This window comes from Triticum aestivum, chromosome 6D, assembly GCF_018294505.1.
Source record: "Triticum aestivum cultivar Chinese Spring chromosome 6D, IWGSC CS RefSeq v2.1, whole genome shotgun sequence".
In the NCBI taxonomy this organism is placed as follows: domain Eukaryota; kingdom Viridiplantae; phylum Streptophyta; class Magnoliopsida; order Poales; family Poaceae; genus Triticum; species Triticum aestivum.
The window spans coordinates 193,046,380-193,118,468 of NC_057811.1; the positions used below are offsets into that span (position 1 = coordinate 193,046,380).

The 72,089-nt window shown below is 47.6% G+C and overlaps 1 long non-coding RNA gene across 3 annotated transcripts; it reads left to right on the top strand.

Moving 5' to 3' along the window:
* The first annotated feature begins 29,268 nt into the window (after positions 1-29,268).
* Positions 29,269-33,525, top strand: LOC123144432 (uncharacterized). 3 transcript variants are annotated; one of them, XR_006471458.1, is made up of 5 exons: positions 29,269-29,556; positions 29,638-29,790; positions 30,736-32,132; positions 32,813-33,000; positions 33,126-33,525. It is a non-coding gene; the product is annotated as an uncharacterized lncRNA (long non-coding RNA). The 3 variants fall into 3 exon arrangements; XR_006471459.1 differs by lacking the exon at positions 32,813-33,000 and having other exon boundaries at positions 29,270-29,556; XR_006471457.1 differs by lacking the exons at positions 32,813-33,000; positions 33,126-33,525 and having other exon boundaries at positions 29,273-29,556; positions 30,736-32,400.
* The last annotated feature ends 38,564 nt before the right edge of the window (positions 33,526-72,089 follow it).

Consider the following 72,089-nt stretch of genomic DNA (forward strand, 5'->3'; position numbering starts at 1 on the left):
ATAATGTCCAAAACAGAAGATAATATAGCATGGAGCAATCAAAAATTATAGCTACGTTGGAGACGTATCACATAGCTCGCTTGGTAAAACACCCCGTCCTCGAGCACCATGAATATATCCGGATCCTCTTCGAATCCGGGGTCAAGGTCCCGATTGTGGCCCTCTGGCTGTGGGGCAGGGCTGTGAAGCCCCTCGGAGATCTTTCACCATTGCTGTTATAAATGGACGGATTAATATTTATTGAAAGTGGCTCAGGGGTGGAGTGAGTAGAGCAGAGGGGTTGGGACTTACCCAGCTAGGAGGATTGTACATGGAAAATCCATCTCTGCGCTTGATACGAAATTCCTCTTCCTCCCCTTTGAACAGTTCGGCCAATATTTTTGCTAGAGCGGTGGGGGTGTCCGGACCCTTCCGGCCGCAGCGGGAGGCGTCATCCTCCCCATTGTAGTGCCACATGGGAAGCCCTCTGTATTGGAGTGGTTGAACCCCCCGTACTATGGAAGTCACCATTACCTCGACTATTGATAATCCGGACTGGGCGAGTGTCTTTATCTTGCTCATGAGTTGACGAACTTCCGCACTATCTTCCTCCTCGAGGCCCCGAGGGCGCCAGCTATGGCGTTTCTTCAACGGAACGCTTGTGAACTCGGGAAGACCCCTCCGAACTGGGTCAGGAAGTGCGACGTCCTCGATATAGAACCATTCGGAAGGCCATTCTTCGAATGCTTTCTTTGTTGTGCCGGACAGATATCCGGTTTCGGCAATGCGCCATACCTCGGCTCTACCCACTTCAAATATGGATCCCTCGCGGTTACGTGGGACGAGACCGAATAGCTTTCTCCACAATTCAAAATGGGCCTCACAACCCAGGAACAGCTCACAAAGAGCAACGTAACCCGCGATGTGCAGGATGGAGGCAGGAGTGAAGTTGTGTAGTTGGAGGCCATAATACTCCAGAAGCCCTCGGAGGAACGGATGAATTGGAAATCCGACACCTCTTAGCAGATAAGGGACGAAGCACACTCGTTCCCCCTAGATGGATTGGGGAAATTCTCCGCCTGGGCCCCGTCATTGAAGGAGGTCAGCCCTGCCCGAACAGGGACCAGATCCACGGGGGGAAGAAATCCCTGTGTTTGCAGCTTCACTACCTGACCGTGGGATACAGACATTTCTCCCAATCGCCTTTTTCTGGGACGCAGGGATGGGAGGAGGAGCTGGGAGCACTAGCCATGTTGGAGTGGTCTATCCTAGCAAGCTCTGAGGATTTTTTCCGCGTGGTGCTGAATGGATCTGAGATCCAGTATCTTTAAATAGACACTCCTCCTTACATGGCTGGGGTGTTATGTGTAAAAACACCATGACCTCTCGCATTCGCTCGACACGTGGAAGCTGAAGTTGTTGATACACAGAAGCCGAGGGGTATGACATTAAATGGAAAGCCGAATACATCACTTTGAAGTCATCGGGGGAGGAACCTGCCTTGCAATGCCGAAGACAATCTGCGCCGGACACCTCGTCATTGAAGGCTGGTTCGGGGGCTACTGAGGGAGTCCTGGACTAAGGGGTCCTCGGGCGTCCGGCCTGTTAGCCATGGGCCGGACTGATGGGCTGTGATACAAAGACTGATGACTCTACCGGTGTCCGTATGGGACTCTCCTTGGCGTGGAAGGCAAGGTTGGCGACAAATATGAAGATTCCTTTCTCTGTAACCGACTTTATGTAACCCTAGTTCCCTCCGGTGTCTATATAAACCGGAGGGTTAGGTCTATAGAGGCGAACAATCATAATCATAGTCATATAGGCTAGACTTCTAGGGTTTTAGCCATTACGATCTCATGGTACATCAACTCTTGTAATACTCATATTCGTCAAGATCAATCAAGCAGGAAGTAGGGTATTACCTCCATAGAGAGGGCCCGAACCTGGGTAAACGTTGTATCCCCCGTCTCCTGTTACCATCGACCTTAGACGCACAGTTCGGGACCCCCTACCTGAGATCCGCCGGTTTTGACACCGACAATCAGCTCTTTGAGAAATCAAAGGGCGTATGGAGAAGACCAAGACCAACCAAAGGAGCAAGATATCACTTAGGAAACCCCCCCCCCCCACCTTGTCGGGCAGGCGAGCCTGGCGAGGTCGAGGTTTCCCTGAAGACGATTCTCAAGACTATCCCAGCAAGCTTGCCGGGTACGATGAGGGCGGATTACCCTGCCAAGGCTCCACTGCTCCACCTCACAGCAGCGCAAGTCACCGATCGATGCGGTGTCGAGCCCCCAAGTGACTAAGTGGCTGTTATTTGGCATGTGGCAGCCACTTCCGAAGGAAATCACCTCCAAATGACAACCGTCCAAGGACGTGTCATGCAGGCAGGCGAGAACGTGGCCGAATGGCAAGGCAAGGCTTGTCGGGCTACGCTATGATGTGACACTAAGCGGTGCCTTTAATGCGCCTTGTCCTATCTGCAGAGTTAGGTATGATAGCACTGTTTGCTATCTAATCAGTGCACAATGACTGATTTGCCATTGTGGTGACCCCTTGATCTATAAAAGGAGGGCAGTGGCAACCTTCGAAAGGATTCAAACCCTTGTACACTCATACATGCGTGGCTGCTCTCGCCCCGAGGCAACCCTGCTGGACTAAAGCGTTGTGTCTCCACCATGGTCCTCTCATCAATCCACCAAAGTAGGAGTAGGGTTTTATGCCTCGCGGTGGCCCGAACCTGGGTAAAAATTGCCCGTGTGATCACTGTCGTGCTGCTCTGTGCCCTCCGCTCTTTTTGCAACGCGCTCTTCCCCCTGCCGAACCATAAGGGGCTGATGGCCCCATAGGTGGCCGTGTTTTCCCATGACATCTTTTGCGTGCCAGGTAGGGTGAAGCGCTTGCGCGAACCCAAGAGTGTAAGCAGCGCATCATGTTCATCATCGTTTTCTTCATCAACGGCTTCATCATCCATGGCGCCCAAGAAGAAGTCTGGTGTTGCAGCTCACCCATCCACCTCGAAGGCCCCTTTGTACGTGGTCGCCAATGCCGTGGGGGCTGCAAGGACGCACGGGGATGTGGACGTTGTGGGGGACGTGGCCAGCACAGGCGGCGTTGTCACCACTCCCCCTGTGACTGAAACGGGAGCAGGAGGCACCAGAGAAGGACAGCGCCAACAGCATCCCAGCGGCCACGCTCCACAAGGTGTGGGGGAAGATTATTTCGTCTCCGCCTCTCCACCCCAGCGAAGGACACAGCCACAGCAATGGCGCCCGCTCTGGGGTGAACCGCGACCCTCTGGCCTCCCCCGATGTGGGTGCGGCTATAGGGCATGCGCCACCCCCGGGATGAGCTGGCCGAGCCGATGAACCGAACGGGGCCACTGATCCCCAAGTGCATCCTCCTCGCCACCACGCCACCCTGGCGACTGGCTCACGGCAATGAGACCACGGCGCTGCCACTACCGGCATCGTCAGAAGCTAGCCGACGTTACGATCTATGTCTGCTTCGGAGGCCTTGGCGCGGGCGCAACTCCTGTTGAGATTCCTGCTGGTAGCCGATCAGATGGATGAGTGGAAAACCACCATTCAGAGCTTGATTGGTTTCTCCGAGGCGGAAGGATCACTGCGAGCGGGCCCATCATGGCCTCCACAGGCGGCGATAACGGCCCGAGCCGCTGGGCGTACCCAAGGGTCCACCCCCACAGTGCAATCCCTCCGAGGCAGCCAGTGCAGGGGCCGCAACTAGAGCCACGCGACCAAGAACCCGATGATGTATCGATGGCTTCATCCGATCCTCGAGCACGTCGAGACCAGTGACGAGTCTTGGAAGACCGGAAGAGGGAAGATGCACGCGTCACCATCGAGCGACGCTGCGAAACCCGCCACCGGTCTAATAGGCGCAACGGCCTCGATGTCGACGAGCCCATGCCTGGTGAAGGCGGGTACTTGCCTTTCGAGGTTGGGTGCCCTGCCTTCACTCGCGAGCTGCGGCAAGTCCGTTGGCCATCTGCTCGCACGTTCAAGCCAGAGATACTAGAAAAGTACGATGGAAGATTGAACCCAGCAGAGTTCTTGAGCATCTACACCATCGTTGTTCAAGCTGCCGGGGGAAGAGACGAGAAGGTATTCGCCAACTACTTCTCGTTGGCACTCAAGCCAAATGTGAGGTCGTGGCTGATGCACTTGCCAGAGAACTCCACGACCTGGGATGACCTGTGTCATGAGTTTTTTGGCGCCTTCACGGGGGGGCATCAAGAACCAGGGCGGCCCAGTGACCTGTAGCACCTCCCGCAGAAGGAAGGAGAAAGTTTGCGCAAGTACATGCAGAGGTTCAGCCGGGTGCACAGGAACATTCCAGACATCCACCCAGCAGCTGTGATTGCTGCATTCCAGTCCAGTGTGTGCAACCGCAGGATACGTTCTAAAATGAACGTTCGGTTGCCCAAGACTCTGGTAGATAAGTGTGCCCGAGTAAAAGAGGGGAGGCGACTCCCCGATGTACAAGATGGTGTCGACGTTGACTCAAAGGATGAAGACGACGCGGCCAACCAAAAGAAGAAGAACAAGAAATGCAACAAGAAGCGCAAGGATAAAGCAGTGATGACCGCTGAAGGATCGAGTACACCTAGTACCGGCAAGAAGGCCAAGACCGAGGCTCCCAGCAAGGAAGTTGCCGCGTGCACTATTGCCGGGAAGCTGTAACATCCCAAAATTCTAAACTTTGGAATGTTATTAATTAGATACTTTTGATTGTTGTTTGATTGTGGTGTGATTGCTTGTGTGAAATTGAGTGAAATTCGAAACTTTTGAAAGTTAAATGAGAAGAAAAAAAGGACTTTCCCAAACTTTCATTTTTCATTTATGATCTCTATGAATTCAAACTCTTTTCATCACAAAACCCTGGAGAGAAAATAACATGACTTCTTCCATTTTTAAATAAATGAAAAGGGATTTGAAAAGATTTTAATTTCATTTGAAAATATTTTTAATTCAGAAACTTTAAGCAACTCAATGATTTTCATGAGAGAAGATAAAATGACTTCTTCAAAACATATGAAATATGACTTGGAAGTTTAAAAGAAATCCACTTTAAAGTCCTTTGAAAATTATTTTCAATTTGGAGTTATTTGGTTTTATTCAAATTATTTTTCTCCAAAAATAAAATATATGGAAATTAGGGTAAAATGATTCCCTACATTAGAAAATTGGAGAGAAATAAATTTGAATTTATTTTGGAATTTAAAAACTGATTTTTATGAGGTTTTATTGCAACAGTAGCACTCTTTGCTGTATTTAAATCTTTATGGATTTTATTTGACGCTAGAAAAATGTTCATGTTGTAGAAAATCTTTTTCTAAAATTTTTGATATATAATATGCTATATAACATTTTAAGTTTTTATTATTATTTCTATTTTTGTTTATATGTTAAAAAAACTTTTGACCGGCCGGACTGGGCCGGCCCAGCTAGCCAGCCAGGCCGCGGCCCAGCCGGCCCACGCCGCTCGCCCGCACCGAGCGGGACTCCTCCCGCTGCACGCCCGGCTGCCATGTCAGCCTCGGCGTTCGAGCCGTGCCGCCGCCGGACTCCCGCCACCACCCTTGCTTGCCCCTCGCCCAAGCATCGCCGCCGCCTTCCCCCGCCTATATAAGCCGCGCCCCGCACCCTCTCTCTCTTCTGGAGATCGCGCCGCCGCCGCTCCGCATCTCACCGCCACCGTCACAGAGCCGCCGCAGCAGCCTCCCACGCCTTCGCCTCGACGCACCGCCCTCACCGTTCACTCCGCCGAGCCGGAGGGCAACCGGAGCCGCCGCCCCGGCAGAGACCAAAGCCGTCGCCGCCGTCCTCCCCGACTCCGTCGATCACCTCGGTAACCGCCGCCTCCCGTCCGTTGGATCTGGATCCAACGATCCAGATTTCATTTTTTTATAAACGTTTTCTTCTATTCTGTGAACGTTCGTTAGTTAGGGTTTGCAGCGAACATTTTTGTTCATTAGGGTCTGTTAGCGAGCATTCGCTCGATAGTTTTTTCTTTTTCTTTTTCTTTTTATTTTCGGTCAGGGACCCATCTATGAATATTTTATTTACAGATTAGTCCCTGATCTTCAAACCTTCGCTACTTTTCGCTCATTTATCCAAATCCAACGAAACCAACACCCACTTCTTCGTTATGATCTCCTCTATCCAGATAACCAACTTAAACATATTTTTGAAAGTTTAAAATATGGTTTCATACAGATTTGAATTTTAATCTTCTTTTGATCGTAACTTGAGTTTCATAACTCTGATTTAATCGATTCTTTTTGCTAATTGAAGCTCTTGACTTAAACTTTCTGATAAGACCAAATCCACCTAATTTTGGTACTGTTAGAAAATGTTTTCTGTTGCAAGAGTTATTTGCTTGTTTTCGAAGTTTTCCGAGATCTTTTCTTCGATTCTTTTGCATGATAGCTTATGTGTGGTTACTATTGCTTGCTTACGATTGATTGACCGGAGTGTGACGAGTAGAACTATCAGGAGTTATGAGTGCGAATCATCTTCATCAATAGTACAAGGCAAGTACACACTTTGATCATATCCCTTTATTACCCAGTTTTTATGCGTTAGTTTCAACCCCTCAAACATTGCATGAGTAGGATTGATAACATGTGGGTATTGGGAAGTAGTTGATGAGGTAGAACCTATTGTCTTATATTCAAACCTTGGGAGTTACTACGTTATGCTTACTGCTATGCTATGCTCGTAGACGTGGTTTGGTTTTGAGAGGATTCATGAAAGATGTGAGAGTTAATGTTAACTAAGGTTTAACTTAAGGTGGCTACTTTAACACACATCTGGGTGGATTGGCTGGGGCACCCTGGAGCACCCAGTGGTTTGCCCGGGTACCTGGAGAACCCAGTGCTTACCCAAGGGGATCTCGGAGTACCCGTGTGATCACCCTATGGAATGCCACCCAGGCTCAAAGGGATCATAAGATTATTCATGCTAGAAACTTCCGTGTGCAGCCACAAGCCATTATGGGCTCTGGCATAGTTGAGTAAGTTGTGGGAAACCTTTCCATGATGGGCTAGTAGAAGTAGGGGATTGTAGGTGTACCGGCCTATCTATCGGTTAAGGGGACCTCTTCGGAAAGACTGTGTCTCGGTCATCAGTATCTCAAACATCATGCAGTGCGAGAAATACAATGGAGGAGATCGAGTCTTGTGGGGAAAAGTGTGCAAACCTCTGCAGAGTGTACAAACTAATCATGATTAGCCGTGTCCCCGGTTATGGACATCTTGAGTCTCTAGTATTTGGATTATCATGTAGATCTCATCACTTTAATTAAAAAAATTGTTGGGTTATTCATATTTAATTGGGATTGAGTTGGAGGAACCTTCTTAATATTTTCAAACAGCTGTGTAGATAAATAAAATACATTCCTTTGTTTTAGGGAAAAATTGGCTTTTTGCAAAAATAAACTTAGAGCTTTCCACCAGCCAAATATGCCTGTAGTGATAGCTATTATTCATCATTATCCTATGGTGTGAATTTGCCAGTACATTCAATGTACTGGCCAGTTGTGGCTGCAACGTCTCATGTTGCAGGAATCTTACGACGAGTAAGTGATACGTTAGGGTTACGATTTCTACACTCAACTTTGCCGTTGGTGTTGATCGGAATCCACAACCTTGTTGTTACTTCCGCTATTTTGGATTGAGGTAATAGTATTTACGTTATTTTATACATGTGATTTACCTCTGTTATAAATCCTCGAGTACTGTGTGTGTCAGCATACCGATCCAGGGATGACACTTAAGCACAGAGACTTGACCGTCTGAGGTCGGGTCGCTGCAAGATGGTATCAGAGCACATGTTGACTGTAGGACGTGACCCTAGAAACTGGCAAGCCCATAGGAAAGATTTTCTCTAAATCCTTTTTTTTCAAAAAGATCTTTTACCTCTCTTCTTTTCTGAGCTTTATCAAATATTCCCTTTTTGATAGACTATACCCCCTTTCCCCATTGACCACATGAAGATTCGACTGATGAGACCACTCCAAGAAGTACAAGATATCGGACAACTAAGAACACTTCAGAATGAAGAGGATTTTACCGTGCATTATAGTAATGAAAACTACAACTGTTGAAGACTTCGAAGACTAGGAGAATTTGAAGGCTCTGAAGAATTTCTTGATTGGTATGACTAGGAAGGTTACCCTTATGGAATTTGTCGGACTATTGAAGCTATCAATACCCGAGATCAAGGTGTGTTGGAGAAGATCGGAACATGGAGAGTTAAAAACTCAAAGTTTTTGTCAAGAAAACCCTAAGGCAGGAGATATCAACTATGGAATGATAGCTCATGGCAATAACATGGGCATAAACACGGTTATCCGCGATGTCATCGCCCGCTGATGCTATTGTCACCGTGCTGAGTTAAACATGCATTTCGTCAAAAGGATTGGATGACAAAAGGGCTAATGGAGCACCTATCAGCAAAAGACGAAGTTTTAACCTTAGCTGGTGTATCTCCAGGATCTGGAGTATTACACAAGAAGTTTAGGGTGGATCTTCAGGAAGCCGTATTTGACAAGGAAGTTTCGTGAAGAACTCAGGACCCAGAAGCTGAAAGTAGCCAAGCTGGAGGAGCAAAACCTCGAGATACTGGAGAATTCGTCAGGAACTGAAGGACAGTAGGACCATGGTTCATGTCAAGGATGTTGAAACACAGAAGTTTGGAACGCAACACCAGAATATTAAAGGACGCCACGAGAGACTTCGCGTCAAACAGAGATGACCTGGCAGAAGAACTTGAGAAGATCAGCAAGCATGATCGGAAGAAGCCATCGGAGACAAGAACAAGACGTGAAGAGTTTGGCGACTTTGAAGATTTATTGACCTTTAGAAGACCAAACCCCTGTTATATACCTACGTTAGATGCGACGATTGTGAGCTGCCATTTGTTTGATGTTTTTTTCGACAACCACAAATAAAATATGTATTTTCAAAACTATTGGTTGTATTGTGTGTATCCTTCTCGACCTCTCCTATCTCACCCCGAAACCCTTGGAGCCAATAGAGGAGGAATGAAGATGAACCCATATTTTCTGGACCGATGACTCAATTGGAAACGGACCAATGGATTCATAACATGGAGGATCATATGGAGAAATACACTATAGCCAGAAAGGATATGGCCCAGCATGCACTTCAGTGCTTTGAAAGAGGTTGTGTTACTTGGTGGAGGAGGTACCAAACCATCAATGGATGGCAAGGAGTAACCACTTGGAAAGAATTTAAGTTGACTTTGCCAAAGTCTCGGTTTGTGTCCCAGAAATTGAAGCCTTATGGAAAGGATATGAAGAAACCTTGTGCATGCAAGCTCTGTGGAGAAATAGGACACAACCATATGGAACACAAGGAGGAATGCCCTAATTGTGAAGGAAGTCACCTAGCTGAAGAATGCCCAACTAGGCAGATTACTTGTTTCTTGTGTAAAGGAACTATCCACTACCCTGCTCAGTGTCACATTTACCCCATGGTACAAAGAACCACCCAACAGAAGAAAGAAGCAATGAAAGGAACCCTCATGGAAATTTTAGAAGAACCTGTGATGAAGGAAGAGGTGGAGGTCACACCCGAAAAAGACCCAGTTAAACTCTGCACCAACTCATGCTATTCATGTGGAGAAGAACTCTCCCAGAATTGTATGAATGGGGATCTAGTAGAATTCCCGAAAGAGGAAGTAGAGTATGACCCACAGGAAATAGAAGCCCTGCTTGGCACGGAAAAGTCCAGGAAGAGAAATAGATTGGATCCTAGGAACAGCCCAATTTCTACAAAGAAGGACCTGAGTCATATCACATGTTTCAGGTGCAAAGATTCAGGGCACTACTTTAGCGATTGCCCAAAAAGGAAGCCGAGGACCCAAGGAGGCGATGTAATCACAAGGGAACCTCGAGACTTGTCAGAAATAATATGTCTTCGTTGTAACGAAGCAGTGCACTTTGCCAGAGATTGTCCCAAAGAGAAGGAGGCTTGTGCTAAATAGTTGAGTTGGAAAGAAAGAAATGTAGTAGTAGTAGCAATATTTCTTTTATATTGAGGTGTTGAGTTGAGGCATGTAATGGAAATGCAGGAGATTGTAATAATTTGAGAATCAATAAAGTTAGCATCATTGGTACTGATTTGGATCTTATGAGTTGTTACTCTATGAAGAAAGATTTTGACCATTTTTGAGGATATGAGAAATATGGTATATGGAAGAAGACGTGCATTTTAAGGGTGGTAGTACCCCGTGAGGAACCTTGATCCCTGGAGAAGATAATGCTATTCCATGGAGTGGACTTTGGACAAAGTAAGTACGAGTTTTATCCTACTATGTGGGATACCCGAGGAATGTGAAGGGATGAATTATTATTGGATATAAAGGAGGTAGAATGTTGGTAATATGGAGCAATTGTAACTCCATGATGAGTTTGAGTAATCACGTCTTAGTTTGGTACCAATAGAAGGACGGGAGACAGTACAATTGGATGGATTTAAGAATGCTAGGAAGCTGGATGTTGGAATAATGATCTTTTGCCTCCGATGATGAGTTCAAGGTTTACAAGTGAAGAGATGGGCCATAACCCACAGGCCCCCAGGACCTGCCAAGAAGCATGCACACTCTTCCTGAAGGAAAAGCCCTGGAATAAGTTATGCCTTTATCGACAGACGATCTTATAGGAGTAACGTAAATCCTGAGAGTTGTGAAGAAATGATAGATTGTTTATCTGGCTTGCAGAATCAATGGATTATCCGAACTTGGTTCGTTGACAAGAGAAATTCTGCAATGCTTGTGAGGATGACCGACTGTTAGAATGTGAGATTCGCTAAACCATATACAAGGTAGTGATTTGGGTGCGGGATGGATTGATCACCATACCGACTTATTCTTATTATTCGCCTTGCTATATGGGATGGTAAATCTGAGTGATTAACCCATAGTAGAGAGACGACGATCAAAACCTTGTTTGAGCCTTAGAATGGTATGACATTTTCCATTGTACAAGGCAGTTGTTGCCAATCGTAGGTCATACGGTGAGAATGAAGCCCGGACCCATTTCCTGCAGGAGAAACCATAAATTGTTGACCACCATGAGTTATCGATAGTTGTTTAGTATTGGCGCCAGACCCGTCAGCTAAGAAGGCCCAGTCACAGAAGAACCGTACCAAGATAAAAGGACACAAGAATTGAAGAAAAGGTTATGCCACTACCGGAACAGCCAGAGTAGAAATTTTCTCGAGAGTCTGAGAAGACCGACATTGTCAAGAATAAGGATGGAGTATATGAGTATTGATGGAACCGTAACCATGCTTCTAAGGGTGGTAGCACCCCAGACCCCCTGTGATGATCGATGGATTTTGAGGAGACACCCGAACCTAACCTATTTCTTTCTAGCCTATCCGAATCTCGAGGACGAGATTCATTTTAAGGGTGGTAGGTTTGTAACATCCCAAAATTCTAAAATTTGGAATGTTATATTAATTAGATATTTTTGATTGTTTGTTTGATTGTGGTGTGGTTGCTTGTGTGAAATTGAGTGAAATTCGAAACTTTTGAAAGTCAAATGAGAGGGAATAAAAGGACTTTTCCCAAACTTTCATTTTTCATTTATGATCTCTATGAATTCAAATTCTTTTCATCACAAAACCCTGGAGAGAAGATAACATGACTTCTTCCATTTTTAAATAAATGAAAAGGGATTTGAAAAGATTTGAATTTCATTTGGAAATATTTTAAATTCAAAAACTTTAAGCAACTCAAAGATTTTCATGAGAGAAGATAAAATGACTATTCAAATCATATGAAATATGAGTTGGAAGTTTAAAATAAATCCACTTTAAAGTCCCTTTGAAAATTATTTTCAATTTGGAGTTATTTGGTTTTATTCAAATTATTTTTCTCCAAAAATAAAATATATGGAAATTAGGGTAAAATGATTCCCTATATTAGAAAATTGGAGAGAAATAAATTTGAATTTATTTTGGTATTTTAAAAATGATTTTTATGAGGTTTTATTGCAACAGTAGCACTCTTTGCTGTATTTAAATCTTTGTGGATTTTATTTGATCCTAGAAAAATGTTCATGTTGTAGAAAATCTTTTTCTGAAAATTTTGATATAGAATATGCTATATAACATTTTAAGTTTTTGTTATTATTTCTATTTTTGTTTATATGTTAAAAAACAACTTTTCACCGACCGGGCTGGGCCGGCCCAGCTAGCCAGCCAGGCCGCGGCCCAGCCGGCCCACGCTGCTCGCCCGCACCGAGCGGGACTCGTCCCGCTGCACGCGCCGCCGCCGTGTCGGCCTCGGCGTCCGAGCCGTGCCGCCGCTGGACTCCCATCGCTGCCCTTGCTTGCCCCTGGCCCAAGCATCGCCGCCGCCTTCCCCTGCATATATAAGCCGCGCCCGGCACCCTCTCTCTCTCCTGGAGATCGCGCCGCCGCCGCCGCTCCGCATCTCGCCGCCACCGTCGCTGAGCCGCAGCCGCAGCCTCCCTCGCCTTCGCCTCGACGCGCCGCCCTCTCTGTTCACTCCGCCGAGCCGGAGGGCCAACGGAGCCGCCGCCCCGGCCGAGACCGAAGCCGCGCCATCATCCTCCCCGACTCCGGCGATCGCCGCAGTAACCGCCGCCTGCCGTCCATTGGATCTAGATCCAACGATCCAGATTTTGTTTTGTTTTTTATAAACGTTTTCTTCTATTCTGTGAACGTTCGTTAGTTAGGGTTTGCAGCGAACGTTTTCATTCGTTAGGGTTTGTTAGCGAGCGTTCGCTCGATAGTTTTTTCTTTTTCTTTTTATTTCGGCCAGTGACCCATCTGTGAATATTTTATTTACAGATTAGTCCCTGATCTTCAAATCTTCGCTACTTTTCGCTCGTTTATACAAATCCAACGAAACCAATGCCCACTTCTTCGGTATGGTCTCCTCTATCCAGATAACCAACTTAAACATATTTTTGAAAGTTTAAAATATGGTTTCATACATAATTGAATTTTAATCTTCTTTTGATCGAAACTTGAGTTTTATAACTCCGATTGAATCGATTCTTTTTGCTAATTGAAGCTCTTGACCTAAACTTTATGATAAGAAAAAATCCACGTAATTTTGGTACTGTTAGAAATTGTTTTCTGTTGCAAGAGTTATTTTCTTGTTTTCTTGTTTTCCGAGATCTTTTCTTTGATTCTTTTGCATGATTGCTTATGTGTGGTTACTATTGCTTACTTACGATGGATTGACCGGATTGTGACGAGTAGAACTATCAGGAGTTATGAGTGGGAATCATCTTCATCAATAGTACAAGGAAAGTTCACACTTTGGTCATATCCCTTTGTTACCCAGTTTTTATGCATTAGTTTCAACCCCTCAAACATTGCATGAGTAGGATTGATAACATGTGGGTATTGGGAAGTAGTTGATGAGGTAGAACCTATTGTCTTATATTCAAACTTTGGGAGTTACTACGTTATGCTTACTGCTATGCTATGCTCATAGACGTGGTTTGGTTTTGAGAGAATTCATGAAAGATGTGAGAGTTATTGTTAACTAAGGTTTAACTTAAGGTGGCTACTTTAATACACATCTGGGTGGATTGGCTGGGCCGCCCTGGAGTACCCAGTGGTTTGCCCGGGTACCTAGAGAACCCATTGCTTGCCCAAGGGGATCCCGGAGTGCCCGTGTGATCACCCTATGGAATGCCACCCAGGCTCAAAGGGATCATAAGATTATTCATGCTAGAAACTTCCGTGTGCAGCCACAAGCCATTATGGGCTCTGGCATAGTTGAGTAAGTTGTGGGAAACCTTTCCATGATGGGCTAGCGGATGTAGGGGATTGTAGGTGTACCGGCCTATCTATCGGTTAAGGGGACATCTTCAGAAAGACTGTGTCTCGGTCATCCGTTTCTCAAACATCATGCAGTGCGAGAAATAGAATAAAGGAGATCGAGTCTTGTGGGGAAAAGTGTGCAAACCTCTGCAGAGTGTCCTCGGTTATGGACATCTTGAGTCTCTGGTATTTGGATTATCATGTAGATCTCATCACTTTAATTAAAAAAATTTTAGGTTATTCATATTTAATTGGGATTGAGTTGGAGGAACCTTCTCAATATTTTCAAACAACTGTGTAGATAAATAAAATATATTCCTTTGTTGTAGGAAAAAATTGGCTTTTTGCAAAAATAAACTTAGAGCTTTCCACCAGCCAAATATGCATGTAGTGATAGCTATTATTCATCATTATCCTATGGTGTGAATTTGCCAGTAGATTCAATGTACCGACCCTTTGTGGCTGCAACATGTCATGTTGCAGGAATCTTACGACGAGTAAGTGATACGTTAGGGTTACGATTTCTACACTCATCTTTGTCGTTGGTGTTGATGGGAATCCACAACCTTGTTGTTACTTCCACTATTTTGGATTGAGGTAATAGTATTTACGTTATTTTATACATGTGATTTACCTCTGTTATAAATCCTCGAGTACTGTGTGTGTCAGCATACCAATCCAGGGATGACACTTAAGCTCAGAGACTTCACCGTCTGAACTCGGGTCCCTACAGAAGCCACGGCCGCCGAGAAGGCTGGGAAGGGTGACGGGCCGTACTGCAAGATCCATCAGACCAAGGGCCAAGATCTTCAGGCGTCTCATCAGGTTGAGCAACTCATCAAGAAGCAGAGGGCTGAGTACGAGAAGCGCGACAAGGAGAAAGACCAAGATGGCATTGGCGGGGCCGAGGCGGCAGAGCAGGTCGGCCTGGCCAGGCTGCTCAGTATCAAGGGAAACCCGCCAGAGGCCGTGAGAAGAAGGATTGCGATGACGAGAGTGATGCAGGAGATGAAGAGGAAACCAGCGAGCATGAGTTCCAGAAAGCCACTAACGTCCTATGCATTGACCGGGGTGCATCCTTGCACTCCTCTCACCGCCAACTTAAACAGTGCGTGCGTGATGTCAATGTCTTGGAGCCAGCGGCAGATTCTTGGAAGCCGCTCAAGTGGTCCCTCACGACCATCATCTTTGATGGGGAGGATCACCCTGACCGCACCACCGCAGCAGGGTGTTTGCCGTTGTTGGTCTCACCAATGATCCGCAACCTCAAGGTTACAAAGATGTTGGTTGACGGCGGGGCCGGGTTGAATCTTATTTCTCCCAAGGTCATCAGCAAACTCCAGATAGCAGATGAAGAGCTCAAGGTTACTGGTACATTCCAAGGGATCAACCCCGGCAGGAGTCATCCTAAGGGGAAGATCACACTGTTGGTAACATTCAGGGGGGAGTTAAACTACCGGACTGAGAAGATCATGTTTGATGTGGTTGACCTCCCCCTGCCGTACAATGGGATCATCGGTTGTCGGCGTTTTGGGAACGGGGATCCCCAGACTTGCCTGCCTGCGGCCCACGGCGTGGCTCCACTCGCGGCCCAGTGTGGCCCATCTTCACCAACAAACACTCAAGACCCTCGCAAGGGGCCAAGCCTCGCGAGGCGGACGACACAAGCCCTCCTCGGGGGTAGTTTCACCAGGCTGGCTCGCGAGGGGCGGAGAGATCAAGGCAAGGCGAACCTCGCGAGGTTCCAATGGCGTAAGCCATGACGACCGAGACCAGGCGGGCACCAGGCGGGCGCCAGCGCGCACAGTGTCCTTGTTTCCTCTTTGGTGCTAAGGATGCAAGCGCAGGCGAGGAGTACCGAGGCATCAGGTAAAGGTTTCCATATCGGTGCAACAAGACCAAGACCAGCAGGATGGCAGGACGGATGTCACTGTGGAGCCCAAGACGGCGTCACCACCAGAGCCTTTGGCAGGCGAAGACCACCTTTAGTCAGGATAGCTTGTACTAGTTGTCCCCCTTCGAATTGGCCGTTGTGGCATCCCTTCCCGCTCAATATTTTGGGAGAGGACCAGGCCTCTATAAATAGGACTAGCCACCACAGTAGGAGAGAACAGATTCAGATCATCCTCACCCACACAAGTTCACCAAGCACAAGTACACCTCACCTCAGGAGGCTGTTCTTCCCTTTGTACTGTTCATCCTCAGCCCAAGAGGCAATCCACCACACCACACTGGAGTAGGGTATTACACCACAACGGTGGCCTGAACCAGTATAAATCTCGTGTCTCTTGTGTTGCAAGTTCCTGCAGCTCTACGAGCTGAGCATTGAGCCGGCCAACGGCGACGGAAAAGTCATGGCGAACTGGTTCCCCATGGATCTCAAGGATTGAGCCTGCTCATGGCTCCTGAACCTGCATTCGGGCTCCATCTCCTCCTGGAATGAGATGCACGACTGCTTCGTCGCCAACTTCCAGGGCACTCGCGACCGCCCTCCGGCCGCAGGTGACCTGCGCCGTGTCAAGAAGCAGCCAGGGGAGACCCTCCAGAAGTACATCCAGCGCTTCAACAACGTTCGCCTCAAGATCCCCAAGGTGACGGACGAGGCCATCATCTCCGCGTTTTCCAATGGCATCCGCGACGCCAAGATGAAGGAGGAGCTTGCCATCCACGAGGAGCTGTGCACGTCCTTGGAGTTCTTCAACCTGGTGACCAAGTGCGCAAGGGCTGAGGAAGGGCGCCTTTCCCTCCTCGAGCTCCCAGCTGCCAACCTGGAGGAGAAGAAAGCCAAGGCCAAGGACGTGAAGCGCAAGGGAGTGGCCATACTCGCGGCGGAGCCAGACACGAAGTGCGGCCGGGACCAACCCGAGTCATCCAAGAGCAGCCGGCCGTTCTGCGCCTTCCACAACGTTCACAGCCACAACACCAACGACTGTCAAGAGCTCAGGGCCATTCGAGATGGACGCCTCGATCGACGCCCCGAGCGCAACGACCGGGGCTACGGCCGAGGAGGAGGACGTGGCGGAGGACGCTCGGACGACCGTGGCCCTCGCCAGGAGTGGCGTGACCGGACTCGTGAGGACCGCTGGCAAGACCAGCCTCGTGAGGGCGCCTGGAGGGATCAGCCTCGCAAGGACCGCCCCAGGGCAATGCTGGTCTTCCTCCGCTGTCGCCACCACCAAGAAGGAACGACGACCACCATCAGGACGAGGGGGCTGGGGGCTTCCAGGAGCCGCGGGCTATCGCCTGCATCCTGGGTGGAGCTCAAGCCCCAGCCTCCCAGCAAGTCTTCAAGCGGTTTGCTCGCGAGGTGAACGCAGTCCTCCCCAGGCTCGAGGCCACACGCCCGCTTAGGTGGTCCAAGTGCGCCATCACCTTCAGTTCGGCAGATCAGCTCAAGTGTGCGGCCACCGCTGGCGCCCTCCCGATGCTTTGCTCACCCGTCATCGGCAACGTACAAGTCACCAAGACCCTCATCGACGGCGGCGCAGGGCTTAACGTCCTGTCCGTCGAGATGTTTGACAGCCTTCAAGTGCCCTACAATCAGCTTCAGCCTACCAAGCCCTTCTCAGGAGTGACCGATGGTTCCACCACGCCGATAGGGCAGATCCGCCTCCCTGTCACCTTCGGACAGCGCGACAACTACCACACCGAGCTCATTGACTTCGACGTCGCCCACATCCGTCTGCCATAAAATGCCATCCTCGGGTATCCGGCCCTGGCCAAGTTCATGGCAATGACACACCACGGCTACAATGTCCTCAAGATGCCAGGAAGCGGCGGGATCATCACAGTCCCCTGTGAAGAAAGAGATGCGGTGTGCTCCCTCGAGCGCGTCTTCCAAGCAGCGTCAATCGAAGACCCCGACAGCAATGCAGCACAGTACCCTCCCGAGGTCGTCCCCAAGAAGAAGAAGCAGCTACTCTGTGCAAGGCCTTAGGAGAGCGGCCCCGCAAGTGGAGCCACGTCAGGATTGGCGCCCGCGCCTGGGGCGCCTCCCTCCCTCGCATAGGAAGGCGCGCCCGATGCCCTCCTCGGGCAGGGCTCGGGGGCTCTCCTCTAGAGGGCCTCCGACCTTGCCAACATCATGAGGGAGGCGCTCGGGCGCCACGTGGAGGCGTGCTTCGCAACACGTTTCCCTCAGGAGGACACCGGACGAGGAGCGCCAGGCGCTCAGGAGTTCATCGCCAAGACCACTCAGGAACTGCAGGTTGCAAGAGCCATGCGCGACGACCATCGCTCACCTGGCGCGGCTCCCCATCCAGGCAACGATGGCGGGCTGCGCGTCTGCATCGACATCCCAGGGCTCAACAGGGCCGCATCTCAGGAGCTCTTCTGGCCTTCGCGCGTGGGACGCTGCGAGGGCCCGCCTCACAGCTACGTTTGGATGACTTTTGGCCTGCCGAGCATGGCGTCCGCCTTCTAGCGCAACCTGCGGAGCATCCTGGCGGCTCGGGAGGCCAGGCACCACGCAGTCCTGGCAGAGATGGAGACGGTCCTCAAGGAACCGCCTGGACCCCCAGAGCCTCCCGAGGCTCAGGGCCCCGGTGGCTCGTGAGGAGCAACCCCTTCATCCCGCGTCTTCAGCTGCCTCAACACCCCTTCAACAACAGAACCAGGTGACATCTTCTAAGTTTATTTAGCTAGGAACGCCCCTCCGGCTGCATCATTCCCAGGCCGCGTGGGTCCGTCCCTGCGGCATGAATTCCTTTTTTATGTCTTTAGATTACCTTGCTGGGGGCGCCCCACGGGCTGCATCATCCCTAAGCCGCTCGGGCCTGACCCAGTGGCGTGTATCATTCTTGCATTTACCTGAGCAAGTCTGCTTTTCATGCTTAACCTATTCGTGATTATCACCTGCTCGATTGTCACCTACCACGGGAGCTGTTCACGCTGGAACGGCGCTTGTGCTTGGGTTCGTCACTGCAACGTCGATAAATCTGAGCGGTCGAGCTCTAGCCCGCGGCACGCCCCGCGCGCGTCACCTCACCAGGCCCTCAGTGCCTTCATTCTCTTACGGAGCTACCAGTGGCCGGCTGGCAATTATGATAGCGATCTGTGCCCCTCCTCGCACTGACTTGCAGGAACCTCCCGAGGACAACAGTGGGCGGTACCGCGGGCTCCCTCTTCTCCCATGCGATTCGCTTGCGCGTTAAAAGGGGGGCTCCTGAGCATCGCGACTCAGGAGCTCCTACTGGCTCTCCAGCCCTCACCCCTTGGCCTTAACCACGGCATCGCGGCCTGACATACCAGCGGCGGCTGAGCTTGCTCGAGGGCCGGGACCTGAGGACGTAGAGCACGAAGGAGAGCGTGGGGAGGAAGGGGAAGCTCGCACGGGCCTAACCTAGCTGCGTCATGGCTGCCAACGCACGGGTCTGGCGCAACACAAGGAAACGACTCCAGACTGCCAAGATAAGTTTCTCACTTGCTGCAGCCCTGCCGCGGCAACGTCGCCTCCCTTTCTTACCTCTCGACGGACGCTTGCGCGCTACTGGGGACCTCCTGAGCATCGCGTCTCAGGAGCTCTTACTGGACCTCGGGCCGCTCACCTCCTGGCCTTGACCATGGCATCGCGACCTGGCATACCAGCGACGGCTGCAGCCTGCCTGGGGATCGGGACCTGTCAGCGTAGAGCACCAAGCCGTCGCGAGGGTAGAAAGGGGAGACTGAGCCGAAGCAGGACCCGCGCTCGCACAATTTCATAATTAGGATAATGCCAACAAAAGGCATTACAGGTTCTTTACACGCCCCCGCGGGGTTCGTTTCGATTCCTCGCATGGAACAAAAGAAAGGAAATTCAAGGAACCCTATCTACACACGCCAGCACAGCTGACGCCATCATCAACAGTGGGCCATGGGAGCCCGGCGCCAACCCCATCCAGATCAGCGACGGTGGCGGCCGGACGCTGCGGCCTTGCTCCGGGCGCGGCGAGAGCTCGGGGGCACGTGGCTGTCGTCGCTCGTCTCCGGAGTCTCATAGGGCTTGGGAGAATCGCTGGACTCCCAAGCGGTGCCACTGCTACTGGATGAGCGGCTGGCGAGGTGGGCGGCAGGCCCAGCTCCTGCCGCGGCACTGTTTAGGCGGCCCTCTCCGGGGTAGCACTCCAAGCGACGGCCTTCCGCGTCGAAGACCTTGAAGAACATGGTGGAGGCGCCGTCGTACCTGAAGTGAATGGCGAGGGCGCCTTCCGCGCGGCAAACCCGGGCAACCTCGCCCCAACCGCGGGTCATGAAGATCTTGCCCGGGGAGACGGCTTCCACTTCCGCTCCGGTGGCCGGGGCGTCGCAGTCGGCATGCTGCAGCCATAGCTCGAGGGGCCCCCTCGGCAGCATCTCGGCGGAGAAGAACTGGGGGAAGCGGATCCAGGTGCGCGGAGCCATCGCCGCCCATAGCACGAGTTCGCGCGAGGAGTCCACGGCATGGGCCCCTAGGGCGACGGCGTGTGCCACCATGGCGTGGCGACCGACCGTGGCGTGGGCGGCGCCGCTGGCCGCCTCTTCCTCCTGAGCCCTCGGCTTGGGCGTATAAAGGCAGCGGATACCCGGGAGGTGGCCGCTCGTACCAAGGCCTAGTCACCTCCTGCCTCGCGACTACGTCACGACGGTGGACCGGCCTCTTCTTTGGCGGAAGTGGCCCGGGCTCGTCGCGGGGATTTTTCCCCTTCTCCGCGGCCGAGGATCTTCGGATCGGCGCCATGGTGTCGCTACTAGCAATGGAGCGAGAAGGAAGAAGAAGCGAGCAGAGCAGGAAGAGATGGGCGACGGGGGCTCCGCCCCCTCCCCATTTATAGCAGGAGAAGGCCAATCGTCGACCTCCACGATCGCAGGTAATGATGGTTTTTCCTTGCATGCAGCAGGGACTCGTCAAGTCGGGCAGTTGCCGAGGCAGCGTGGGGAAGCGGAGACGCCCACGTCCAATCAATCGCCATGCGTCGACCAAGGCCACAGGCTGTTGGGGCCCGCGGCGCTCCGCACTTGCCCTTTGGTTTCGCCTCGAAGCAAAGTCCGAGCGCGCCTTGGGTCCGGGGGCTACTGTCGGCATTCTGGGAACGGGGGTCCCCAGACTTGCCTGCCTGCGGCCCACGGCGTGGCTCCACTCGCGGCCCAGTGCGGCCCATCTTCACCAACAAACACTCAAGACCCTCATGAGGGGCCAAGCCTCTCGAGGCAGACGACACGAGACCTCCTCGGGGGTAGTTTCACCAGGCTGGCTCGCGAGGTTCCAATGACGTAAGCCATGACGACCGAGACCAGGCGGGCGCCTGTGCGCACAGTGTCCTCGTTTCCTCTTTGGTGCTAAGGAGGCAAGCGCAGGCGAGGAGTACTGAGGCATCAGGCAAAGATTTCCATATCGGTGCAACAAGACCAAGACCAGCAGGATGGCAGGATGGATGTCACTGTGGAGCCCAAGACGGCGTCACCACCAGAGCCTTTGGCAGGCGAAGACCACCTTTAGTCAGGATAGCTTGTACTAGTTGTCCCCCTTCGAATTGGCCGTTGTGGCATCCCTTCCCGCTCAATATTTTGGGAGAGGACCAGGCCTCTATAAATAGGACTAGCCACCACAATAGGAGAGAACAGATTCAGATCATCCTCACCCACACAAGTTCACCAAGCACAAGTACACCTCACCTCAGGAGGCTGTTCTTCCCTTTGTACTGTTCATCCTAAGCCCAAGAGGCAATCCACCACACCACACTGGAGTAGGGTATTACACCACAACGGTGGCCCGAACCAGTATAAATCTCGTGTCTCTTGTGTTGCAAGTTCGTCGAGCTAGGCTTTGAGATTGCGGTGAGGTTGAGGGCGTGATTAGGTAGGGGGAGATCTTCGTGCGCATCCCAGTGTTCGAACCTCAAGGGTTTAGCCGGAACCCGAAATCCGACATCGGTCACCCAGCCTTGGCCAAATTCATGGCGGCACCTCACTATGCCTACAACACTCTGAAGATGCCAGGGCCAATAGGCGTCATTTCCATTCCATTAGACAAGAAAGACGCAATCGTATGTGTGGACGAGATGTACAGGGAAGCAGTCGCTGCAGAGGATGCGGAAGCTACTGCTCCCGCCAAGGAAACCAAGAAAAAGAAGAAAGCTAGCAAGGATGCCACCAACGAATCCAGGAAGCGCACCTCTTCGGAGTGTGCTGCGCCTGTTGATGACTTGCCGGAGAGTTCAAATAGCAAGAGATCCAAGGCTGTTGCACCCGCTGTGAAGAAGGTCCCAATAGGGCTGGCTGGCGCTGATGGTACATTTACTATTAGTGCCACCCTTGACGACAAATATGAAAGCACGCTCATTGCCTTCCTGCGGGCGAATGTTGATGTGTTTGCTTCGCAACCATCTAACATCCCCGGTGTTCCCAGGGAGGTAATTGAGCACCACCTTGTTGTCTGCCCATATGCCTGGCCCGTCAAGCAGAAGGTCCGGAAGCAAGCTTTGGAGCGGCAGTAGTTTATTGCCGAAGAGATCAAGAAACTTGAGGCAGCTGGTTTGGTCAGAGGAGTATTGCATCCAACGTGGTTAGCAAATCCAGTGGTGGTGTGCAAGGCGAATAGGAAATGGAGGCTTTCCATAGATTTCACAGATCTGAACAAAGCATGCTAGGACCCATTCCCCTTACCGAGCATCGACCAGATTGTGGATTCCACCTCTGGGTGTGATCTGCATTCCTTCCTGGATGCCTACTCTGGATACCACCAGATTTTCATGTCCAAGGAAGATGAAGAGAAGACCGAGTTCATAACCCTCTGCGGCACGTATTGTTTCATACGGATGCCCTTTGGGTAAAAGAGCGCTGGATCCACTTTTGCAAGAGCAGTACAGATTGGCTTTGACTCCCAGCTGCACAGAAATATTGAAGCCTACATGGATGATATAGTGGTCAAAACCAAGGACAGAATGACTCTCATTCAGGACTTGGAAGAGACCTTTGCAAATCTACGCAAGATCAACTTGAAGCTGAACCCGGAGAAGTGTGTGTTTGGCGTTCCTTCCGGCAAGCTACTTGGCTTCTTCGTGTCCCACCGGGGGATAGAGGCCAACCCCAACAAGATCAAGGTGATTGAGCAAATTCAAGCACCCAAGACAGTTAAAGATGTGAGGCGTTTGACTGGATGTGTTTCTGTGCTGAGCAGGTTCATTTCCAAGTCCGCCGAGCGCGCCTTGCCATTCTTCAAAATATGGAAGAAGGCAGGGCCCATGGAGTGGACCCCGGAGGCGGACACCGTGCTACAAGATTTGAAGACCTACCTTTCCTCTGTTCCCACCTTAGTCTCCTAAACCTCAAGAGTCATTGCTACTATATCTAGTGGCGACCAATCAAGTGGTTAGTGTAGCGCTGGTGGCACAGCAGGATGTAGACGAAGTAGCAACCGCAACCACCGTCCCCTCTGGAGAGGAAAGCAAACCCATCCCGGCAAGGTCAGATGCATTTGAAGACAAGGAAGAGCAGGGCAGCAGAGACAGTTCCAAGATCATGGCAAGGAAGAAGGTGGTGCAGTGCCTAGTGTACTTCGTCAGCTCCCTACTGTAGGGGGCTAGGTCGAGGTACTCTCGCATGCAAAAGTTGATTTTTGGCCTTATAATGGCCTCAAGGAAACTGCGCCACTACTTCCAAGCCCACGAGATCACGGTTGTCACCCGTTTCCCCTTGCAACGCATACTGAGGAACCCCGAAGCCACTGGCAGAATAGTGGAATGGGCTTTGGAATTATCCAGCTTTGGTTGGAAGTTTGATAGCACGTCAACTATTCAGAGCAGAGCACTAGCGGAGTTCATTGTAGAGTGGACACCCTACCCTGACGAAGAAGCGCTGGAGATAGTTATCCCCGGCAAGGAAGCGCCCCAAGAATGGATCATGTACTTTGATGGTGCCTTCTCCCTCCAAGGTGCAGGAGCTGGCGTGCTTCTCGTTGCTCCCACTGGGAAGCACCTCAAGTACGTCGTTCAGATTCATTTCCCCTAGGAGAAGGCTACCAACAATACTACAGAGTATGAAGGGCTCCTTGCCGGGCTCAGGATTGCGACATCACTGGGAATCAAGAAGTTGATCATCGGTGGAGATTCGCAACTTGTGGTGAGGCAAGTAAACAAGGATTATCAAAGCCCATTGATGGAGGCATACATCGAGGAAGTGAGAAAGTTGGAGGAGCGCTTTGACAGATTGCAAACAGAGCACGTGCCACGTGCGGAAAACAGCATTGCTGATCATCTGTCAAAGTGCGCTGTGCAAAAACTCCCTGTGGAACCATGGACTTTTGTTCTCCATCTGACTCAACCCTCCGTATCCCCGGCAACGGTGGCCAGAAAGAGGAGGAAAATGGATTCCGGCAATCCTCTCCTGGCAGAGCTTCCCGAAGCCCCCAGCAGAGAGCTTGGTGGGAACAACTACCCTTTGATGGGCGAGCTCCACCCTCCCGCCAAACTACCAATCTTTGCATTTGAGGCATGCGCTCCCGTAAACGAGGAGGTGCCGCTGATCCTCGTTGTCGAGCCCCTGGCTCCAACTTGGGCACGACACATAGCCCATTTCCTCCAAACAGGAGAACTTCCCGAAGAGCAAGAAGAAGCTGAAAGAGTAGCCCGGAGGGCCGGTATGTATCAATTCGTTGATGACACGCTATACAGAAGAAGGCCCAACGGTGTGAAATTGACGTGCATTTACCAGGTAGAAGGAAAGGAACTAATGGCAGAGATACACAAGGGTATGTGTGGCTCCCACATTGGATCAAGGGCCTTGGTTGGAAAAGCTTTCTGGCAAGATTTCTACTGGCCCACAGCCCTCCAAGATGCAATTGAGCTAGTCACCAAGTGTGAAGCCTGACAGTTCCACTCCAAGAATATCCATCAGCCTGCTCAAGCTCTCCAAACAGTCCCTTTGTCATGGCCATTTTTGGTCTAGGAGCTCGATATCCTGGGCCCCTTCCCCCATGGTACCGGGAGCTTTGAATTCTTGTAAGTTGCAATCGACAAGTTTACAAAGTGGACGGAAGTGGAGCCCGTGAGGAAGGTGACTGCACAGTCAGCTATCAAGTTCTTGAAAGGATTGGTGTGCCGCTTCGGTATACCCACCCAAATCATTACCGACAATGGCACCCAATTCACAAGTCGTGCCTTCATGCAATATGTTCGTGCCCTTGGAAGCAAGATCTCATTTGCCTCTGTTGCCCATCCCAGAAGCAACGGACAAGCTGAGAGGGTGAACGCTGAAGTGCTGCGAGGACTCAAGACAAGAACATTTGATAAGTTGCAGAAGTGTGGTAGGCGATGAATCAACGAGCTTCTGGTGGTTCTTTGGTCCCTCCGTATGATACCAAATCGAGCTACCAGCCAGATTCCCTTCTCCCTAGTCTATGGGGCAGAAGCAGTGATCCCCATGGAACTCATATACGGATCACCTCGAGTGCTTGCCTATGATGAAGTAGAGCAAGAACAACACTGGGATGACAATGATGTGCTACTTGAGGAGAACCGTCTCTGGGCTGCTACGCATGGTGCACGCTACCAGCAAGCATGCGTTGCTATCACAGCCGTAGGGTTCAGGCCCGGAGTTTTGAGGAAGACAACCTTGTCCTTAGGCGTGTTTAGTCTGCCAAGGGTGCAAACAAGTTGACGCCGAAGTGGGAAACCCCTTACCGGGTAGTACGAGTCACCAGACCCGGCGCACTCCGTCTAGAGACCGGAGATGGCATTCGGTTGCAAAACTCATGGAACATTGGGCATCTCCGTAAGTTCTACCCGTAAGGCGCGGCTGTCGGGGACTACCCGACAGGCACCCTTTTGTACAAGCCTTGTCGATGTTGCATGTAACCCTTTGTACAAAGCCAAGCGCAGACCTTGAGCACCAGAGAAATAAACGAAGCGCTAGGGGCCCCGAAGAAGATTGCATGCATGCACAAGCACATCATGAGCATAGCATGATCATGTAGATAAGATCGCATGTAGCTTTGTTTTCACCTGCACTAAGCTGCAGGGTTCTTACCGCGGACTTGGTCCTGAAGAGAAGAAACGAAGACAAGCCTACATAGCAGTCCCCGGCAAGCCAAACAGGTAAGTTCCTTCTTATCCATACTCATTCTGTAAGGTGAAAACTTGTGCATATGAAAACCTCGCCACCTTCGAAACATAGGTGCTCCCACCCTTTGACTCGAATGCTGCTTCGGTCACGGTGGTCACAGTGACCTATGACGGAAAAGGTTCGGCAGGGGGCTGGTCCCTTTTTATAGTTTTGTGTCAGGTAGGCCTAGCCCCGCGCCAACAAACTGAGGGCACTGGCAGGATATCCTGCCGGGGAAAAACTTGTTTACTTGAATGTATAGAGGCATTTCACCTCTGCATGGATATGATACATGCACAAGTACCCGCAAGGCTTGCCTTTTTCGTTAATATGCTGATAAGCAAGTACATATCCTATAGAACACAACACATGGATAAAGAAGATTACATAATTTAGACTAAAGTTTGGCAAGTGCCTACATATTTTAAACTAAAAAAAGATAAGTGCCCTGCGATGCCTTTGCTCTGTCCCTCTCCTCCTCGAATCTGCAGGGGGAGATGAAGAAGATGGAGGGAAGACCTAGCTGGGATTCGGCGCCTCCCCAGGATCAGAAGGGCGCCATTCCCGGGCTGGGAGGAAGAAAATGGAGGGCAGGTGCAGTTGGTGGCATTGGTGAGACCCAGCCGGTGATGATGGTGTTGTCGGTGATCACGGCACGTCAGAGCGGTCGTCCTCACTCTTGACGCATCGTGGGTTGCCGCCGCCCTCCTCATCGCTGTCGCTCGAAGAGGCACGCCTGCTGTTGCTCGAGCACCCACCGCGGCGGCTAGGGCAGGCACCGAGCGCTCCGGGGGACTCCATAGAGAGCATGGTCGTCTCCATCGACCCGAAGCTAGAAGGATGTTGTCCCCTGAAGAAGCATGCACGGGCACAAGGAAATAAGAACCCACCTGTACACAAGATAAGCAGTACCCCAAAAGAGGGGATCTACCATAACCAATGGCGAACCGCATCAGCGGTCTCCCTTCATCATCACGGGCGAAGAGAGGATAGGCCACGGTCAACTACCACGCTTTGTGTTTACTATGGACTTCGGCGTGGTGTCGCTTATGTGGCCCTTCACTAAGGTTGGGATCACGGGTGGCCCAGCAACCAGCACGCCGGAGCCTCTACCTCCAACGCTACCGCCGCGCCGCCCGCGCGCCCACCTAAGGCCTTTTCCACCAAGTCACCGATCGGTGCGATGTGAGCCCCCAAGTGACTAAGTGGCTGTTATTTGGCACGTGGCAGCCACTTCCGAAGGAAATCACCTCCAAATGACACCCGTCCAGGGATGTGTCACACAAGCAGGCGAGAAGGTGGGCTATGCTATGATGTGACACTAAGCGGTGCATTTAATGCACCTTGTCTTGTCTGCAGAGTTACGTATGATAGCACTATTTGCTATCTAATCAGTGCACAATGACTGATTTGCCACTGTGGTGACCCCTTGATCTATAAAAGGAGGGTCGTGGCAACCTTAGAAAGGATTCGGACCCTTGTACACTCATACACGAGTAGCTGCTCTCGCCCTGAGGCAACCCTACCGGCCTAAAGCGCTGCGTCTCCACCACGGTCCTCTCATCAATCCACCAAAGCAGAACTAGGGTTTTGTGCCTCACGGCGGCCCGAACCTGGGTAAAAACTGCCCGTGTGATCGCTGTCGTGCTGCTCTGCGCCCTCCGCTCTTTATGCAATGCGCTCTTCCCCCTGCCGAACCACAAGGGGATGATGGCCCCATAGGTGTGTCACACCCTGATTTTCATGCCACAACACTTAAGCTAATAAATCATGATAAAATGTTGTTCGACAAAAACTTTTGAGTGTTTTGGACTTTGCTTGGATTGGATTTTGTCTGTTGTTTGCAAGTGCTCTAAAAATCAAATAAATCCTCCAACTCTTATACTCCCTCTCCTTGATCCAAAACTTTTCCCAATGATCATGACATGTGTATAGGGCAGCATAGTATTTTCTTTCAAAAATAATTTGGCCAAAAATTATTTTCTAAATTAGGTTTTCCAAAAAAAACCTGAGTTAAGGCTTGAACTACAAGTACTTAATCTGGGATGTGAAATATCTTTCAAAAATTATATTTGAATCCTATTAGATATAGGACTCCCAAAAACCACAAAAATATTATTTTAAAAGTTATTTTGCTATTTTATTTAAGGGATAATTAGATTTATGCCCCTAGTTGTGTCCCACTCGTCTGTTTTACCCCTAATTCCCAAAAGTCACCGGTTCTGTCCAAATCACTTTACTCCTCTTATGCTTTTGCCCTTTGACCGTTTGACCGTCAGTTTGAAAACTTCATAACTAATTCATACTAAATCAGAAAAATGCAAATAAGATACAAAATGTTCAGAAAAATATCACCTATAAGTCAGTGTCATTTGCATTCATGAAAAAAGTGTTGGAAAGTGCCCATCCGAGTTTTAACTCTTATGCTACCACCATGAATAGTAAAATCTAAAAAAGTTCAAAAAAAATTCAAAAATAATTTGGCGGCAAAGAATGACAAATGTTTTAAGTGCCTGCCAAGTTTCATTAGGGAATAACATTCGTGGGTGCCGCGGCAAAAAAAACAATCAGCACTCCAAAATAGATTATTTTTTCCCACGACTTTCACGAATGTCGTTCCCTAATGAAACTTGGCAAGCACTTAGAACACTTTTTTCATGAATGCAAATGACACTGACATATAGGTGATGTTTTTCTGAACATTTTGGTATCTTATTTGCATTTTTTAATTTTGTATGAATTAGTTATGAAGTTTTCAAACTGACGGTCAAATGGTCAAAGGGAAAAAGCATAAGAGGATCAAAGTGACTTGGACAGAATCGGTGACTTTTGGGAATTAGGGGTAAAACAGACGAATGGGACACAACTAGGGGCATAAATCTAATTATCCCTTTATTTAAAGACTTTTTCTTTAGGCCAGAAATGATCTTTAATAGGTACAAATTATTTTAAAGTTTCAAAAATATTTGAGAAAATTTAGGGAAACTCAGTGGACATATATTTTCCATATATATGAGTTTCAACGCGTGGTTATGTTCAAAATATTGGACAAAACCCTCCAAAACCATTTATGTATATTTTAAGCATTTGAAATATTTCTGTATGAAATATTGTCAAATAAATCCAAGAAAATTCTAGCAAGTCACATATGACTAATGTGATGATATTGCCAAGTTTTATTCGAATCTATCTATCTATCTATCTATCTATACCTATACTAATTACAGACTTCCTAGAAATTACCACGTTAATTAAAATTTACGAGCCGTTCATCTGATGGGACCAAGTTATTACGGTGGAGATACCCATATAATTCTCGCTTAATTATGTGCTTAATCACGAAAAAAAACTCAAAACGCCCACCGTTGTAGAAATAGAAGCCCTCCTCCCGATCTGCTAAAAAAATAGCCCTCCCATATCCCTAACCTCATCCCCACCATCCCACCCATCGCCTGCAATGGATCCGCCGCCGCCCTGATCCCGACCATCCGCCGCCGCTCTCTGCCCCATCCACCGCCGCTGCTCACCGCATTCACCCTCTGTTGCATCCCAGCACCTCCATAGCCACCGTGGACCATCTCTCTCCTTGGTCCTCTCTTGGATCAACATGCGGTAACGGATGCTTCCGGTCGCGTGGTGGTGATGCGGCTGGTCGGGGAACAAGGGTGAGGCGGACTGTGTCCCATTCATTGATCTTCCTCCAGCTCCAATTCCTCCTCTCCCACTGATCGTCATGTCTGCGACAGGCGCTCTGCTCACCTGCGGCAGCGATGCGTATGGCAACAACAATGTCCTTTTGTGCCCCTCCACTCTTCGGACCGCTGATGCACGGAAGTACGCAGAGAAGATCACGCTCCGCTTAGCAAATTCGTCCGTGTTCTAAGTGGCTGCTCGGCAAGGTAATTTTCTTCTCTGAAGTTCTCTCATGGAACTTGGTGGAATGGATTCACGGGTGTGTTAGGTGGAGTGCCACTGGATTGCCATGTTAGTGGGCAGTACACACAAATTTTGGTTTGGCAAGGAACCGAGTCAATACTATTGTCCTTCGGCTTTGCAATGGTGATTTAGATAGTTTTTTTTTACAATCATGGTGGTTTAGTTAGTTTCTTAACAGGTGCTTCAGTTAGGACTAATAGTCCATAGTGATCGATAAGATTCAATTCTGTAGAGGACAATACAATTTTGTATAATTGGTGGTTTAGTTAGTTAAAAAAATGGTTCATGGTCTCAACTGCTATTTAGCTTACTACAGTATAGTTGTGTGAATTGTCGCTCATGAATAACACCCAATGCATTGCTTTTTGTTGCCCAGTGTACTACAATTTAATATGCAGAACTTGAGCTTTCTTTGCCATGAAAACGTCTGTCCTAATTCCCCCTAGGAGTAATTAATTCCACGTCCATATTTCTGATCATTGATGATTCATCTGTTTATGGTGCAGAGACATGGTCACATGGATGATTAGCATCTTTTGGCAAAAGCATGTTAATTCACTCAAGAAATACTACTGCTCCGATAATTACAAAAGCATGTTAATTCACTAAAGAAATACTATTGCTCTGATGACTATGAGCATCGATATCTAATCCTGATTCTTGAGGACCACTTTAGGATGTGATCATTAATGCGGCTTCAAAGCTGCTTGACATAGCATGACATTTGATTTTTACTAATCTGAAAGCATCCATGTGACCACAATCTGATGTGTGTGCCATAGGATTAGTGTTGTTTGAAGAATTCTTAATAAGGAAATTCCACAATCTGATGTGTGTGCCATATGATTGGTGTTGTTTGAAGAATTTCTTCTTACCAAGCAGGCTTATGATTTTAGCTGTCAATGCAGAGCTTGTGCCGGATGTTCATCATCAACGCCAGATAGGGGTTCAGGCTCCTGTTGAACTCATGGCATCAGCCATATGGACCTGCATGTATTTGATAGTTTGCTCAATCAGATTTATCCCTTCAACCATAGTTAAGGCTACCACACTACTTCATTGAGATTTCTTTCCTACAGGACATGGATTTATAATCTCCAACAATACGGTCATGCTTCTTATATTTACTTTCAGTTCTAAATACATTTGTGATTTTCTATATGCTGTCTTACTAAACTGTGTGTCCTAAACCAACCATATAGTATATAGAAAGGATTTTAAAATGTTAGCTTATATTGCAAAATCTTGAAAATATGCGGTCTTTTTACTGTTTTTTCCGTGAACTTGGGGAGCTTGGGACAGAGTATGGTGTCAATAAGCAGTATATACCAGGACAATATTTTTGTGATATTGTATATACTAACTTAGTGATAATGGAGTGTTTACCACATTTTTGCCATGGACTCTATACTGCATTTTTGAACTGGTTAGAATAGCTGACGCCTTTTTTATCTTCCTTGTGGTATATGCTACCATCAGAGGGAGTATGTAAGGTACTAATTTCAAGTATATACTATTGTACTATATTTTGTCTATATACATAAACAACCAAGTAGTATGTGCACTTCTCTTTGTGCATGGCAGTATATACATCATTTTTTGTAAGGCAATATATAACACCTTTTTTGTGAACCAGTATACTACTTTATTTAGTCAGTACATATATACATAATCTTTTAGTCGATATATACTACTGTTCTTGATATAATGGGTAAAGCAGCGCACACATGACACGCAGCAACCGTTGTCGACTAGACGGTGGTGCCGCTGCATGGATCTATCAGTGCATGCCACGCCGCCACCGTTTCTTATTGCTGCCGTTGTCGATGAGATTGGCAGTGACGTCGCATGGGTCGACCAGTGCACACCATGCTGCCACGTTGTCGATGAGATGGTGGTGCCGTCTTATCCATCGATGCTATGTGACTAGCTTCGTCAATGGCTTTGCACCTTGATCCAGATTGTTTTCATGCAAAGCATGTCATGTTTGCCTCTTAATGACCACATCCGCTAAGTCAGCTCTCTCTCTCTCTCTACTACTGCAACTAACTAACTGTGATGATCTTCTCCAGGTTTTTTGGCTGGATACTGAGATGGCACCATTGTGCTGCTGAAGTTAAACCCTGTTTATTGGGACGTACAAGCGGTCGGCAAGCACACATGGCGGCCAGGGATAAGACATATTTTTCCAATGACTGCTGCTAGGATTGATGTCCTATTGCCGGAGAAACAATGGCAACAGTCACACCGTTTTGTCCAGCGATGATATCATCCATGTCTATTATTTTGTTGACAATCACCATAGGTGCCCGCTCTTTCTTAATAGATTTGCATTTTGATCTCTGTAGCTTTTTATGGATGAAACCTAACTATGTTACATGCATGCCTCATCTATGCATTTTACCACTACTATTTTCTTAAAGATGGTAACATTGTCCATCAGATCTTTTTCTTAGTTTCTTTCCAAGGTAATTGGTGTGGTTGATTGCTATCGAGTGCAAATATTCTGCTGCCGAGACAAAAAATACTTATCTCTGGATCTGAAATAGCAAACAGTAAATAAAAGTGATGCACACATTGGTCTTTGAATGTGACATACAAAAAAAGGATTTTATAATAACGTTTAAAGGTAGACCGTACAAATCAACATGTATAATTTTTCTGAAACTTCAAGAACGCACCATTCAGGGTTTTCACGAAATATCATGATATATTAATGTCACAGAGTTCTAGATCGTGGATTTGGTAAGCACACAAGATTTTGAATCACACCGTTAATAAAGGAGAAAGATAGTATATTTTGTGATGAAAATATAATAATTATTCTTAGAGTAAGGCATGTTAAATAATAAACTATGGCATACTGAGATCCAATAAGTCAATAGGCGTATGAAAAAACTGGTGAATATTGTCATATTGTAGATGCGCATGTTCAATTTCACATTTTAATTTAATTGCATAAATTGTGTATGACTCGAACTCTAGAGAAATTTTTCTCGGTGCGGGCACTCAATTCACGAGCCAAACATTGATGCGGGCTACTATGGGGGCTAGGAAGCAGGATCAACTTGAAGCCAACTTAAAATTAATTCTAGTGAGCATTTGGTCTTCATTTTGTCGCGATGCAAACACATGAACGTGTGGACTACCATCCATTGATGCGTGGAGACCAGGTTATTGTAGCAACATTTATGCCAATGTTTTTATCTACTGATCGATCTATAATTTCCTTTTTCTATTTATTTAGAGTTGATCTCTGTTTTCTCTTTGTCTGTTCATGCTTGTGGCAAAATTGCAGATATTCATGTATCGGCCTCACGCGTGTCGTTGCTGGAGCCCATTCATGGCGAGGATACATGGTTGATGGCCCAACAATCCTTATGGGATGGAAGGATCCCATGACTATAGGAATGGCACTAAATAAACTGTGTACTAACTAGAGAAATGATTTATTTCATAGGTCTAGAATATATAGGCTGACAAGTATTTGGCATTCTGTCTTTTTAATAAGTAGATGATTTTTCTACAATAGTTCCATGTTCATATGTCATGCTTCTTTGGTGCAATAGGAAACAATGCCATTGATCGACCAGATTATATAGGGATTTATATCATCCTGATATATATATTTCTACAAGTAGTTTATACGAGCCTCAAAACACTGATTTTCGATAAATCTTCTCTCTTTTGGTCTCTTATGTTTTCTTGCTTCAAAATATGTTATGGAATGTTTTGTGGGGCACATATCCAATATACATAGAAGCAAGGTTAATGAAAAAAAAGAAAATCTGAAATGTTAGAAGAAATTCTTTGGATCCTTTCATGTAACTTAAACTCAACTAATCAATCACTCTTTTTGGCCACATATGTTCTCTTGCTTCAAGTTTCTATATTATGGAATGAGTTTATCACTGAAAACAATTATAAAAATTTGGTTCTATCGGGCACATATCGGATATACATAAAAGCAAGGATAATGAAATAAAATAAAATCAAAAGTGTTAAAATAATTATTTGACTCCTTTTAAGTCACTTAGAATTAAAGTAATAAAAAAATGAGACACGTCATATGTGCTTGCAATTTCACTGGATGGATGGGCGTTTCACTTTTTTCCCCTTCATGTTATATGTTTTCATTCAACAAAATAATTACATACAACTTATTGCGAATGCACGGGTTGACGACTAGTCAAAATAGTTTTGGTTCACAAAAGTGCCCCAAAACCATCCGTGTCCAGATCCAAATTTGAGCAACTCTACTTTGCCAACTGACTCCTTTTGGTCTCAATTTTTGTGGACATTCTAAAATACTCAAATGGTGACACTACACCAAGTGGTGCATCAAGGAGAAAAGATTTGCATGACTAACTCTTGGAAAACCCATTTCTGTTGATTTCTAGGGTTTGCCAAAGTTACATTGGCAACTTTCTCCAAATGGACTAAAACTTGGTGATCCATCTCAACTCTATATTTCATTTGATCCTGTTAATTCTCATGTCAAGTGGAAGTGGAATTCATTTTCTTGCTCAAAACTTTATCAAACACCTTATGCCATTTTTTCCAAAATCATCATTTTGACCCCTTCCACGATTCTTCTTGAGTTCAATACCAGGGCTACTCCTAGTCCTACTCTACCTCCAGTAACAATGGCAAGTTCATAGCTCCATTATTGGGGGTGAAAACCTCTCCCTCTCTCTCTGGACAACATCTTTCTCTCTCTCCCTCAACCTCTCTCCTCTCCTAGTGGCTCTTCAGAGCATCCAATGCCCCTCCCCACTTCTTTACTTCTCTGCGCTACCAGATACGAGTGGGCATGCCCCTGCCGCTTAAACAATGCTAGGGCATGCCAAACGCATGCTCAGAGCGCGCTACAGTGCGCCAAGACACTGCAGCCGCCCTCTGCCCGACGCCTCCGACCACCTCGGCTCTCCCCCGCGCGCCAGCAGGACCACCTCGAAGTCTGCAGCATGCTACACCCCTGTCCCCCTCTTCCTTCTCCCTCCTGCTTCCTCCCTCATATGCGCACCGGCCGCCCGAAAGCTCCAATAGGCAGCCTCACACGCGCGACGCCTCTGACCCTTCCCCGCTCCCCCGTTCTCTTCCCCTTAGCCTAGACCATATCCAGGAACGCCCTGGACATGGCCCCGGGTGCCAATGCAGCCTCTGGCATTGCCTTGGCCGTGGCCGTGGACGACACCCATGGTGCGCCATGGCTTTGCCATAGAGAGCCTCTCCAAGCCCCTCTCTTGACGCCCTTCACTCTCTCTCCCTCTCCTACTTCTCCTGGACCATCCCACTCCTCCTCCCGTGCCTCCCTTCTCCTCCTGCCACAGCACGACCGCCGCTTCGGCTCGCTCAAATTCGAGCAACGTCGAGCTCACCTCGCTCCCATTCCACCACCAACGCGCTCCCCCTAGTTCGGCAATCCTCCCCACCTCCTCAAACCATCGCCAGGACACCCGAACGCCGGGAGCCACGGACGGCCAACGGCCTCCCCCGCCACCGTCAAAACCGGGGTGACCTCGGTCCCCTCCGGCGGACGTGACCTACCCCAGCGGATGCTCCGCTCCGCGCCGAGCTCGCCCATAGGCGGAGCGCCGCGGGAGACGGGCGGAGGCGCCGGCTATCGCCGTACGAGCACCGGCGGTGCGCTCTGCCTCCCGTCCTCTCCTTCGAGCGGGAGGTAGAGGACAACCACGCCACCAACCGGCAGGGGCCCCACCTGTAAGCGGCAGCGGCGGCTTGGCCGGCCCCTCTGTCAGGTTAAGTGGAGACGGGCTCCCACGAAAACCGCCTTCGCGACTGCAGACGTACCCTGGGAGTACGCCTTCGACGCCACCACTTCCCCTGCGAGGCTGGGCCACTGGGCTGAGCCCAGTAGGTGTTATTTAGCTGCGCTTCGCCCAGAGCGCGTAATAAGGGTAACTCCTTATTCTCTTTCTTTTTCTTGGAATATTGTAAAATACCTAAACAATTCGTTTGTAATCCCAATTTAGTGATTCAAAATCCTAGTGACTCTATAAATCATGATCTATCACGTGGTGCTACTTGTACATTTTTTCAGAAACATTTCCTTCACAAATATATATGATATCCCATTTTCCCATTTCTGTGATAAACTTTAGAAAATCACAGAGAGCCCATTTTTGATCAAAAGGACACGATACACATTCCTAGATACTTATAAGTTCTAAACTTAGATTTTGAACATTTTTTTCCAGTACTTTCTATGCCAAATGAAATATTGGTCCATTTCTCCATATATTGCCAACTTTGCAAATTCATAGGAAAATCATTTGAACTCAAAATCCAGTGAAACCAACTCCTAGATGCTTCTAAAATCATTCCTTGTTAAATGGGTCCTTTTCTCATTTTTCAAAATAATATTTCTGTATACTTCTTGCAAATCCATAAATCCCTTGAATCCTTCATATTGAAATGTTCAAAAATCCTCATTGATCCACATACCATAAAAACACTTTGGTCATTTTTCATATGGCCAAAGGTATCCTAGAAAATTCCAGCTCACATTTTTAGAGCAGTTTTAATTTTGCCTTGTTGTGTTCCTTATTGTGATTGTTTCCGACGTTAGTTGATGAAGTAGACGGAATACTCAGAGATGGACCAGAAGGATTGAAGATCTTGCGGAGCCAGGCAAGCAGCCCTTTGACATGATGCACCTCTCTTGTTCATCAATAAATTTTCCGTATGCATGATGACATTGTTGATTATGAACTTGATATAACATTGCATTGATGCATGTCCGTTGTTACTTGCATGTTCGTAGCTCTACCTTGTGCTAGAGGTGCAATGAAAAATACTTGATATTGACGCATGATGTTGCATCTATGCCATGGTCATTTCTTGGTTACAATCCTTTGAAAACCCCATCGGTGCCCCTAATGCTCGTGGGTAATGTTGAACTAGGTCATCACTTGATGAAGAAGTGGTGCACCGAAGCAAGTGAATATGTGTTGTTTACAGAGACAGATTAGATTTAAGACTTGTTGACCGTCCCAACTAAACATGCGCAACCACTCTACCCTTATATGGGAAAGGGCATTATTGATTACCTAGTTCATGCTAACATGGATGCCCGCATTACTAGTGACGGGAGTGGCGTGGTCACTCTCGGGACGGGGTCGTGCTAGGTAGGGCGGCCATGACTATTTTTATAGGTCACCGGACACACCGTTGGTACCCCGTGCTTGTGATATGTGATGAATACGGGAGCGTGGCTCCACAAATTTTTTTAGTATGTGACAATGTTTGGCACGGGGGCTGCTAACAATCGAGTGGACTCCTTGTTAGGCACGGCTAGGGAAAGGTAGTGATCGGGTGCTTACCCCAGGTACTTGAGGTACCAGGGGTCGTGGATGACACGGAAGTTCCCAGGATCTTGTGGGTAAAGTGTGCAACCTCTGTAGAGTGTCAAACTATTCGAATAGCCGTGTCCACGGTCAAGGACGGTTGGGTGCTGCTGCTTAGACTATGTCCATATGTTTCTGACAAACAACACAGTTTGGTAGCATTGTTGATGTGATTCGTGAGGATGTCACGATGAGCTTGAGCATGAGTTGTTCATAAATCTTCCTTGACGTTGATGTTTGTAACGTCTTGATACTTATTGCAGACGCATTCATGTCCTTGATAAATGTTGATCATACTTGCATGAGAAAAACTATCTTACCACCAACATGCCAACATAGTGATATTATCATGCATATGTCATTTTGTTACCATTCATGGGTTGCTTGCAAGTACATTCAAAGTACTCATTAGCTTGCCACTGGTTATTTTATTGGCCAGGCATGAAAGAAAAGGATATGATGAAGAATACTTTGGTGACGAACATGCGAGCTAGGACGCTTCCCAGTCAGAATGCCTGTAGGGTTAAGGCAGATGACTGGGTTCACGCTATCGTTGAAGATTTCCGTTGCAAGTTTATGAAGACTTGGCCATAAAGGTCATATTTGAGTAAAACGGTATTTACTGGGTGTAAGACTCTTGTTATTCAATTTCCGTGTGTTCAATGAGCATTGATCTCTGGGATCACTGTACACGGGCATTCGGTGATCACGACTTATGAGTCGGGGTCCCCATAGAGCTAGTATCAGAGCCATCCTAACTGTAGGAAGCCTTAATTAGCATGGTCGTTAGTTAGGGTAAAACTATTTTCAAAACTATTGCTAATTTTCAAACTGTCTATACTTCTCTTCCCTTCTGAGTTTTTCAGAAAACAAGATACATTTTCCCTATTGATCTCTTCCCCCTCAAAACTTTTTGTAAATGGTCGCTAGTACCCTTATGCCCCTGACCACTAGATTCCTTGAAATCCTTGTGGATAACCTAGAAGGAATATGTCGGCGTCCTAGGAACGGGGGTCCCCACACTTGCCTGCCTGCGGCCCATGACGTGGCTCCACCAACAGCCTGGTACGGCCCATCTTCGGCAGCAATCACTCAAGACCCTCGTGAGGCGGACGACACCAAGACCTCCTCAGGGGCAGCCTCACTAGGCTGGCTCCCAAGGAGCGGAGATATCTATGCAAGGGCCACCTCGCGAGGTTCACGTGACGTGAGCCATGACGACCAAGGCCAGGCGGGCGCCAGCGGGTGCAGTGTACCAGTTTCCTCTTTGGTGCTAAAGGGGCAAGCGCAGGCGAGGAGTCCCGAGGCGTCAGGCAAAGGTTTCCATATCGGTGCAACGAGACCAAGACCAGCAGGACGGCAGGACGGAGGTCACTGCGGAGCCCACGGCGGCGTCACCACCAGAGCCTTTGGTAGGCGAAGACCACCTTTTGTCAGGATAGCTTGTACTAGTTGTCTCCCTTCAAATTTGGCCGTTGTGGGATCCCTTCCCGCCTAACATTTGAGAAGAGGACCAAGGCCTCTATAAATAGGACTAGCCACCACCATAGGAGGCAACTGGTCTTGGATAAGATCCATTCCACCAAGGCCATCGCACCAGCTCACCGAGCTCTACAACTCCTCTCCTCAGGAGGCCGTTCTTACCTTGTACTGTTCATCCTCAGCCTACAAGGCAATCCACCACACCACACTGGAGTAGGGTATTACACCGCAACAGTGGCCTGAACCAGTATAAACTCTTGTGTCTCTCGTTCCTTGGGTTCATGGAGCTAGGCCTTGGGATTGTTGTGCGAGCGAGCTAGGGAGAGAGAGAGAGAGATCTTCGTGCGCACCCCCGTGTTCGAACCTCAAGGGTTTGCTGGAACCCGTAATCCGACATTTGGCGCGCCATGTAGGGGGTGCACCAAAGCTTCGCTTCCCCGCTTGCTTCATGGGAATCCGGGCCTTCACCCCCGTCTTGCGGCGCGTGCGGTGGCCGCACAAGTTCAAGCCAGAGATGCCGCCTCGATATGATGGCACGGCGGATCCAGCGGCTTTCCTGCCGGCGTACGAGGAGGTCGTTCTCGAAGCCGGAGGCGACGACCAAGTCATGGCCAACTGGTTCCCCATGGCCCTCGCGGGCGTGCCACGCGCCTGGTTGCTCAACCTGTCGGGGTCCTCTATGGCCTCCTGGGAGGAGCTGCGCAGCCTCTTCATCACACACTTCGCGGCGCAGGCGCCCCCAGCCGTTGCAGCCCTCCTTGGTGGATCGCAGTCACCACCCTCGGATCGCCACGTCAAGCAGTTCGTACGCTAGATGGGCACTGCTCGCGCGCAGCAGGGGGCTCCCCCGGAATGGGCGGTGCCCCAGGCTGACCTCACCTTCAGTTCAGAGGACCACCCGGCAATCGCTGCAGGCTCAGGCGCTCTCCTGATGCTCTGCACGCCCACCATCTTCAATGTAGCAGTCACCAAGACCCTCATCGACGAGGGGGCAGGCCTCAATGTGCTCTCCGTGGAAGCCTTCAGCTTGCTCCACGTACCGCTCGGCCGGCTCCGCCACACCAAGCCTTTCTCCGGGGTCGGCAGTGGTTCCACCAGCCCCCTAGGGCAGATCTGCCTCCCCGTCACCTTCGGCACCCGCGACAACTACCGCACCGAGCTCACCGACTTCGACATCGCTCGCATCGGCCTTCCGTACAACGCAATCCTCGGCTACCCTACCTTGGCCCAGTTCATGGCGGCAACCCATCTCGCCTACAACCTCATGAAGATGCCAGGAAACAACGGTGTTCTCACAGTGGCCGGGGACACCAAGGAGGCCCTGGCGGCCATCAGGATCGCCTTCAGGGCCGCAGCGGCAGCTCGCCCCGCAGATGAGGCAGCGTCCGGAGCCCAGGGGGCTGCACCAGCAAAGAAGAAGCAGCTGTTTTTGCCAAATCGTACCAAGACGAAGCAAGTACCGGTCGATCATGACGGGGCCTCAGGAGCCACCTTCACCATAGGCGCCAACCTCGACCCGGACAAGAGGCACTAGTGAAGTTCTTGCGAGTGAACAAGGATGTATTCGCCTGGGAGCCCAAGCAGCTGGTGGGGGTCACGAGGGGAGTAATCGAGCACCACTTGAGGGTATGCCCCAACGTGCGCCCAGTGAAGCAGAAGGCGCAGTGACAATCCACAGAGAAGCAGTCCTTCATCATCCAGGAAACTCAAAAGCTACAGGCAGCGGGTGTCATCCGTGAGGTCCGGTACCCGGAGTACTTGGCGAACCCCGTTGTCGTGCCCAAGAAGGGTGGGAAGGAGCGCATGTGTGTCGACTTCACCAACCTCAACAAGGCCTGTCCTCAGGACTCCTTTCCACTTCCGCGCATTGATCAGATCGTCGACTCCACCGCCGAATGCGACCTGTTATGTTTCCTGGATGCATTCTTGGGTTACCACCAAATCAAGTTGGTAGTGGAAGACGTAGAGAAGATGGCCTTCTTGACCCCGTGCGGGGTGTACTGCTACACCTGCATGCCGTTCGGGCTGCGCAACACTGGGGCAACCTTCCAGCGACTGATGCGCATCGCCCTAGGCCAGCAGCTCGGGAGGAACGCGGAGGCCTATGTCGACGACATTGTGGTGAAGTCTCGGGAGGCCAAGACCCTCATTCAGGACCTGGATGAGACGTTTGCCAGCCAGCGCCAAGTGGACCCGCAGCTTAATCTAGAGAAGTGTGTGTTCGGCGTCCCATCTGGCAAGCTGCTGGGTTTCCTCGTGTCGCATAGGGGGATCGAGGCGAATCCGGAGAAGGTCAAGGCAATAGAAGACATGAGCCCGCCTCAGACCCTCAAAGAAATGCAAAAGCTCGCGGGTTGTGTGACCTCGCTGGGGCGCTTTATCTCCAAGCTAGGGGAGCGTGCCCTGCCCTTCTTCAAGCTGATGAAGAAGAAAGGCCCAATCGAGTGGACCCCGGAGGCCGACCTAGTATTTCAAGACCTCAAGAGGTACCTGACTAGCCCACCAGTAATGGTAGCGCCTCGTCCCCTCGAGCCCCTGGTGCTCTACCTAGCCGCCACGCCTCATTCCGCCAGCGTTGCACTGGTGGCCGTCCGCGAAGAACATCAGGCCAAGAGCCAGCCGCATAGCGCCTTACCTTCAGATGGGAAGGTGCGGCACGACGATGGCGCACCTGAAGCCACAGCGATGTCGGCAGACGACCAGGCTCCACAAGACGGTGCCCTCAAGGCCACGGTGGCCTCAATGGGCAGCCAGGCTCCCGAGGTCACCATGCCTTCGGAGGCGCCCCAAGCCCCGGAGGCCTTGGACCCCATCGAAGCTCCTACCCTCGTCGAGCACCTAGTGCACTTCGTGAGCACGGTGTTACGGGACGCAAGGGTGCGCTATCCCATGCCGCAGAAGCTTCTACTCGCGCTCCTTGTGGCCTCGCGCAAACTGTGTCACTACTTTCAAGGCCACCCCATCAAGGTCGTCTCGGCGTACCCGCTGGAGAGGATACTCCAGAGCCTCAATGCTGCAGGAAGGGTCGCTGAATGGAACAGCGAGTTGCAGGCGTTCCAGCTAGAGTTCAGCACCACCAGGGTCATCAAGGGAGCCGCGCTTGCCGACTTCGTGGCGGAATGGACGGACGCCCCAAGACCCGAAGTGAATGAAGACGGATGTCTCTCACCAGGAAGCGAAGCACCAGACGGCTGGGTCATGTACTTCAACGGTGCCTTTGCATGCCAGGGTGCGGGGCTGGCGCCGTACTCGTCTCGCCCACCCAAGACAAGCTCTACGATGCCGTGCAACTCGGCTTCCAGCGGGGCGAGAAGGTCTCCAACAGCATCACGGAATACGAGGGGTTGATCGCTGGTCTCAAGGCTGCGGCGGCCTTGGGAGTGAAATGCCTCACCATCAATGGCGACTCTCAGCTCCTCGTCAACTTTTCCAACAAAGTGTATGAGCCAAAGGACAAGCACATGGAGGCATACCTCGTGGAGGTGCGCAAGATGGAGAAGCAATTTCTGGGCCTGGAGCTGCAGCATGTGCCTCGCGGCACAAACAAGGAAGCCGACGACATCGCCAAGAGGGCGTCCAAGCGTCAGCCACAGGAACCCGGCGTCTTCGAGGAGCGGCTCTTCAAGCCTTCTGCGGCCCCTCTGGCCGCGGAGCCCGCACCGCCTCGAGAGGAGCTTCCCCCGCCACCAGCCTCAGGAGCCCCAGCCTGCGGCCCAACCTCAGGAGCGCGCATACTCCTCGCGCTTGAACCTCAGGAGGGGTGTTGGACTAAAGAGTTCAGGGCATACCTGGGACAAGGAATACTACCGGAGAAGGAGGAGGACGCGGAGCGCGTGGCCCAGCAGGCTACAACATACTGCCTACAGGATGGTGAGCTATACAGAAAACGACCAAACGATGTTTCCTTGCGATGCATTTCTAGGAAGCAGGGGTGCGAGCTGCTAGCTAACATACATGGCTAAGATTGCGGGAATCGCTCGTCGTCGCGCACCCTGGTGGGAAAGGCGTTCCGCAGCGGGTTCTACTGGCCCACGGCACTCAACGACGCAACCGAGCTGGTGAGATCCTGCGAGGCCTGCCAGTTCCATGCCAAGCAAATCCACCAGCCAGCTCACGGCCTCCAGACTATCCCACTCTCTTGGCCGTTCATGATCTGGGGGCTGGATATCCTGGGTCCATTCCCTCGAGCGCCCGGGGGCTACCGCTACCTCTACGTCACCATCGACAAGTTCACCAAATGGGCGGCGGTGGAAGCCGTCCGCACCATCCCAGCCGGGTCCGCAGTCAAGTTCATCAAGGGCCTCGTGAGCCGGTTTGGGGTCCCTAACTGCATCATCACCGACAACGGCTCGCAGTTCACTATCAATCTCTTCAAGACATATTGTGCTAACCTTGGAAGGCAGATTTGCTATGTCTCAGTGGCACACCCCAGGAGCAATGGCCAAGCCGAGCGCGCCAACGCGGAGGTCTTGAGAGGCCTCAAGACCAGGACCTTCAAGAAGAAGCTCGAGGCCTGCTGTAGGGGCTGGCACGACGAGCTCTAGTCCATGTTGTGGTCCATCCGCACCACAGCCACCAAGCCAACATGCGAGGCCCCGTTCTTCCTCGTCTACGGAGCAGAAGCGGTTCTCCCTCACGAGGTCAGGCGTCGCTCCGCGCGGTTCCTGGCGTTTGACGAGGCACATCAGGACGCCATGCGGGGGATGGACCTCGTGCTGGGGGAGGAACACCGCCGCCAAGCCTCGCTCCGAGAGGCAAGGTACCAGCAGGCGCTGCGACGGTATCACTGCCGTAGCGTCCGCTGTCAGCGTCCTGGGAACGGGGGTACCCAGACTTGCCTGCCTGCTGATACGTCTCCATCGTGTCTACTTTTCCAAACACTTTTGCCCTTGTTTTGGACTCTAACTTGCATGATTTGAATGGAACTAACCCGGACTAACACTGTTTTCAGCAGAATTGCATGGTGTTATTTTTGTGCAGAAATAAAAATTCTCGGAATGACCTAAAACTTCATGGAGAATATTTTTGGAATATATAAAAAATACTGGCGAAAGAATCAAGACCAGGGGCCCACACCCTATCCATGAGGGTGGGGGGCACGCCTACCCCCTCGGCGCGCCCCCTGTCTCGTGGGCCCCCTGAGGCTCCACCGACCTCAACTCCAACTCCATATATTCACGTTTGGGGAGAAAAAAAATCAGAGAGAAGGATTCATCGCGTTTTACGATACGGAGCCACCGCCAAGCGCTAATCTCTCTCGGGAGGGCTGATCTGGAGTCCGTTCGGGGCTCTAGAGAGGGGAATCCGTCGCCGTCGTCATCATCAACCTTCCTCCATCACCAATTTCATGATGCTCACTGCCGTGCGTGAGTAATTCCATCGTAGGCTTGGTGGATGGTGATGGGTTGGATGAGATTTATCATGTAATCGAGTTAGTTTTGTTAGGGTTTGATCCCTAGTATCCATTATGTTCTGAGATTGATGTTGCTATGACTTTGCTATGCTTAATGCTTGTCACTAGGGCCCGAGTGCCATGATTTTAGATCTGAACCTATTATATTTTCATGAATATATGTGAGTTTTTTATCCTATCTTGCAAGTCAATAGTCACCTACTATGTGTTATGATCCGGTAACCCCGAAGTGACAATAATCGGGACCACTCCCGGTGATGACCGTAGTTTGAGGAGTTCATGTATTCACTAAGTGTTAATGCTTTGGTCCGATACTCTATTAAAAGGAGGCCTTAATATCCCTTAGTTTCCAAGAGGACCCCACTGCCACGGGAGGGTAGGACAAAAGTTGTGGTTGTATTGACAACTCAACTGCTAATACTTGAGAATATTCTTTGGCTCCCCTTGTGTCGAATCAATAAATTTGGGTTGAATACTCTACCCTCGAAAACTGTTGCGACCCCCTATACTTGTGGGTTATCAAGACTATTTTCTGGCACCGTTGCCGGGGAGCATAGCTCTATTCTTTGAGTCACTTGGGATTTATATCTGCTGATCACTATGAGGAACTTGAAAGACGAAAAAACCAAGATTTATCCCTCAACTACGAGGGGAGGTAAGGAACTGCCATCTAGCTCTGCACTTGATTCTCCTTCTGTTTTGAGTAAACTTGCGACACCTAAACCTGCTTCTACTATTAATTCTGATATGTCGCATGTTATTGATGATGCCACTTCTACTATGCATGATACTTATGATGAAACTACTTCTATGCTTGATACTACTGTGCCACTAGGTGAATATCTGGATGAACCACTTGCTAGGCTAGAGAGAATGAAATTATTGAAACTGATAATATTGATGAAAGTGATGATGAAGATTCTCCCCCTAGATATGAATTGCCTGATGTACCTGAGGGTTATGTTATGGATGAAGAAACTGCTAGAGTTTTTCTTGCTTGCAATGATAGATATGATCTTAAGAAATTATTAGCTAAGCTGAAAGAAAAGTATCTGAATGCTAGAATGAAATATGACCCTGCTTTTGCTACTTCACCTATCTGTATTTCCGATAAGGATTATGATTTCTTTGTCGATCCTGAGATAATTACTTTGGTTGAATCTGATCCTTTTTATGGCTATGAATCTGAAACTATTGTGGCACATCTTACTAAATTGAATGATATAGCCACCCTATTCACTCATGAGGAAAAAATTCGTTACTACTATATCCTTAAATTATTTCCGTTCTCATTAAAGGGTGATGCTAAAACATGGTTTAATTCTCTTAATCCTGGTTGTGTGCGTAGTCCCCATGATATGATTTACTACTTCTCTGCTAAATATTTCCCCGCTGATACGAAACAAGCTGCCTTAAGGGAAATATATAATTTTGTGCAAATTGAAGAAGAGAGTCTCCCACAAGCTTGGGGGAGGCTTCTCCCATTACCTAATGCTTTGCCTGATCATCCTCTTAAGAAAAATGAAATACTTGATATCTTTTATAATGGACTAACCGATGCTTCCAGAGACCACCTGGATAGTTGTGCTAGTTGTGTTTTCAAGGAAAGAACTGTTGATCAAGCTGAATTGCTATTGAATAATACGTTGAGTAACGAAAATGATTGGACACTTCCTGAACCAACTCTTAAGCCAACTCCGAAGAAGAGGGGTATTTTATTTCTCAGTCCTGAAGATATGCAAGAGGCAAATAAATCTATGAAAGAAAAGGGTATTAAAGCTGAAGATGTTAAGAATTTACCACCTATTGAAGAAATACATGGTCTTGATAACCCGAGACAGGTAGTAAAGGTAAATTCTCTCTATAGATATGATAAAGCTGAAATACATGGTCTTGATAACCCGAGACAGGTAGTAAAGGTAAATTCTCTCTATAGATATGGTCTTGGATGAGTTTGATGACTTTATGGTTAAACAAGAAAACTTCAATGCTTATGTTGGTAGACAATTGAAACGTAATGCTTATATGATTGAACACTTAAGTGATTATATGTCTAGAGTTAAAGGTGAACTTAAACTTATTAGTAAACATGCTTCTATGGTTACCACTCAAGTAGAACAAGTGCTTAAAGCTCAAAATGATTTGCTCAATGAATTAAATGACAAGAAAAATGATAATGCTGTTAGAGTTCTGACTAGAGGGGGTAAAATGACTCAGGAACCTTTGTATCCTGAGGGCCATCCTAAGAGAATTGAGCAAGATTCTCAGAGAACTAAGGTAGATGCACCTAATCCTTCTAAGAAGAAGAAAAAGAAAAATGATAGGACTTTGCATGCTTCGAGTGAACCTGTTGTTGACACACCTGAGAATCCCAATGATATTTCTATTTCGGATGATGAAACACAATTTGGTGATGAGCATGAACCTAGTGATAATATTAATGATGATGTTTATGATGATGCTCAACCTAGCAATGACAATGATGTAGAAATTGAACCTGCTGTTGATCTTGATAACCCACAATCGAAGAATCAACGTTATGATAAGAGAGACTTCGTTGCTAGGAAGCACGGTAAAGAAAGAGAACCATGGGTTCAGAAACCCATGCCTTTTCCTCCTAAACCATCCAAGAAAAAGGATGATGAGGATTTTGAGCGCTTTGCTGAAATGATTAGACCTATCTTTTTGCGTATGCGTTTGACTGATATGCTTAAAATGAATCCTTATGCTAAGTACATGAAAGATATTGTTACAAATAAGAGAAAGATACCGAAAGCTGATATTTCCACCATGCTTGCCAGTTATACTTTTAATGGTGGAATACCTAAGAAACTAGGAGATCATGGAGTACCAACTATACCATGCTCCATTAAAAGAAACTATGTCAAAACTGCTTTATGTGATCTTGGAGCCGGTGTTAGTGTTATGACTCTCTCTTTATATCGTAGACTTGATTTGAATAAGTTGACACCTGAAATATCTCTGCAAATGGCCGATAAATCAACTGCTATACATGTCGGTATTTGTGAGGATGTGCCTGTTGTGGTTGCAAACATTACTATTTTAATGGACTTTGTTATTCTTGATATTCCCGAGGATGATAGTATGTCGATTATCCTTGGTAGACCCTTTTTGAATACTGCAGGGGCTGTTATTGATTGCAACAAAGGCAATGCCACTTTTCATGTTAATGGTAATGAGCATACGGTACACTTTCCGAGGAAACAACCTCAAGTCCACAGTATCAATTTTATTGGAAAAATTCCAATGATTACTATTGGAGGTTTTGAATTTCCTCTTCTTACTGTCAAGAAGAAATATGATATTCTTATTATTGGGGATGTGCATATCCCCGTTGAGGTAACCTAGTGCTATTCGAAAATTCTCCGGTTTCATGCGATTCGGAATGAGTTTGTTAACAAGACTTGATCAACCTTGTTAGTGGATTCCTTTTGAGGAGCATGAGATGGATGAAGTTAGAAAGCACAACCCTCTGTACCCTCCTTTTACTTTCTGTTATTTAGATTAAATAAAGCAAAAATAGTATTTTCTGTCTGTTTTCTGAATTATCCTTGCAATAAAAATACCCCGAAAATAAAAGTTCTCCAAATGCCCTGAAATTGAAATATGATTTTTTTGTAGAATATTTAAGAATATCTGGCACTGAGAACACACCAGAGGGGGCAACCACCTTGCCACGAGGGTGCAGGGCGCGCCCCCTGCCTCGTGGGCCCCACGTGGCCCCCCTCCACTTATTCTTGCACCAACACACTTCGTCTTCCTCCAGAAAAAATCACCACACAGCTCAAACCCGTGTTCTAGCTCATTTTGCTGCGATTTTCGAACTCCTTGCTCAAAGCTTCACTCCCAAAACTGCTTTGGGGGATTGTTCTTCGGTATGTGACTCCTCCAATGGTCCAACTAGTTTTTGTTCTAGTGCTTTATTGATTACAAATTTTTGCTGCTTAGGTGACCCTATTCTTGAGCTTGCATGTCAAATTTATATGGTCCCAAGTAGTTCTAATGCATGATATATCCTCTAGGCACTTGTGGGAGTAGTTGCTATTAATCTTGTTGAGTTTGGTTCACTTTTATTTTGAGTTGCTAAAATTTTCAGAAAATGATGAGGAAATTATTGAGGGGCTCTTCGAGCCGAAGCTCGAAGGATAAGCAAAGTGAAGAGAATAAGAAGCCCACATATAATATTCCTCGCACCGCGGAGGTTCGGCCGTGTGAATGGCCTTGTGATGAGTTATTGAGAGCAGTCGGGATTCATGATGATTTTTATTACTTGGCTGAGAGTGTGGGCCTCATCGACTTCCTCCGCGACCAGCGTGAACAGTATCTCCTCCTCACTAATATTTTTCGTGCAAAATTTTCACTTTCATGCTAGGAGATCGCCACCTTCGGTGGATTTTTATTTATATGATGAGTTTAAGGAGATGTCACTTTATGATTTTTATGCAGTTTGCAAGTTACCCTTTGCGGGCAGCATAGAGGAACCACATCGTAATGATGTGGAAGGGTTTATTGATATGATTGCTGTAGGGGAAACGACGAAAGTTTCCGATGCAAGAATCACTAGCATACATTTTCCTGTTATGCGTTACTGTGCAATATTTGCTAGTAGATGCTTAATTGGTCGTGGGAATAGTGGAAACCTTAGTGCCCCTGATATTGTTATTTTGCGCCATGCCTTGTTTCATTATACTACTTTCAGTTTAGGCGCTATTGTTCCTAAACGGTTAAATCTGAACCGCACAAAGGGTCCCATCTTTGGAGGCATTTTTGCTTCGCGCCTTGCTGCACACTTTAACGTACCTATTAGGCATTATGAGAAATAACAAAAGTTTTTGCCTCCTATTTTTCTAGATTATTAGAGTATGGTAGCACATGATTTTATTGTTAAAGATAAGAAGAAGATGCTTAAGTATAAATTGATATTTGATAAAAATTATTGTGAGATTATTACCTTGCCTGCGCCCTCTTTGTTTAACATATTTTCAGGCACGTACCTCATTTTGCTGGAGGCCATTCATGCATACTTGAGCGTGACACCTGCTCTAGAGGCTGAACCGGAGCCACCACTCGACCCTTATCGACAGTCTGTTTATCAGTGGGATCCGGAGGAGCTCGCTAACCATTGGCACCCTGAGGATCCTCCTCAGTACACTAGAGAGGACCACTTTGATCCGTGCGCATAAACCAACTTAGGCCAAAAGCCTAAGCTTGGGAGAGTACGTATTTCTCACCGACATTACATTCATGTTCACACACTCATGCTGGTTGTCGGTGCTCATACTTTTTCATTGTACTATCCATGCTAGTTTATTTTCTGTTTTAAGACTTCTTCTTGTGTGTTTGAAAAACCTTAAGAAAAACCAAAAAAATTACTTGTAGCTTTTAGCTAGTTTACCTTCCATGCCTGTAGTAGTAATGATTAAAAGAAAACCCAAAAAGATTTCTCGTTCTTCTTTTGCTTGTTGGGAGCTTTCCCGTGTAAATAGTTTTATTTCTTTTCTTTGGGGGTCGAGGGGAGAAGACCATAATGAAAATGTTGAAGTGGCTCTTATATGCATTATTGTTGACTTAACCAAGAGCCCATACTACCTTGTTTTCTTCCTTGTACTGAATGCTTGCAGATTCCAGCTTAGTCCAATTGCACGTGCACTATTATTATTATCCACACCGTTCGGTCGTGCAAGTGAAAGGCAATAATGACGATATATGATGGACTGACTGAGATGAGAGAAGCTGGTATGAACTCGACTTATCTTGTTTTTGTAAATATGATTAGTTCATCGTTCCTGATTCAGCCTATTATGAATGAAACATATTTGCAATGACAATTAGAGATTATAGTTTCTTGTGCCATGGTTAATTAGCTAGGAGTTTATAATGGTCTACCTTGCGTGCCAACATGTTATTAGAATGGCTGTGATGTGGTATAATAGGATGGTATCCTCCTTTGAACGATTCGAGTGGCTTGACTTGGCACATGTTCACACATGTAGTTGAAACAAAATCAACATAGCCTCCACGATATTTATGTTCATGGTGGATTATATCCTACTCATGCTTGCACTCAGTGTTGATTAATTTTAATGCATGTTCATGACTGTTGTCGCTCTCTAGCTGGTCGCTTCCCAGTCTTTTTCTAGCCTTCATTTGTACTAAGCGGGAATACTGCTTGTGCATCCACTCCCATAAACCCCAAAGTTATTCCATATGAGTCCACTATACCTTCCTATATGCGGTATCTACCTGCCGTTCCAAGTAAATTTGTATGTGCCAAACTCTAAACCTTCAAATGAAATTCTGTTTTGTATGCTCGAATAGCTCATGTATCAACTAGGACTGTCTGTATCTTCCATGCTACGCGGGTTATTCTCAAGAGGAGTGGACTCCGCTCCTCACTCACGAGAAAATGGCTGGTCACTGGGATGCCCAGTCCCATGCTTAAATCAAAATAATTGCAAGCAAAACTCCCCCAGGACTGTTGTTAGTTGGAGGCACCCGTTGTTTCAGGCAAGCCATGGATTGATGCTTGTTGGTGGTGGGGGAGTATAAACTTTACCATTCTGCTTGGGAACCGCCTATAATGTGTGTAGCATTGAAGATATCGAGATCTCTCGGTTGTTATGTTGACAATGAAAGTATGCCGCTCAAAATATTATTTATCTCTATTTCAAAAATCGAGCTCTGGCACCTCTACAAATCCCTGCTTCCCTCTGCGAAGGGCCTATCTATTTACTTTTATGTCGAGTCATCACCCTCTTATTAAAAAGCACCAGCTGGAGAGCACCGTTGTCATTTGCCTGCATTACTATTAGTTTGCATTGAGTATGACTATGACTGGATCTCTTTTACCATGAATTACAATGTTTAGTCAGTCCTTGATCTTCAGAGGTGCTCTGCATTTATGTTTTGCAGTCTTAGAAAGGGCTAGCGAGATACCATCTTGTTATATCATATTATGATTGTTTTGAGAAAGTGTTGTCATCTGAGATTTATTATTATTGCTCACTAGTTGATTATGCCATTGATATGAGTAAACATGAGACATAAGTGTTATTGTGAATATGGTTAGTTCATAATCTTTGCTAAAAACTTGAATGCTGGCTTAACATATTTACAACAACAAGAGCAAACAGAGTTTGTAAAAGTTTTTTTTATCACTTCCAGTTTATCAAGTGAATTGCTTGAGGACAAGAAAAGGTTTAAGCTTGGGGGAGTTGATACGTCTCCATAGTATCTACTTTTCCAAACACTTTTGCCCTTGTTTTGGACTCTAACTTGCATGATTTGAATGGAACTAACCCGGACTAACGCTGTTTTCAGCAGAATTGCATGGTGTTATTTTTGTGCAGAAATAAAAGTTCTCATAATGACCTGAAACTTCACGGAGAATATTTTTGGAATATATAAAAAATACTAGCGAAAGAATCAATACCAACGGGCCCACACCCTGTCCACGAGGGTGGGGGGCACGCCTAACCCCCTGAGCGCGCCCCCCTGTCTCGTGGGCCCCCTGAGGCTCCACCGACCTCAACTCCAACTCCATATATTCACGTTCGAGGAGAAAAAAATCAGAGAGAAGGATTCATCGCGTTTTACGATACGGAGCCGCCGCCAAGCCCTAATCTCTCTCGGGAGGGCTGATCTGGAGTCCGTTCGGGGCTCCGGAGAGGGGAATCGGTCGCTGTCGTCATCATCAACCTTTCTCCATCACCAGTTTCATGATGCTCACTACCGTGTGTGAGTAATTCCATCATAGGCTTGCTAGACGGTGATGGGTTGGATGAGATTTATCATGTAATCGAGTTGGTTTTGTTAGGGTTTGATCCCTGGTATCCATTATGTTCTGAGATTGATGTTGCTATGACTTTGCTATGCTTAATGCTTGTCACTAGGGCCCGAGTGCCATGATTTGAGATCTGAACATATTATGTTTTCATGAATATATGTGAGTTCTTGATCCTATCTTGCAAGTCAATAGTCACCTACTATGTGTTATGATCCGGTAACCCCAAAGTGACAATAATCGGGACCACTCCCGGTGATGACCGTAGTTTGAGGAGTTCATGTATTCACTAAGTGTTAATGCTTTGGTCTGGTACTCTATTAAAAGGAGGCCTTAATATCCCTTAGTTTCCAATAGGACCCCGCTGCCACGGGAGGGTAGGAGAAAAGATGTCATGCAAGTTCTTTTCCATAAGCATGTATGACTATATTCGGAATACAAGCCTGCATTACATTGATGAACGGGAGCTAGTTCTGTGTCACCCTATGTTATAACTGTTGCATGAGGAATTGCATCCGACATAATTATCCATACTAATCCAATGCCTACGAGCTTTTCACATATTGATATTTGCTTAGTTACTTTTCCGTTGTCACTGTTACAATTACTACAAAAACTGCTACTGTTACTTTTTCCACCATTACCGTTACTTCCATACTACTTTGCTACTAAATAATTTGCTGCAGATATTAAGTTTTCCATGTGTGGTTGAATTGACAACTCAACTGCTAATACTTGAGAATATTCTTTGGCTCCCCTTGTGTCGAATCAATAAATTTGGGTTGAATACTCTACCCTCGAAAACTGTTGTGATCCCCTATACTTGTGGGTTATCACCTGCGGCCCAGGGCGTGGCTCCACCAACGGCCTGGTACGGCCCATCTTCAGCAGCAACCACTCAATACCCTCACAAGGGGCCAAACCTCGCGAGGCAGACGACACCAAGACCTCCTCAAGGGCGGCCTCACTAGGCTGGCTCCCGAGGAGCAGAGATATCTATGCAAGGGGCACCTCGCGAGGTTCACGTGACGTGAGCCATGACGACCGAAGCCAGGCGGGTGCCAGCGGGCGCAGAGTACCAGCTTCCTCTTTGGTGCTAAAGGGGCAAGCGCAGGCGAGGAGTCCCGAGGCATCAGGCAAAGGTTTCCATATCATCGCAACAAGACCAAGACCAGCAGGACGGCAGGACGGAGGTCATCGTGGAGCCCACAGAAGTGTCACCACCAGAGCCTTTGGCAAGCGAAGACCACCTTTTGTCAGGATAACTTGCACTAGTTGTCTCCCTTCAAAATTGGCCGTTGTGGGATCCCTTCCTGCATAAACATTTGGGAAGAGGACCAGGGCCTCTATAAATAGGACTAGCCACCACCCTAGCAAGGGGACGGATCATTCAGACCATCCTCGCACGCACAAGCTCACCGAGATCCAGAATACCTCTCCTCAGGAGGCTGTTCATCCCTTGTACTTGTTCATCTTCAGCCTACAAGGCAATCCACCACACCACACTGGAGTAGGATATTACACCACAATGGTGGCCCGAGCCAGTATAAATTCTCGTGTCTCTTGTTCTTTGGGTTCGTCGAGCTAGGCCTTGAGATCGTTGCGAGAGCGAACTAGGGAGAGAGAGAGAGAGATCTTCGTGCGCACCCCAGAGTTCGAACCTCAAGGGTTTGCTGGAACCCGGAATCCGACATCCGCTCCAGGACACTCGAGGTGGGCGATCTCGTCCTAAGGCGGGTGCTCTCCAGGGAAGGGTTGCATAAGCTCTCACCCATGTGGGAGGGCCCGTTTAGGATTGCCCGCGTTTCCAGGCCTGGCGCCGCGCGCATGGAGACGCAGGATGGGATCCCCATCCAGAACGCCTGGAACATCCAACACCTCCAGAAGTTCTACCCATGAAGCAAGGCCCAGTGCCTGTGAAGGTCTCCGCTCGTGACACTCTCACATAATAATGAGTGGGGCTGTACACGCCTCGGAGTCTGCGGAGTGCCGCCCTCGGGCCTCGGGGGCTCCCTCCCACGTCCTAGTAGCAGCACTTAGCTCCGCGCTGGTGAGAAGACTAGACTAGGTGCCGGACGCGGCTGTTCATTTGCTTTCTGTATTTGGTTTGCACCCCTTTTTAATGGGATTTGAAGTTCTGGCGTTTCCCGATCGCTTGGTTGAGTTTCTTCCCTTGTTGCTTCTTCGCTCGGCTCTTTGTTTTGCACCGGGGAGGGCGGAAGTTGCCCGACGCTCTCCCTCGCGCGCCTCGCGCGGGGGCTGGGCAGGTGTGTGCGTGCGCTGGGCTAACCCGGTCATGGGCACACCTCGCCAAAGCCCTTTCAGCTCCAGAGCTTTGGCACCCCTGATCCTCGCGAGGCACCCTCAGTTGAGCTCGTGATTAGCACACTCCCCTAGGTCCGTGCCCCACGTGTACCGCAACGCGCTGCGCTTGGCCACAGTCAGCCCATGCTTGAGGCCTCTGATACGTCTCCAACGTATCTATAATTTTTTATTGTTCCATGCTATTATACTATCTGTTTTGGATGTTTAATGCGCTTTAATATGCTCTTTTATATTATTTTTGGGACTAACCTATTAACCGGAGGCCCAGTGCCAGTTGCTATTTTTTTCTTCCTATTTCAGTGTTTCGCAGAAAAGGAATATCAAACGGAACGAAACCTTCGCGCGGATCTTTCTTGGAACGAACGCGATCCAGGAGACTTGGAGTGGAAGTCAGAGACGCAACAAGGTGGCCACGAGGCAGGAGGGCGCGCCCAGGGGGGTAGGCACGCCCCCACCCTCGTGGGCCCCTTGTAGCTCCACCGACCTACTTCTTTCGCCTATATATACTCTTATACCCTGAAAACATCCAAGAGAGCCACGTAACCAGTTTTCCACCGCGGCAACCTTCTGTACCCGTGAGATCCCATCTTGGGGCCTTTTCCGGCAATCTGCCGGAGGGGGATTCGATCACGGAGGGCTTCTACATCAACACCATGGCCTCTCTAATGATGTGCGAGTAGTTTACCACAGACCTTCGGGTCCATAGTTATTAGCTAGATGGCTTCTTCTTTCTCTTTGGTTCTCAATACAAAGTTCTCCTCGATGTTCTTGGAGATCTATTCGATGTAATACCTTTTGCGGTGTGTTTGCCGAGATCCGATGAATTGTGGGTTTATGATCAAGATTATCTATGAACAATATTTGATTCTTCTCTGAATTCTTATATGCATGATTTGATATCTTTGCAAGTCTCTTCGAATTATCGGTTTAGTTTGGCCTACTAGATTGATCTTTCTTGCAATGGGAGAAGTGCTTAGCTTTGGGTTCAATCTTGCGGTGTCCTTTCCCAGTGACAGTAGGGGCAGCAAGGCATGTATTGTATTGTTGCCATTGAGGATAAAAAGACAGGGTTTATATCATATTGCTTGAGTTTATCCCTCTACATCATGTCATCTTGCTTAATGTGTTACTCTGTTCTTATGAACTTAATACTCTAGATGCATGCTGGATAGCGGTTGATGTGTGGAGTAATAGTAGTAGATGCAGAATCGTTTCGGTCTACTTGACAAGGACGTGATGCCTATGTTCATGATCATGCCTAGATATTCTCATAACTATGCGCTTTTCTATCAATTGCTCGGCAATAATTTGTTCACCCACCGTAATATATGCTATCTTGAGAGACGCCACTAGTGAAACCTATGGCCCCCGGGTCTATTTTACATCATATTAGTTTATCGTCAACTTGCCAATTTTTGTCGCCGTTTATTTTGCAATCTTTACTATCCACTCTATACAACAAAAATACCAAAAATATGTATCTTATTATCTCTATCAGATCTCACTTTTGCAAGTGGCCGTGAAGGAATTGACAACCCCTTTATCGTGTTGGTTGCAAGGTTCTTGATTGTTTGTGCAGGTACTTGGTAATTTGTGTGTAGTCTCCTACTGGATTGATACCTTGGTTCTCAAAAACCGAGGGAAATACTTACGCTACTTTGCTGCATCACCCTTTCCTCTTCAAGGGAAAACCAACGCATGCTCAAGAGGTAGCAAATACGTCTCTAACGTATCTATAATTTTTGATCGTTCCATGCTATTATATTATCTGTTTTGGATGTTTAATGGGCTTTAATATGATCTTTTATATTATTTTTGGGACTAACCTATTAACCGGAGGCCCAGTGTCAGTTGCTGTTTTTGCCTATTTTAGTGTTTCGCAGAAAAGGAATATCAAACAGAATCCAAACGGAACGAAACCTTCGCAAGGATCTTTCTTGGAACGAACGCAATCCAGGAGACTTGGAGTGGAAGTCAGAGACGCAACGAGGCGGCCACGAGGCAGGAGGGCGCGCCCAGGGGGGTAGGCGCGCCCCCACCCTCGTGGGCCCCTCGTAGCTCCACCAACCTACTTATTTCACCTATATATACTCTTATACCTTGAAAACATCCAGGAGAGCCATGGAACCACTTTTCCACCGACGCAACCTTCTGTACCCGTGAGATCCCATCTTGGGGCCTTTTCCGGCGATCTGCCGGAGGGGGATTCGATCACGGAGGGCTTCTACATCAATACCATAGCCTCTGCGATGATGTGTGAGTAGTTTACCACAGACCTTCGGGTCCATAGTTATTACCTAGATGGCTTCTTCTCTCTCTTTGGTTCTCAATACAAAGTTCTCCTCGATGTAATACTTTTTGTGGTGTGTTTGCCAAGATCCGATGAATTGTGGGTTTATGATCAAGATTATCTATGAACAATATTTGATTCTTCTCTGAATTCTTATATGCATCATTTTATATCTTTGCAAGTCTCTTCGAATTATCGGTTTAGTTTGGCCTACTAGATTGATCTTTCTTGCAATGGGATAAGTGCTTAGCATTGGGTTCAATCTTGCGGTGTCCTTTCCCAGTGACAGTAGGGGTAGCAAGGCACATATTGTATTGTTTCCATCAAGGATAAAAAGATGGGGTTTATATCATATTGCTTGAGTTTATCCCTCTACATCATGTCATCTTGCTTAATGCGTTACTCTGTTCTTATGAACTTAATACTCTAGATGCATGCTGGATAGCGGTCGATGTGTGGAGTAATAGTAGTAGATGCAGAATCGTTTCGGTCTACTTGACACGGACGTGATGCCTATGTTCATGATCATGCCTAGATATTATCATAACTATGCGCTTTTCTATCAATTGCTCGCCAGTAATTTGTTCACCCACCGTAATATATGCTATCTTGAGAGAAGCCACTAGTTAAGCCTATGGCCCCCGGGTCTATTTTACATCATATTAGTTTATCGTCAACTTGCCAATTTCTGTCGCCGTTTATTTTGCAATCTTTACTTTCCAATCTATACAACAAAAATACCAAAAATATTTATCTTATTATCTCTATCAGATCTCACTTTTGCATGTGGCCGTGAAGGGATTGACAACCCCTTTATCGCGTTGGTTGCAAGGTTCTTGATTGTTTGTGCAGGTACTAGGCGATTTGTGTGTAGTCTCCTACTGGATTGATACCTTGGTTCTCAAAAACTGAGGGAAATACTTACGCTACTTTGCTGCATCACCCTTTCCTCTTCAAGGGAAAACCAATGCATGCTCAAGAGGTAGCAAGAAGGATTTCTGGCGCCGTTGCCGGGGAGATCTACGCACAAGTCAAGACATACCAAGTATCCATGACGAACTGTTCTCCCTCGCATTACATTATTTGCCATTTGCCTCTCGTTTTCCTCTCCCCCACTTCACCTTTGCCGTTTTATTCGCCCTTTTTCCGTTCGCTTCTTTCCGCTTGCTTCTTCTGTGCTTGTGTGTTGGATTGATTGTTTGTCACGATGGCTCAAGATAGTACTAAATTATGTGACTTTTCCACTACCAACAACAATGATTTCATTAGCACTCTGATTGCTCCTATTACCGATGCTGCATCTTGTGAAATTAATGCTGCTTTGTTGAATCTTGTCATGAAAGATCAATTTTCAGGCCTTCCTAGTGAAGATGCCTCTACCCATCTAAACAACTTTGTTGATTTGTGCGATATGCAAACAAAGAAAGATGTGGATAATGATATTGTTAAATTGAAGCTATTTCTGTTTTTGCTTAGAGATCGTGCTAAAACTTGGTTCTCTTCTTTGCCTAAAAATAGTATTGATTCATGGAATAAGTGCAAAGATGCTTTTATCTCTAAGTATTTTCCTCCCGCTAAGATCATCTCTCTTAGAAACGATATTATGAATTTTAAGCAACTTGATCATCAGCATGTTGCACAAGCTTGGGAGAGGATGAAATTAATGATACGTAATTGCCCTACACATGGTTTGAATTTATGGATGATTATACAAAAAAATTACGCCGTGTTGAACTTTGCTTCTAGAGATATTTTAGATTCGACCGCGAGAGGCACTTTTCTGGAAATCACTTTAGGAGAAGCTACTAAACTCCTAGACAATATTATGGTTAATTATTCTCAATGGCACACCGAAAGATCTACTAGTAAAAAAGTTCATGCGATTGAAGAGATTAATGTTTTGAATGGAAAGATGGATGCACTTATGAATTTTTTTGCTAATAAGAGTGTTTCTTCTGATCCTAATGATATTCCTTTGTCCACTTTGTTTGAGAATAATAATGAATCTATGGATGTGAATTTTGTTGGTAGGAACAATTTTGGTAACAACGCGTATAGAGGAAACTTTAATCCTAGGCCGTTCCCTAGTAATTCCTCTAATAATTATGGTAATTCCTACAACACTCTTATGGAAATTTTAAAAAGATGACCTCTGATTTTGAGACTAGTGTTAAAGAATTTATGAATTAGCAAAAGAATTTGAATGCTTTGCTTGAAGAAAAATTGCCTAAGATTGATGAGTTGGCTAGGAACATGGATAGAATTTCTCTTGATGTTGATTCTTTGAAACTTAGATCTATTCCACCTAAGCATGATATCAATCAGTCTCTCAAAGCCATGAGAATTTCCATTGATGAGTGCAAAGAAAGAACCGCTAGGATGCGTGCTAAAAAAGATTGCTTTGTGAAAGCGTGTTCTTTTAGTTTTCATGATAATAATGATGAAGATCTAAAAGTGATTGATGTGTCTCCTATAAAATCTTTGTTTTCCAATATGAATCTTGATAAAGATGGGACTGGAGATGAGTCAACTTTAGTTAAAAGGCGTCCCAATGATTCGGAGTTTTTAGATCTTGATGCAAAAATTAATAAAAGTGGGATTGAAGAGGTCAAAACTTTACATAGCAATGAACCCACTATTTTGGATTTCAAGGAATTTAATTATGATAATTTCTCTTTGATAGATTGTATCCTTGTTACAATCCGCGTTAAATTGTCCTCATGCTTATGATCAAAATAAAGCGTATACTAAACATATCGTTGATGCTTTAATGCAATCTTATGAAGAAAAACTTGAATTAGAAGTTTCTATTCCTAGAAAACTTTATGATGAGTGGGAACCTACTATTAAAATTAAGATTAAAAATCATGAATGCTATGCTTTATGTGATTTGGGTGCTAGTGTTTCCACGATTCCAAAAACTTTGTGTGATGTGTTAGGTTTCCGTGAATTTGATGATTGTTCTTTAAATTTGCACCTTGCGGACTCCACCATTAAGAAACCTATGGGAACGATTAATGATGTTCTCATTGTTGCAAAAATGAATTATGTGCCATAGATTTCATTGTTCTTGATATAGATTGCAATCCTATATGTCCTATTATTCTTGGTAGACCTTTCCTTAGAACGATTGGTGCAATTATTGATATGAAAGAAGGAAATATTAGATTCCAATTTCCATCAAGGAAAGGCATGGAACACTTTCCTAGAAAGAAAATTAAATTACCTTATGAATCTATTATGAGAGCCACATATGGATTACATACCAAAGATGACAATACCTAGATCTATCCTTGCATTATGCCTAGCTAGGGGCGTCAGACGATAGCGTTGTTGGAAGGCAACCCAATTTTATTTTTGTTCCTTGATTTTTGTTCCTGTTTAGTAATAACTAATTCATCTAGCCTCTGTTTAGATGTGGTTTTATGTTTTAATTAGTGTTGTGCCAAGTAGAACCTTTGGGAAGACTTGGGTGAAGTCTTTGCGATCTTGCTGTAAAAAAGAAGAAACTTTAGCGCTCACGAGATTAGCTGCCATTTTTTACTGGAGAGTGATTTTAGGTTGATTATTTTTGCAGATGTTTAATAGATAAATTCCTCACGTCCACCAATTATTTCAGAATCTTTGGAGTTACAGAAGTATACGTTTGATACAGATTACTATAGACTGTTCTGTTTTTGACAGATTCTGTTTTTCGTGTGTTGTTTGCTTATTTTGATGAATTTATGGCTAGTATCGGGGGGTATGAACTATAGATAAGTTGGAATACAGTAGGTTTAACACCAATATAAATAAAGAATGAGTTCATTACAGTACCTTAAAGTGGTGGTTTGTTTTCTTACACTAACGGAGCTCATGAGATTTTCTGGTTAAGTTTTGTGTTGTGAAGTTTTCAAGTTTTTGGGTAAAGATTTGATGGATTTTGGAATAAGGAGTGGCAAGATCCTAAGCTTGGGGATGCCCAAGGCACCCCAAGGTAAAATTCAAGGACAACCAAAATCCTAAGCTTGGGGATGCCCCGGAAGGCATCCCCTCTTTCGTCTTCATCTATCGGTAACTTTACTTGAGGCTATATTTTTATTCACCACATGATTGTGGTAACCTAAAAAGTAAAGACTCAAATCATACAAGACGCTCCAAGCAAAACACATATCATTTTATACCCTGGATGTTTTCAGGGTATAAGAGTATATCTAGGCGAAAGAAGTAGGTCGGTGGAGCTACGAGGGGCCCACGAGGGTGGGGGCGTGCCTACCCCCCTGGGCGCGCCCTCCTGCCTCGTGGCCGCTGAGGGAGTCCTGGACTAAGGGGTCCTTGGGTGTCCGGCCTATTAGCCATGAGCCGGACTGATGACCTTTAAAGATACAAAGACCAAAGACTCTACCTATGTCTAGATGGGACTCTCTTTGGCGTGGAAGGCAAGCTAGGCGTCCACGATGTGAAGATTCCTTTCTCTGTAACCGACCTTATGTAACCCTAGATCCCTTTGGTGTCTATATAAACCGGAGGGCTAGGTCCTTAGACGGATGATCATAGTCATACAGGCTAGACTTTTAGGGTTTTAGCCATTACGATCTCGTGGTAGATCAACTCTTGTAATACTCATATTCATCAAGATCAATCAAGTAGGAAGTAGGGTATTACCTCCATAGAGAGGGCCCAAACCTGGGTAAACATTGTGTCCCCCGCCTCCTGTTACCATCGACCTTAGACACACATTTCGGGACCCCCTACCCAAGATCCGCTGGTTTTGACACCGACATTGGTGCTTTCATCGAGAGTTCCACTGCGACATCGTCAAAAAGGGTCGATTGCTCGCCTTGTTGTCAAGGAAAATATTACCTCCGGAGGTGCCCTGGCCTTAGGCCAAACCCTCCGGCTTGGTGGCTATGTCATGACCGCCAGCTCGGCCCTCGGGCCGACGATGACCTCTCGGGTCATCGAAAATCGCCTCTGCATGGATCCCGAATACTCCACCCAGATGGATCCGACGGAGCTATCATCCTTAAACGAACTCCTAGATCGCATTGCCGCCTTGGGGTTCGCTATAGATTACGATCGGATTGGGCTTAGACCCGACCAGAGAGAAATTAAAACTCCGCTGATCACCCACCAAGTAGCGGTAGTCTAGGAGCAAGACCACCCTTCCTCTATCTTGAAGACGAACTATATTCGGATCGCCGATCTCGAAGAGCCAGATACTCTCCAGGAGAAAGACATGCCTTGCCCTCCGAACGTAGAGTCGGGCGACGAGCCTAGAGAATCGGTCGATATGCCCGAACTATCAAATCCAAAAGATCTTCAAACTATGGATTTAAAATTGGGTCAGGGTTCGGATTTATATCCACCCACCCACTCGGACATAAGCGCTCTCATGAGCATACAACAGCAGTCTCAGGAAACGGTCCATCACTTCTAGGCCAAATTCCTTCTCTTGTCAGAAGCAAGATTAAGGATTGCCGCGACGAAGACGCGATCTCAGCATTCCGCACCAATTGCACGGACGAGGGAATCCTCAACGCCATCAACCGCCGTCGCATATCACACTTCACTGACTTGGCAACTATCGTACAGAAGTACAACGCAATGGAAAGCGCCTGGAAAACTCAGGCGGCTAGCTGGGAATTATCAGTCCCAACTAAACCCCTCGTCCAGGCAAAAAGGGCGCACCCTCGTGGCACGCCCGCTCAAATAGAAAATAAATACAAGCCCACTACGGGGCACAGAACCGTTCTGGAAGGATGGCTCGATGGGCCATGCAAAATACACACAACACCGGATAACATACCAACCCATAGCCTTAGAGCATGTTGGATACTCCGGCAAGTGGCCAAGAGCGGCGAGGATATCCTCACCAAGAATACCCCAGAACAACACCCCCCAGAAGACGACAACCTCAAAGTGTTGACGGTCTTCGAGACATTTGCCTCAAACAATAGGCGCAAAAGGGCACTCCGCGAACTCGCCGAAGTCTGCCAAATCGCAGCAATAAACCCCTGGAACGACACGGCTATAACTTTTAATGCCAGTGACGAACCAAAATACAGGACAATACGAGCACCAGCCGCCTTGGTCCTCAGTCCAATTGTGGACGGCTTTCGGCTCACCAAGGTTCTCATGGACGGCGGCAGCGGACTAAACCTCATTTATGAGGACACACTCCACAAAATGGAAATAGACAGGAGCCACATTGAGCACAACAGCATGACCTTCCAAGGAATCATTCCTAGTCGAGAGGCGCGGTGTGCGGGAAAAATCACACTTGACGTGGTATTCGGCACGCCAGAGAATTATCGGTCCGAAGAGATAACCTTCCAAGTGGCCCCTTTCAACAGCGGATATCACGCCCTCTTGGGGCGAGACGCATTTACAAGCTTCCAAGCTATACCTCATTACGGGTACATGAAGCTTAAGATGCCCGGGCCCAATGGCACAATCACTCTCGCCAGTGATCCGGACATAGCACTCCGCGCCGAAAATAAAACCGCATCCCTCGCCCTTGAGGCCTTATCTGAAGCCCTCGCGGCCAAAGAGTTAACCGCACTGCGCTCCACGGTGGATAGAGACGATGTGATCTTAGACAAACGACCTAAATCCACCTCCTAAGCCGGCAGAAGAAATAGTCAAATTCCAGGTCCATCCAACGGACCCCAACATGACAGCATCTATTGGGGCACAACTCGATCAAACGGTCGATGCCGCGCTACGAGAGTTCCTGCGTGAAAACTGGGACATATTCGCCTGGCACCCTTCGGACATGCCAGGAATCCCACGCAAGCTAGCCGAACACAGCCTCAATATCTCAAAGGGGTATAAACCGGTCAAACAAACACTGCAGCGTTTTTCCGAACCCAAACGACAAGCTATGGGAGAAGAGCTAGTCAAGTTACCCAAAGCCGGATTCATCAGAGAAATCAAACACCCGGACTGGCTAGCAAACCTGGTGATGGTACCAAAGAAGGATAAATCCTGGCGCCTATGCGTCAATTTCAAAGACCTCAACAAGGCTTGCCCTAAGGATCCCTTCCCCCTCCCTCATATCGATCAGATCATTGATGCAACCGCAGGACACGATTCACTCTGTTTCCTCGACGCGTACTCCGGATACCATCAGATCAAGATGAAGGAGTCCGATCAAGCTGCAACGGCATTCATTACCCCATATGGGCCTTTCTGCTTCAACACCATGCCCTTCGGGCTCAAAAACGCCGGCGCCACCTATCAACGCATGATCCAAACATGCCTGGAGAAACAGATCGGCAAGGCAGTTGAAGCATATGTGGACGATGTGGTCATCAAAACTAGACATGTCGAAACACTCATAGACGATCTACGTCTTACATTCGACAACCTTCTTGCATATGACATCAAACTCAATCCGAAGAAGTGTGTTTTCGGCGTCCCCGACGGAAAGTTGCTGGGCTTCATCGTTTCAAATAGAGGAATTGAAGCAAATCCAGCCAAAATCCGAGCTCTGTCAGAATTGACTACGCCAACGGACCTTAAACAAGTCCAAAAACTCGTCGGTTGCGTGGCAGCTCTAAGCCGCTTTATCTCCCAATTGGGAGAAAAGGCATTGCCACTCTATCGTCTTCTACGACGCACCGATCACTTCGAGTGGACGGATGCGGCAACGGCCGGACTGGAAGAAATAAAACCCTTTTGGCGAGTAACCCAATCATGGCCGCACCGAACGTCGGCGAATCAATGTTATTATACATATCGGCGACACACCAGGTGGTGAGTGCCGTACTCGTCGTCGAACGAGAATAGGATGGACAAAAATTCTTGCTTCAGAAGCCGGTATACTATGTATCCACTGTCCTTACACCATGCAAATCACGGTACCCTCATTATCAAAAAATAGCATACGCGGTCTTCATGGCATCCCGGAAGCTACGACACTACTTCCAGGAGTGTTCTATCACGGTGGCTTTTGAAGTACCACTAAATGATATAATAAACAACCGCGATGCTACGGGCCGGATTGCCAAATGGGCCATCGAGCTCCTTCCATTCGACATAACATACAAACCGCGTCGGGCCATTAAATCCCAAGTACTAGCGGACTTCGTCGCCGAATGGACATTGGCCGAACTCCCTAAAGAGTACGACACTTATTCAAACTGGGTTATGTATTTCGACGGCTCCAAAATGCTGGCAGGATTAGGAGCGGGCGTCATTTTAACGTCCCCACAGGAGATGTAGTTCAGTACGTACTCCAAATATTATATACAGACTCCAACAACGCAGCCGAATACGAGGCTTTATTGCATGGTCTTCGGATGGCCATCTCCATGGGCATACAATGCCTAGAAGTGCGTGGGGACTCAAACCTAGCAATATCTCAAATAAATGGAGATTTTGACCCCAAAGATCCGAAGATGGTAGCTTACCGCAATGTCGTCCTGAAAATGTCGGCTCGGTTCGAGGGGCTTGAGTTTCGTCACGTGGCTCGAGAAAGTAATCAAGTGGCGGACGTCCTTGCTTGCATCGGCGCCAAGCGTGACCTCGTCCCACCTAACATCTTTTTAGAAAGGCTCTTTAAGCCATTCATGGTGTGGCAAGGGGAGAGCGGCAATACCAGTCCGAACCCCAACACAACCCCAGATTCCGAACACACCGATACCATCGGGGGCTCAGCCACCGAAGCAACACCATCGGCCCATCTCATTATGGTAGTAATTGCCCCATGGACTCAACCCTTCTTGGCCTACCTCAATAGGAAGGAAATCCCTGAAGATTAGAACGAGGGCCGGAACATTTTTCGGCGTTCGAAGGCCTACAAGGTTCACGAAGGTGTGACGCCCCCGATTCAATCGTACACTAATCATGCATGCAAACGTGTACGATCAAGATCAGGGACTCACAGGAAGATATCACAACACAACTCTAAAACATAAATAAGTCATACAAACATCATAATACAAGCCAGGGGCCTCGAGGGCTCGAATACAAGTGCTCGATCATAGACGAGTCAGCGGAAGCAACAATATCTGTGTACAAACATAAGTTAAACAAGTTTGCCTTAAGAAGGCTAGCACAAACGGGGATACAGATCGAAAGAGGCGCATGCCTCCTACCTGGAATCCTCCTAAACTACTCCTGATCGTCGTCAGTGGCCTGCACGTAGTAGTAGGCACCTCCAGTGTAGTAGGAGTCGTCGTCGATGGTGGCATTTGGCTCCTGGGCTCCAGCATCTGGTTGCGACAACCAGGTAGAAAGGAAAGGGGGAAAAGAGGGAGAAAAGCAACCATGAGTACTCATCCAAAGTACTCGCAAGCAAGGATCTACACTACATATGCATGGGTATCTATGAAAAGGGGCAATATCGGTGGACTGAACTGCAGAATGCCAGAATAAGAGGGGGATAGCTAGTCCGGTCGAAGACTATGCTTCTGGCAGCCTCCATCTTGTAGCATGTAGAAGAGACTAGATGGTAAGTTCACCAAGTAGCATCGCATAGCATAATCCTACCCGGCGATCCCCTCCTCGTCGCCCTGTTAGAGAGCGATCACCGGGTTATATCTGGCACTTGGAAGGGTGTGTTTTATTAAGTATCCGGTTCTAGTTGTCATAAGGTCACGGTACAACTCCAAGTCGTCCTGTTACCGAAGATCACGGCTATTCGAATAGATAAACTTCCCTGCAGGGGTGCACCACATAACCCAACACGCTCGATCCCATTTGGCCGGACACACTTTCCTGGGTCATGCCCGGCCTCGGAAGATCAACACGTCGCAGCCCCACCTAGGCACAACAGAGAGGTCAGCACGCCGGTCTAAATCCTATGGCACAGGGGTCTGGGCCCATCGCCCATTGCACACCTGCACGTTGCGAACGCGGCCAGAAGCAGACCTAGCCTAGCAGGCGTTCCAGTCCAATCCGGCGCGCGCCGCTCAGTCGCTGACGTCAAGAAGGCTTCGGCTGATACCACGACATCGAGTGCCCATAACTGTTCCCGCGTAGTTGGTTAGTGCGTATAGGCCAGTGGCCAGACTCAGATCAAATACCAAGATCTCGTTAAGCGTGTTAATTGAAGTATCCGCGAACGCCGACCAGGGCCAGGCCCACCTCTCTCCTAGGCGGTCTCAACCTGCCCTGTCGCTCCGCCACAAGTAACAGTCGGGGGCCGTCGGGAACCCAGGCCCACCTCTACCGGGATGGAGCCACCTGCCCCTTCAGCCCCCATCTCCGAACAGTATCATAAGTAATGTAACAGTATAAAGTATATAGCATATGCCCGAGATCACCTCCCGAAGTGATCACGGCCCAGTAGTATAGCATGGCAGACGGACAAGAGTGTAGGGCCACTGATGGAACACTAGCATCCTATACTAAGCAGTAGGATAGCAGGTAAGGGTAACAACTGTAGCAACAATGACAGGCTATGCAGCAGAATAGGATTAACCGAATGCAGTAACATGTTACACTACTCTAATGCAAGCAGTATAGAAAATAATAGGTGATATCTGGTGATCAAGGGGGGGGGGGGCTTGCCTGATTGCTCTGGCAAGAAGGAGGGGTCGTCAACAGCGTAGTCGGTCGGGGCACCAGCAGCGGCGTCGGTCTCGTAGTCTACCGGAGAGAAGAGGGGGAAGAAACAATGAATACAACGCAGACAGATGCATAACGATGCATGACATGACGAATCGTGAGGCTAGGTGTGCCCTAACGCGGTGGAAGGCGATACCGGCGAAGGGGGGAAACATCCGGGAAAGTATCCTTGGTGTTTCACGTTTTCGGACAGGTGAACCGGAGGGGAAAAGTTGCGTGTTTGCTATGCTAGGGATGTGTGGCGGACGAACGGGCAGCGTATCCGGATTTGTCTCGTCGTTCTGAGCAACTTTCATGTACAAAGTTCTTCCATCCGAGCTACGGTTCATTTTATATTAATTTAAAAAGGATTTTATCTTTTTCTAGAATTAACAGAATTAATTTAATTAGAAAAGGTAATTATGACGTTAGCTTGATGTCAGCAGTCAACGTTGACCGTTGACCAAGTCAACCTGACAGGTGGGTCCCACCTGTTAGGGACTACTTAGCTAATTAACAGTAGTTAATTAGGTTAACTAGTTATTAGGTTAATTAATCTTAATTAGTTAATTTAAACAGAATTAATTAAGTTAATTAATTAATTGATATTTTATTTATTTATTATTATTATTAATTCCTTTTTTTATTTAAAACGTTTTGGGCATGGGCCCCACATGTCATTGTCATAGGGGGCGGGGCCCAGCTGTCATAGGCCCTAAGGGCCATAGTGGGTTCGGGTGCCGCGGGGGCTGCCCGAACAAGCGACGCGGGTGCGGGCGTTGGGCGCAGCCCGAGCGGGTGTATGCCCAGGGGCGTGGGGGAAGGGCGGCGGACCTGGCAGGTCGCCAGGCCGGTGTGGGCGAGGCCAGCACGGGCGAGGGGAGCAGGCGCGTGAGTCATGGGCGGTGGCACGGTGGTGGTCACGAGGAGCGGGGGCGGCGCAACCGCAGAAGCAGCAGCACGCGGTAGCCGGCCACAGCATGGGCGCGAGCGCGCGAGGTGACACGCCGGGCGGGGCAGGGTCGCGGTGACGGGGCGGAGCAGCGGCGAGGAGGGCAAAGCCAGGCGCGGCTAGAGCGCGGGGCAGCGGGATGACGCCGGCGACGAGCTTGGACGCGGCCCGGGGCGTGAGCGGGGCAGCAGGGCAAGTGCGGCAGCAGCAGGAGACGCAGCACGCAGGGGGAGCGAGCAGCCGGAGCGGGGACCGAACCGGGCGGTGGCTACGGTGAGCACGCGCGGCGCGGCCCGGCGCTACGAGGCGAGGAGGAGAGGAGGACCGGGGTCCTCACCGGAGTTGTAGGGGTTCGGGCAGTGGGCTCGGGGAGGAGTCGAGGAGGTCTGGCGAGGCGGCACCGGCGACGGAGAGGACGGCGGCATCCGACGCGGGGCGGGGCGTGGCGACGCCGGCGAAGTCGGTGTTGAGGAGGCGATCTGGCGACAGCGTCGACGAGGAGGACGGCATCCAGATCGAGTGGGGGGGGGGGGCGTGAGCCCTGATCCGATCTGGATCGGGGGAATGGGAGAGGGGGAAGTGGGTGTCGGTAGTTAGGGTTTCGGGGGAATGGGAGGAGTGGGGGTGGGCCTTGGCCCAGTTGGGCAGGCTAGCTGGGCCGGAGCCCAGTGGGGGGGGGGTGCTTCCTCTTTGTTTTTTTTGTTAGTTTATTTTTTCTCTTTTGTATTTTCTTTTCTTTTATTTATTTACTTTTCTGTTTTAAAACATTTTAAATTATTTAGGCATTTTATAAAAATGTGTTTACTACACCATATTTATCTATGTAATATTTAGTACAAACCGAACATTTTTATTTTAATGTTTGAAAACTTTCATTATTTACCAAACTTTGAATTTGAATTTTGGGCCGGTTTTGATCTAACTATAGATTAGCAGCAGTAACTGTGGTGACGTGGCACCATTAGCGTGGGATCACTGTAGCTTAATTATCCGGGCGTCACAATTCTCCTCCACTACAAGAAATCTCATCCCGAGATTCAAGAGGGGGACTAATGGGGAAAAGATTTGGTTACGAAATTCCAACGAGTCTTCTCGGCCTAGGTTGCTCTTCTCGAAGAGGTCGATCCATAGCATTGATGCCTTCATTCCTATGCATCAATGCATCATGATGAAATTGTCGTCCTTTCTTCAAGAACTCCGTCGTACTTACGAAAGGATAAGGGGGTATTACGGAAGAACGGACCGCTACAATGTTTGCTTATCTAGTAGATAACATCAGGGAAGGTGGCGGGAGGTAACCCTCGAATTGAAACTGAAGACATTATCGAGAGCAAGTAAGAAGGTGTAAAATAGAAGTTTCAAGCGCATAGACAATCGTTCGTTGCCTGATACGAAATGTGATAGGGGTTCAGAGCAATGGGAAAGTATTGCGTCTGGTACCAGAATAGATCACTAGGCAGGTGGCCCGTGAATCACATACGAAGTCAAGCACGAGGAATAACTTCGACAACAGGGTGTATAGGAGAGTCAGGTTTCGATCCTGTGGAACTGTGGGTTATGGGCCCACCATGTGGGTTAAAAGTAGGAAGGGCGGTGACGTCTTGTATGACCATGTAGGCAACACATGTCAGCGGATAGCCTGTCAGTTATGTCGGCAACAACGTCGGTACCAAGGGCGAGGGACGAAGAGAACCATCTTCCTGCTCGTTGAACGAGGCGGACCAATAGGCAAAGTTCTCGTCCATCGGTGGTTACCGGAATGTCCTCAACAATAGTAACAAGGTCTTACTGACAGAGTTGTACACCGAGGTGTTTGCACAAGCAGGAGAATATTACTGCTTAGATCATATAGATCACAAGAAAAGTTAAACGAACCAATGGAAAGGAAAATACGATTATCAGATTAAACAGAACAATGGAAAGGAAAATGTGTTTAAACACATAATTCAGGGGTATATCCTTCCCAAGGACAAGCAGTGCATGATATCCATGCCAGGATAGAAAGTAGAAAACCATTTAGGTAAGGGGAGAGGAAGTTCATGACATTACCCAAACAACGGTGTTTGGGTAATTTGATAAAGAAAATTTAGCATTGTGCTTCAGATGTTCTTATTGAAAATCAGAGTACCACATACATGCTTCGAGATAGCATTGACATGGTTTTCAAGCAAAGGTCAGACTTTAGAAACACAAAGGATCCATCAGGAAAATTTATAAAACAAGTCATTCAATTTCCTCATGGAAGAATGGTTATCCTTGCTAAAAAGGAAACTGTAACACTAGGTCCTCCGGCCAGGTATGCTAGGCATGACATCACCTTACCGGGTCATATGAGGTCCAATGCTATAACTCTAGAAAATATGTTCCAACAATCATATCTGACCGAGATTTAGATCTAATTGGTGTCAGCATACCTTAGACTCATGATGCCTGAGAAGAAAAGGTGCAACACAAATTGACGAGATGACAATGTAAGATTCTCGGGAAATGAACTATAAGAGCGAGTTCCGAAACAAGAGTTCATCATTAAATCAAGAAGAGGTGAGGAGGTGGCTGATGGACTCAGCGACAATTCCTCGAGATTTCCAAAAAGAGGGATTTCCACACTTATGTGAACAAGGAGATAACATTTGTCGGATCAAATGATATAATGATGTATGCTCGAGGAAAACATACACAATTTAAACATTGGTTGAAAGGTGCGCCCGAAATATGGGCTTAGGTAACATGATCAATGTTAGAATGATGATTCAATAAGCAATAGACTTAGAATGAAACTATAGACCAATAACTTCAAAGCAATAGGGTTGCTAGAAGTTTAGAATTTACACCTCACAGACCATTTGTCGGTATTCCAGTTAGAAACAACACGGGGACCAAGAAAAGAATGGTGATGGTAATAAGTATCACTTGTATCAAGAATTCTTAAGGGTGGTGAATTTCTCGCAACATTCTTGACATAAAATACGATAGTGCTCCAAGGTAGGACATAACTTAAGCTGGATAGCAAGGAGCTCCATAACATGAACAAGTTTGTGATGAAAGGAAGGTAAAGATGTTGTCGATGGTAATTCAAATTACCAAGGGACGAGGATGGCACTTACCATCATGAATTAATTGATATCCTGGAAGGAGTCAAAATGTTGATGATGATCACGTCAAATTTTGTCGAGAGGCTCCATGAAGATGTAATCGATCGGCGATGACATCAAGTCAAATGGATGATGAAGCGAAAGGTTAATGGAACCATGGGTACGACACAAACTCAAAATCAATTTTGTTGTTCAAGGAGAAATGATATGACAAGGAAGATCGATGTAAGATTAGCTCATCGTCAGAAATTGTGCTCCAGGGATAAGGACCAGGTAGCACAGTTAAAATTTAGCACGATAATGATATAGCCGATAAGGCTTGGGATGACTTGAAGGATTATTAAACTCGCAAGCAACGTAAATTAGTTAGAGTTGCTGAATCGGAGTGCGGACTTGATTCACAATTTGGTGTTCTCGGTTGACGACAACCCAAAACCCGTGGAGTGACTATGACGGGGAAAGGTACTACTTCATCAGAAATTCATAAGATGAAGTGCAATGGGTTGATATCCTCGAGATACCAGGGGTTAACACTCGAAGGTAGAACAAAATAGAGGTTGGGAAGGCGTACTAATTTGCAGAAGGCAAGTACTTTAACTTGCCCGAGAAATAAAATCAAAGGAGAACAATCATGGTCGGAACCACAGTTGCAAAGGATCAATTCACAGATACCAAATGATATTTATCAAGGTAATAGTTATTATTACAAGAAGTTTCCATGATAGGATCTACATCATGTCCATGGGCATGAACACAAAGTTCAAGGTCAAATCCCACCTCTCTAATGCATAACCTTTCATTCACTTCTCGCCTTCAACGAAGTTGTAGTGTTGAAGTTTTATTTGACATAACAACAGTAGAGTATGACCCGTAGTAGTTTCCGGGTTCACACAGATTAGAAAAGGCATAGGTTCAACCCATCAGGGCCTTAGGAACATATACTACAAGCTTCAAGAGTAAATATCACCAGCTCGATAGCAGAGCATGGTTGGTCAAAT